At 36.1% G+C, this 72089-nt stretch overlaps 2 long non-coding RNA genes across 3 annotated transcripts; one reads left to right on the forward strand and one right to left on the reverse strand.

Moving 5' to 3' along the window:
* Positions 1-36398: 36398 nt before the first annotated feature.
* On the reverse strand, positions 36399-56239 carry LOC113972868. 2 transcript variants are annotated; one of them, XR_003536048.1, is made up of 3 exons: positions 56186-56239; positions 51391-51474; positions 36399-36477 (listed from the first exon to the last, which is right to left on the reverse strand). It is a non-coding gene; the product is annotated as an uncharacterized LOC113972868 (long non-coding RNA). The 2 variants fall into 2 exon arrangements; XR_003536049.1 differs by lacking the exon at positions 56186-56239 and adding an exon at positions 55242-55442.
* LOC113972875 lies at positions 48161-52739 on the forward strand. The gene is made up of 3 exons (XR_003536050.1): positions 48161-48433; positions 51469-51604; positions 52663-52739. It is a non-coding gene; the product is annotated as an uncharacterized LOC113972875 (long non-coding RNA).
* Positions 56240-72089: the final 15850 nt, after the last annotated feature.

Consider the following 72089-nt stretch of genomic DNA (forward strand, 5'->3'; position numbering starts at 1 on the left):
GGGAGCTCCAGGGTTTTTTTGCTGTGTACAAGACCAGTTATATGACACAAACATGGATAAAAATGCAAAACTTGTCCAAAACTGGAAACTGGTTCTCTCATATCCTCTGTAGAAAAAAATATTACAGGTAATAGATATACTAACTTTATCAAATTATCAAGTACATATTCAGTACATCAAGACTCCTTTGCCTATGGGTGATGTTCTCTCCAAGCAGTGTTTGATTGCAGAACATGCATTGAGTGGTGTTAGTGATATCACTGGAATGATTTGCAATGTAAAATACTGCAAAATACTTCATCCTGAGTAAGGTTGACAGAGTCTGGCTCAAACAGGACAAAATGAAGAATGAGAGTAAAAAAAAAATTAATCACTTCAAATTACATTACTAGAATGAAACCCCTCCTATAAAACTATTTATGAGCTTCAGCTGTTCTCATGCTGAGGACATAAACAATCCTTGTTTGCTGATACTTAAATGTCTTTAAGAGAGAAATGTTACCACAAAATCTTTACATGTAAACTGAAATCTCTAATTACTCTCTGATCTGTGGACAGCTTATTCATTTCCTTTATTAATGTATTTTGGCCAGAATTCCCAACTGACAATAGACTTATGAATTAAATCTCTATAAAGAACTCCACCGCATTTGTATGTAGTATGAGGCAGAATTTGACCATTAATTGACTTTTAATGACTAGTGTTCAGAAAAAGAAAAAAAAAAACCAGTTTTATGTTTCAAACAAAGTCGTACACACTCGTATACACTTCATTGCCCAATATCTCAGAAGACAATTTTGCATTTCTTCCAGAGTGGTGGTGTACTGTCCGCTTTCTAAGGCTTTGAGAAGAGCCTATCTTCAGTTCCTTTCAACTCTTCTCTGGCTATTTATTTACTTATGGAGAAGCCAGTTACAAATTCTTTGATTAGGAATGCATAGCTGTATAATGATATTCTAGAAAACTAGGGATCAGGTTAGACTCCGAACTAGGGCTCAGAGAAGACTAACTCTGGGAACACAGCCTAAGATCTGTAATTCCTGTGTGAGTGCATTTGCTGAGGTGTTATGGGTCATGATCCTGTTTTCTGTCCTGTGTGCACTTTAAAGATGGCATTGATCTCACCTTTAAAACTATAAAACTAGTCATTTAGTTAAAACCAGATGTTTAACTAGCTGAAAACTAACTTGCATATGATACCCAACTTTCAAAAAAATTAACATCCATGTTACTAAAAATAAAATGAAAATAAATGTAATTATTTGTAAACATACCAGTTAAATCTTAAAATAAAGTAATTGAAGTATTAAGAGTCAAATTTATGACTCATTACATTCAATCTGTTTAGAAACAATCTCATTCATAATTATTTGTTTAATTTTACTTGTAAAGTATTTTCATAGTGCATACAGATATATCCACACTTCACTGCAAGCAAATGTGAATTTCAGTTTAAAAATATCTGCAAAATGTTACCATTTTGAGATAAGAAAAGTTCGTATTCATTCCTGCAATATTATGCAATGTATCACAATGAAAGATGAGTTAAAATTAAGGATATTTTTAAGTATTATACCAATTTATTGCACTAAAAAGATAAAATTGTTATAAAAACAACCAGTATTGCTTGCTATCTTAGGTTCATTTTCAGTCTATGGAAGACATGGAGCATAAGCTCAGTCAAATTTTAGAAAGCTGTACAAAAATTTAGGAAAGGTTTGGGGTTGATTATTTTTCCTTCTCTTTCTTTTTTTGACTTTGCTCAGTTAATATCTTTATGCTTCCTTCCTTAAAAATAATGGAAGTATGAAAGGGATTTGAAATGCAAACATTATAAAATCAATTATTTTTGAAAAAAATAAATTAATGATGTCTTAAAAAGAGCTGTAAAACATGAGTTTCTTTGATACTTTCAAATTTATTCTATTTTTGTCCATTGGAACATTACTAATTAAAGTGCCATAGATTTATTTTTTTTGGTACAAATGCTTGTCAAATAACATCCGAAGTTAGGACTTCGTTTCCCTTTAGGTGTTGTAGTATTACTGTCTATGACTGGTCTCCAGTCTCCCTTAAAGAGATCTGCTTAGGATTAAATACTATCTAATTACAATTATGATTATGATAAAATCCTCATAACTATCCATGTACTGGTATACATACTAAAAGACTCTAGTGACATTTGAGAGGCAGAGGACATCTGAGAAAGTGCACAGAGGGGTTGACTGATGCCACACTTGATAGACAAAGACATGTTGTTCTGGACTGGCAGAGGAAGCCCTCAAGCACTTATGTTTAGGCAATCAAGCCTTAAACATTGAATTTAGAAACCTGAAGACCAGCATAGAAGGAAGAGAACTGAGTGAGAATAACATATGTTGAATGTAAGGAATTTAACAAAGTTGTTTACTGCAAATACTGAATGGATTGAAAGCAGTAAGAAATTAATATCCAGATCCGTACCAAAAATCCTCATTCAATCATGTATATTTAAGGCAATCGTGTCATATGAATGGAATGTACTAAAATAATGGATGAATATTTCATTATTCTATGCTACCCTGTCAGAACTTGTCTTAGTACTTCATCTGGGGACATGTCTTTGGAAACATAAGCTGAATTGAAAAAAAATAATTAAATTTGAGGCCTTAGGTGTAAGCTCTGAGTCTTCCAAGCTCTGAATACATGTAGAGAGTCCTCATTTTCTGGACTGGACATATATATGTCTAAATATTTCTGCACAAAAGGTAGTGACTATGAAATAATCTAATGTGCTGAAAATGTGAGAAAATATACTATCAATTCTTTGTTATTCTTATTATTTGAACTGATTCAAAATTACAAATGTTACTTTTAATTTTGATTACAACACCTTTTGAAACCTTTTTTCCATTTTAATCCTTCTGTCTATTTTTAAATGGCCTCAATAAATAGCAATGAAGATTCTGGGTTTTTATGAATAGTGATATACACTTTTGCTGAGTCACATCTCATGTGTTCCTGTAAAGTCAGTAAATTTGTGTAAACTAGAAATCACTGCTGAATTTAGACTAATATCTATGTAGAAGTCAACTGTGGTAATGCAGGCAATCCAGATAAAAATCATGTCAGGAAAGTCATTATATTCTGCAATTAATATAATGGGTTATACAATGTGTGCTAGAAATTAAGAGGTTTTGCCTTCTACACAGTTTTATAATAACACTTATAAAATCAAATAGCTATGATGATATGAATACAAGAGACAGGTCATGGTTATAGGATCTGGCTGCATCTCCTTTCACTTTATGGTTGCTGCATTCATCCCTCAGGTATGGCTTCTTGTTCCTAACTGTCTTAATGTAACATTATATAAGTCTTCCACATAACTATACTGTTCATTAACTTGGAATCCTAAGAGTGTTAGATATTGCCATATAATTGTGCTCAAAAGAGGCAAGGTTATACAGAGCTGCCTCATCTGCTCAGCAGTGTCAGAGGCTGTTCATATTCCTGTTAACAAGTATTTAGGCATGTGGCAAAGTCTGGCAGTGGAGACTTAGGCAATTCAGAGGCTAAGATATTCACAGGCAGAAGGTAGATCTTTCCAGAATTTCATTAATATCTTGAAGTCAGTTTGAGCAGGGACTTTTATAGTCCTTTTAGAATCTAGCCTGAACAACATGAATGCATAGTCATGCTACTTAAAGCTTAGTATTTTATAACAATGAGGTGGGAAGGTCTAGTTCTTTTAAGCACTTCACACTATTAAAAACTTTCTTGAATTTAGCTCTTCTCTAGCACCTACAGGACATGAGTATATATAATATCTATAACACTTCTCCTCATCATATTTTTTCATAAATGTACTGTTTTCCTGGCCAACCCACCCCATATACATCTATTTAGAAATGGTTTAAGCTGAAAATCTTAAATCTTAGAGGAAAACATTTGATCCTGAGCTTCATTAAATCGAAAGAATGGTTTGGGTCAGTTTGGAAGGATTTAGATGAGACCTAGACCTGAAAGTATTTTCTGTGTATAACATCAATGTTTCCAACAATGATGAGATACCAACAGTAAGGGAAAGCATAGACAAGCCCATGAAGGTGAGTTATCAGGGCCTTTTCATTTCAAGTGAACAAGCAGCGCATTGTTGACTGCTATGAAGCAAACCAACTTGTGAGGATACGTTCTTGCTTCAAAGTAGATACGTTTGACAGCTTTCAGCAACTCAAACCTTCAGGTCCCCCCTCTGTTACTGACCTAATTAGATTTTGTTTTCAAAGACTTTCTTCCTTTATCCTGGATTGAACCAAGGAAGCCCTTTTTAAATTATACACCTTAATGCTTGTTGAGAGCTGAAGGACAGGAGCAAATAAGCTAAAGACCACCAGATCAAAGTATTTTTATATAGTACAATACTTCACCCAGCAGCAAAAGACATATCAAGCATTGACCTCTTCGCAAAGGCATTTAGCCTCATGGTTGGCCTCTTAACAGTTATTTCTGATCTCTTCCCCTGTTTGCCACAATTCATTTTACTTCTATTCTGCTGGAGGATGGTTCATAACAACTACAGATTATAAACTATAGAGTTCACTTAGTGCAGTAGTGGCAACTGCTGCAGAAACTCTTAGAACAAGGGAGACTAATACTTCAAACCCTCACAGAATTGACTGTTTTTCTTTTTTTCTTTTTTTTTTTTCTGGTTTTCATTGCAGAAATAGTTATTTGCTATTAAAATATATAAGACTGAAGCAGAATTTCTCCCACAGTAGCAGTCATATTTCTAGTGTCATTAAATACGTTGTTCAGAGTTTATTTAACTTGAGCAAGTTTTCAGTGTTTTTATTGCATCTAACTGCACTCAGTATGTATTCATACCACTGTACAACATCCCCCTCTCCTTTTTTTTGCCTAATATTTTATATTAATTAATTCACTTTGCATAGATAAAAAATATAGAACCTTGTTTCCACTTGGTGCAGTGTAGAACAGAAAGGCAATGGGATAACTTATTCCAGTATCCTGAAAAAGATAGCCAAAAAGTTTTGACTACTGATGTGATTTTTAAGCACTCAGCATACCGATCATGCATACTATCACAAAGAACTGTTAAGATGTAGATGGCCCCAGAATATGGCAGGAATATGCATCCCAGAAACCAGTCATGAACAATTAAACTATTAAATGATACAAAATGCTTACATTTGGACTTCACTTCCTTAGTTCCTCATCTCCAGTTTTCATATCTTTAAATGTATTTATTTCTTAATGCTATTTCTACTTTCTTTGTGGTTCTACTTTTGAGAATGAATGTAATATACATTTCTGGTTTACAACAAATGAGGTCCAAAGGAAACATTCCAAAATATTTCCCTCAAATTTTGTGATTTCTGCACACACTTTCCTTCTTCTTTGTCCTTTTATGTCTCTTTTTTGTACCTGTCTTATCTGTCTTTTCTTATGCTCTTCAATTCATTTAGGCTTATGCTCTATCACTACAAATCATTGCTGTGTACTAATTTGTCTCCTTCTGATATTAATATGCGAGACAGAGGCCCTGTTGAAGAAAGCCGCCTCTGCCAATTTCACCTCTCTTTGGATCTCTGTAGGATTAAGAGCTCGGGTTTCTCAGCATGCACTGAACTAGTCTTTCAGTAGTTAATCTGAATTCCTGCAGACCTTCATTCTTCCTTCTGGCCCTCTAACCAGTTTTCCTGTCCGCGGCAGCTAGATCATGGTCATTTGACCCTTTAACTTTGTAAGTAATTTTTACTATACAAAGCAACGTTTAGAATTTCTTAAGCTAAAATAAAGCAAAGAAGGACTACTGCTAAATGTAGATTTTCAATTAACTTTTGTCACACCCTCTTTTTCAAAAGTTGACTTCAGAACTGTAGGTCTGGAGGCCAATAAACAACTGAATGCATGTTCACATACACAGTAATATTTTCAAATGATCTCCCTTAAATTTATCACACTGACAGTAAATGGATCTGAGCTGCACAAGTAGATACCAGTACTAGAAGTTATCATTTGAAGTGAATAAAGAATAAATGAGCATGATGAATGAATTTGCTTTGCATTTCTTCAGGTTATAACTAAAGCCCTATGAAAGCACTTGCAGGTTAGGAATTTTCTAGCCTATGGCTTTTATCTATACTGTAACTCCCGTAAATGACCAACATCAACAGAGAGACTCCCTGTGCAGTGAGATTCAGATTTTAGAAGTTTTCTTGGCAGCTCCTTACTTAGCTCCAGTGAGAAGACAGATGCCTACCTGCCCTTCATACTCAGGATGATATTCATATGGAGTTTTGGCCAGTGCTATGGGATTTTTTCTTTCCTTTACAGAAATTTTTCATTTCCGTTGTTAGCCATTGCTGTTTTAAAAAACTTCTTGATGGAGCACTAAGTAATAATATAATGATATATATGGATATAATTATAATAATAATATGGAAACTGATCCTTTCAAGTGATCATCACAACAGTAAATAAAGTCATGTAGGACAGAATTTTTAAAAGTGGTCTTTTAATCAAAATGATGCAATTTTAATGATTTTCATTATATATCTTTTAACATGGACTATTAATTTGAAGATCCAGATTAAAAAACTGGTTTATTACTTCAGGAGTTCTAGTTTAAAAGATGGATAAAAGTGTCAGTACAATTAGATCATTTTAAGCTTGTGTTCTAATTTTTTTTCAGAAAGACAATTTTGTATTAGCTGCTAGATAAAAGAACTTTCCCTATTAATTCAGTAGTTGTCTTCAATATAATGATAAAATACGTATTTTTTTCCTTTAGATCATGAAATTGATGATACTCTTATTTTTGAAAATCTATCATTCGATCAATCACGTCATAAACTACATAATAAGGTATTAAAACACGTGTAAGACTTACAAAAAAATAAGCTGTAAGTTATACTAGAAGTAACACACTTTAGATTTTTATAGTAAATTAATCATATTGCACAATCAGTACCTTGAAAGGAGAAAGCTAGTTTTACTCCATTAAGTTAAAATATCAAAGTTAAAAAAATAAATTCAAATTTTATTTTATTAAAGCAAAACCAAAATTAAATGGCTAAAGAAAACAAGACTGAGGATCGTGTGTTATCTGAAACAGTTTACAATTCCTTAATTTCACCTTTTAATCCCTGACATAAACATATTGGTGAGTAAAAGAAGCTTGGAAATTTGTGGAAAGGCAACACTGGGTGCTGTATGGAAAATTGCTACTTACTAACATTCTGACTCCTTTTCATCTGTCACTTTCAGAATGTTGAATGGCAATTCTTTTTCAGTTCAGAACTCTTGTGCATCACCAGACTGGAGTAAATGGGCATTTTTGTTAATAAGAATGGGTACTAAGAAACAGAGAGGGTTATGACATAAATTGTGCCTTCGATTTGAAAGTGTGGGAAATTCGATTAAGTAAAATCACATACATGTAGCCAAATCTTTCTAGAATTTCTGTATTTCTGGATTCTGACATTATTTCAGGAAAGGTATAAAATGGCTCATGAAATTAACTATTTTTATTAACAGTTTTAGTCCCTCTTCTGTTTAAAGATATATAGTGCATGGACAGCTCTTTTCCACCTGCACATATACTTTTAATGAACTTTGTTGACACAGAACAACAAAAGCTATCATGTTGATACGGAGCTCCTCAAGATTTGAGCCCCTCAAGTTTTGAATTATACTTTGCAACTTTTTTCACTTGTTAATCAGTAGCTATAGCCAGGGAGAAAGGAAAAAAAAAGCACTTTTCATATATGGCAAACACATTCCCTTTTACCCATTTAGAATATTGTCTGATAACACTATTATAAGAATAAGAATATGAACAGAATAACTTGTAGTAGAATTCCCAGTAAATACTAATAAATGACAAATTTTTATATGTAGAGGAGTTTTGCAAATAAAGAGCCAAGTATAGTCATCTGGAGTAGATGTTATTTCACTTAAGATAGGGGGGTGTTGCTTTCTGTTCTCCCATTATATTTGATGAGAGGCAATTAATTCTTTTAGAACACACTTTTATCTGATCTAGATGATCTTTTTTGGGATGCGTTACATCATATGTTAGGATATGCACCTTCAGAAAAAGTGCTGCAGGATGATTTCCTCATACAAAGACATTGGTATTAGTCTACATTAGATTAGATACTTAGCTCTAGTTTGATCAGATGCTTGCTTTCACATTTCTTACAGTAAATTGCTTCAGAATGTCACTCTGAAAGTTAGCAAATTTTTAAATTTTCTGAAAAAGTATGTTAATGCCCTAGCTACTCTGCTTGTCCTTCTGCCATCACATGTTTTGGATTATCTGCTTCTTCTCCAACAGTTTTCCAGATAATATCCATGCTGGATTCATAGACAAAGATAATTTTTTTTTTCCAGACTAAATAGATTGGCCTCTTTTGTCTGCTCCAAACAAGAGTTAATCTTTCATGATAACTAGCATCATACACAGTATTTCAAAGTTATTGTCATAATTTTCTTGAACAATACTATTCTTTCCTATCTCTTTTAATACAGCCTTGAGGCACGTTTGCCTTTTCATAGCCTTATCACAGTAGTTTTTCCCTTTCATCCTCAGTTCTTTTATAAATCCATGTCCTTGTGCCCAGTTGTTTCCCTCTGCTGAGCTTGCAGTTATTTACTCTATTGCAGTTATTTACTCTATTTAAACAGTAAGCTTGGCACTGCAAATTGTCACTGGCAATTTGCCCAACTTCCCCCATGCCTGTCAGTGTTTAAAAGGAATTTGAACAGTTCCCTCAATAGCGTACTTTAACTTTTGGTCAGCTCTGAAGTGGTCAGGCAATTGAAAAAGACAATCATTGTGGTTCGCTTGTATCTGAAAATATTCTGTTCTGTTCTATTTATCTCACTATAGGTCTCATAATATGGTATTTTGTTATTTTTTAATATTGATCATATCTCTTATATTTACTCTATCAAAACAGTATATTAACCTACTCCTATTTTTATTCCAGAATTATTAGTTAGATTATGTAAGCTTTTCCTTACAGACCAGTAAATTCTTTTTAGTGATGCCTATGTAGTGATGGAGCAAGAAAGGACTGACATTAAAATTAATTCATAGACAGCATAAAAAATAAATGAATATTCTACTTACTTTTATCGAAGGAGGCGATATTAAGGATGAGAGAAAAACTATGTGGTTAGCAGGGAAGAAACATCATAAAGAAAGCTTGTGCTAAAAAGTAAGAATAATTAAAAAAAAAAATCTAAAATTGTAAACTATAAAAGATCTCAGTCAAAGGAATTCATATTCCCTACCATAATATGCTGAAACATGTGGTATGTGAAATTGTCAATTTATCATTAGGAAGCCAGTGAAAGTGTTAAAATATAACAGATGGGAAAATACAACGTCTGCTTTTAAAAAGAAAGAAAATAGCAATCTGAATAAGTGTAAACTCATTGTCATATAAATCAATGGTATCGAAAGCTCTGAACAAACTTCTGAAGGAAAATATAATCGAAGAAATGGAAGAATGTGGAAAATGGGATGAAATAAAATACACATTTAACAAAGGTTGTTCGTGTCTGGTTAATTTGATATCTTTCTTGATAAGTGAATTTTTAGACAAGGGAAATGAAGTACATTTATCTGGACTCAGACTCTACGAATAATTGATTTTTCAGTTCAACTACTCATCTAAAAAAGTTAAAAACTGGAAGAAAAATAATAACAATAATGACTAGAATAAATTGCTCAAGGAATATGGGAAAGGTAGCAGTTTAGTAGCTAGATACATACTTTCTATATGTATACGCATTCATATAATTAAAAAAAACCCCACATTTAAAGTCATAATAGCAAATAGTAAGTGAAGACGGAAGATATGTTCTCTCAAATCCAAATAGAAACTAACAGCAGTCAGATCGTGTAAGGCCTATCTAAATATTTTTTAATAGTTTTCATAGAATCATAGAATCATGGAATCAACCGGGTCGGAAAAGACCTCTGAGATCATCAAGTCCAACCCCTGATCTACTACCAACGGTTACTGGACCATGGCACTAAGTGCCACATCCAGTCTCATCTTAAAAACCTCCAAGGATGGAGAATCCACCACTTCCCTTGGCAACCCATTCCAATGCCTGATTACCCTCTCTGTAAAGAATTAATTCCTAATATCTAACCTAAACCTCCCCTGGCACAGCTTAAGACCATGCCCTCTTGTCTTACTTGCCTGGGAGAAGAGACCAACCCCCATCTGGCTACAATCTCCTTTCAGGGAGTTGTAGACAGTGATGAGGCCTCCCCTGAGCCTCCTCTTCTCCAGGCTAAGCCACCCCAGCTCCCTCACCCTCTCCTCATAGGACTTGTGCTCATGTCCCTTCACCAGCCTTGTTGTTCTTCTCTGGACCTGCTTCAGCACCTCAATATCCTTTCTGAATTAAGGGGCCCAGAACTGGACACAGTACTGAAGGTGTGGCCTCACCAGCGCCGAGTACAGGGGAAGAATCACTTCCCTAGACCTGTTGGCCACACCAGGTTCCTGATCCAGGCCAGGATGCCATTGGCCTTCCTGGCCACCTGGGCACACTGCTGCCTCATGTTCAGTTTCCTGTCAATCCAAACTCCCAGGTCCTTTTCTGCCTGGCTGCTCTCCAGCCACTCTGTCCCCAGCCTGTAGAGCTGCATGGGGTTGTTGTGGCCAAAGTGCGGGATCTGGCACTTGGCCTTGTTGAACCTCATCCCGTTGGAATCATTCCAACTCACCAGCCTGTCCGGGTCCCTCTGCAGAGCCCTCCGGCCTTCCAGCTGATCGACACTCTCCTCCAACTTAGTGCCATCTGCAAATTTGCTGATGGTGTACTCAATCCCCTCATCTAAATTGTAAAATAAAGATATTAAACAGGACTGGACGCAACATTGATCCCTTGGCGACACCACTAGTGACTGGTTGCCAACTGGATACAGCACCATTCACCACCACTCTCTGGGCCTGGCCCTCCAGCCAGTTCCTAACCCAGCGCAGAGTGCTCCTGTCCAAGCCGTGGGCTGCCAGCTTTTTCAGGAGTATGCTGTGGGAGATGGTGTCAAAGGCTTTGCTGAAGTCCAGGTAGACACATCCACAACCTTCCCCTCATCCACCAGGTGGGTCACCTGATCATAAAAGGAGATCAGGTTGGTCAGACAGGACTTACCCTTCCTAAACCCGTGCTTCCTAAACCAGTTTGTTTTATTTGGTTAGGTATTTTAACAATTTTAGAAAAGGAGGATTTAAAAGATAGTTTTAGAATCAGCCCAGGATATGTTAAGTTGTTTAAGAAGTTGCAGGTAACAATCATTTGAAAAGCAGGACATGGTATTATTGCTTCAATACTTAAAATCAAGAAAGAATACTGTCTGAAAAAAACCAGAATCAAAAACACAGATTAAAATGCTTTATAGGGAAATAATAAAATTAATTTGCTTTAGTTGTTCAAGTTAAAACAGTAACATTAATAAAAGTGCAACAGTTTGAAGAAGCCTTTGGGAGAAAAACTATGAAAAATAGACAACATAACAATCCCATTGGTAGAAACAGTAAATTGCTAATTTAATAGAAGTATCAGATGTCTGGAAAAAAATTTAAAAGCATCACACATCTCAGCTAATCCTTTCAGGAGAATACTTTAGTTGATTGTAAGGCTCTATTTTTATTTGGTTAGAAATAGAAGACATCAATGTCCTCACAAATTCCATCATAAAGGTGACAGTGGCTATTATCTTGAAGACAAAAAACCCATTCAGATGGGTTGGTTGCTAATTTTCAGGATGTCTTAGGTTCTATATCAGTATGCTTATTTAAACTGCTTTAAAAAAATATAATATTCCCGTACAATGGAAAAGAAATAAAGATAATTCTTGTTCACTGTATACGTAGCTAAAAGTAATTGTTATAGTTTCCTGCACCAGTTTTGGCAAATATACAAAGAGGTTTATTAGTTAGAAAGGTAAACCCAGATCAGTCAGGATTTATCATGGTTAGACAAATTGCTGCTAATAAAATTAAGATGTCTGTGATTTGAGTTATGGTACCCACAAAGATAACATCTGATACATTTTGTCATCTCTTGGAATGGAGAAAAATATTTGGCCCAATTTGATGTAAATAAATGTTGCTTCTATTAAAAAAACCCACCTATTTTGGAGAAAAACTAAGAAATGGCATTTCTCCTTCCCATGTGAGAATCCTGGAATTTTATATTTAATGAGTGGAGTTTCCTCATTTGACAAGATAAAAAAGAGAGGAACCCACTATCACTACTTAAGAAAACTAAGACTCTTTGCACCATAGACTTTGGTGGTAATGAAATCAACAGGGAATATTAAAATATGCACTTGTAATATTTCCAGTGTTTTAGATTTTTTTTCAGTTGAAGACATTTTAGAAGCAGCAAATATTAAAGCTGATAAAAATTAATTATAGCTAGTTCTGATTTACATTTCTGTAGAATACTTCAAAATAGGAAACACGCAAGAGTACATCACATGAACTGCATGAGGAAAAAAAATTTGAAGATGAGAAAACAATTTTCATGGGCAACTTTTGTCTTTACAGTGGTCTTGTCCTTTTGGTAGTCAGCTAAAAAACTCTTAAGTGTTAACTCCAGTGTTCATTTTCCTCAGACGATAAGATTCAAATCTCGTCCATCTAGAAAGCTCAGTTTCATATAGGGACATGTAAGGTTATTCATTTCACTCTCATTCTGAAAGAAATAATATCAAAAACATCCATTTTGCTTCCCCAGAATGCTCAGTTACTGTCATGGTGAAATGAATACCTTCTAACTCACACTGCTTTAAGTGGAACACATGTCAGAAATAAGATAAAGTTTGAAGCTCAGTAGGACCTGTAAGGTTTGGGGTCAACTGTCGTTGCAATTTTGCTAGAGTTACTTTCTGGAAACGTTTATTAAAGAGGGAATAATCTTTCCACTTAAACCATTATAAATCTATTATTCTTTCTGATCTTGGATGTATGTTTATTTTATATCCGAAATTAAGATACATTCTTATCAGAATAAACGTCTTATCATATGAAGTAAGTTTTCAAATGGCTGTTTACTGGAACAAAAGTTGAACTGGTTTTTGAACATACAGTGGCATTTTCATCAAACTTGGTAGGCAAATCATTGAGTTTTACATCAACAAGAAGTTTGCAACAGTTCCAAATAAAGATAAAATCAAGGAAATCTGTTATAAGACGACAGTTATGCTTCTAAATATTTTTTATGGACACTGTGGCTTGAACATGTGCCAATAATCCATCAGGAGAAAACAGAAATTTCTTGTACAGTCTGTAACAGTACATGCTGGGGGATCAATGGATTGAAAGGAGTACTTGGCAATATTAGTAGATTAAAAATTACATATGACCTGGCAATGTGCCCTTACATTCCAGAAATCCAACTGTATCCTGGGTTGCTTCAAAAGGAGCATGGACAGCAGGTTTGGGAGAATGGTTCTCCCCTTCTCCTCTTCTCTCTTGAGATCCCACCTGGAGTACTGCATCCAAGTCTGGGGTCCCCAGAAAAAAAAAAAGATATAGACCTCTTAGAATGCTTAACAAGCAGGGCCATGAAGATGATCAGAAGACTGAAGAACCTCTTCTGTGAAGACAGGTTGAGACAGTTGGGGTTGTTCAACCTGGAGAAGAGAAGAATCTGAGGACCCTTTCAATATATAAAAAAACTTATAAAAAACCCTGGAGAAATACTTTTTTACCAGGGCCTGCAGTAACAAGTTAAAGTGTAACAGTTCTAAAATAACTATATAATAGTTTTAAGAAGACATTTTTGATGATGCGAATGTTGCCCAGAGAAGTTGTGGATGTCCCATTCCTGGAAACGTTCAGAGTCAGTTTAGATGGAGCTTTCAGTCAGCTGATCTAGTGGAAGGTGTCTCTGCCCATGGTATGAGCTTAGAAAAAAAATGATTTTTAAAAGTCTGTCCCAATCCAAACCACTCTATGATTCTCTAATTTTATTTCAATCTTCTGGCCATGAAGAGTTCCACATGTGAGATTCTGAAGAATGACAGGAATAATTAATGTAATTAAAACAACACAAAAGAAAGATGACAAAATAAATTCACAACACAGAAAGTTTCACAAAGCATATACGTGGAAAACAACCCTTAATATATATTAGATATATATATCTGAAATGTTTTTATTTCTAATAAGATGCCATGAAATGCAAATTAAACCATTTAAAATTGCTGCTTCAGGTCTTTACTGAACAGAAAAAAAAACTGTCAAGTTTAAGATCTTGTATGAATCTCAGGTTGAATGTTTTTTCAAACTTAGTGTCTCTTCAGGGACCCCAGTGGAAACTCATTTGGTGCATATGTGGGTTTTAAAGAGCAAAGATGCAAGGTTGCATAAGCAATAAGACTGGAGAATTATGCAACAAATCTCATAGTGTCATGTACAGACATCCAAGATGTAACATATTACAATATACTATATTGGTACCTCTTTTCGTAGAGATAAACCAGAGGTTTGTTAAAACAATGAGAGTTCTAAACTTTTCTAAAGATTGGAAGGGAAGAACCAAGACACAATGAACTACAATTGTTCTCTTCAAAGACAAATGAAAACTTGAAAGAGAAATATGTCCAGCTGTAAATGTTCCAGAGAAATTAGGTTTAAAACTGGTGTCATCCCTGTAACATACCATGATAACAAGAAATACAGGCTGTCTGATACAATGAAAAGGGAAAATTTTATTACAATATGTAATGAAAATGTAGAGATTTCTGCCACTGAACTTAATCTAAGCGAAAAAACTTACCTGTTTACCAGAATGAATAAAGAGGAGATATTTTTTCATTATAATGAATTTAGAGTAGTTATGAGACTTAGAGCTGCAGAGTATTGGGCAGCTATTAGAATTATATATGAGATTAATGGAGGCAAGGGAAAACCAAATTCTATTCATGTGTGTATTGCAGATAGGACTATTATCTGCCTGTAGGAATTTTACAGCAGTAGGAAGAAAGGACCAGTAAAGTCTTCCCATATTTCAGTTTCCAGCTCAGTTCATTGGCAATGGTTCATTGGTGGAGGATGCTATCTCCATGCTGTCTCCATGGTAGAACACAGTTGGAGTATGCTGAACAGTTGGTTGAGGACACTGAGATGTAGAGTATTATTTGCCATATGAGCATTTTAAACACTTATTTCATGAATGGCAAGCACAGCAGCCAATGGTAGAAACATTTCAGATAAACCAGTAGTGATTCTAACTGGAAGACCATCATACACTAAAGAAGTAATAATCCACATAAGAGTTTGCCTGAGAAGGTGCAGTCCTTTGCTGTGCCACATTGTATTATGACCCTTCCCCTTCAGGGCTGTGTTGTGCTGTGCACACCCTATGGCTGCAGGATATCCGTAGCTGGTACTAGTAATGAAGAAGCCTGTAGGCAGCTGCCATTTGCATCAGCAATAACACCACCTGTGTGTGCTTGTATTTATCTGAAAGTGAAGCAGCCTGTTCTCATGTGAACATCCTTTTGTTTGACACTAGAAATGATTAATAGAGTTGTTCTTTTCTAAGAATATCCTATAAGAGCTCTAAAGACCAAAATGCCATCAAACAGATGGGATCTGCATTATGTGTTGTTCCCTGACTAGAGGTCTTTGTAATGATACACAACTGTTCCCTGCATCTGACACACGTAAGATTATCTACACAATTGTCTTTTCCCCTTCAGTGTTAGCTCCAATAAATGGTATTTTAAGCAGTGTCTTACTGAACCCAGCTGATCTTTTCACTGGGACCATAAAGAACACCAGTCCCGGTGCCTTGCAGCATCCCAGGGTAGATAAATTAGGCATTTGAGCCATCTGAGAGTGCTTGTTCCCCTGCAAGTTTAGGAATATGATGGATGTTTCTTCAGGATCTGACAGCAGCACATAGCACTACATTCAATTTTGCTTTGAGGTAGCATCTTCCAGAAAAGAGGATATCAGTCCCTGCCTTATCTGTTCCATTTCAGAGCAGCTACAGTGCAAACATCCTTTCTATTCTATGCTGTCTGTACTATGGAGGTGATAATTCCCTATCAGCGGGGCCGATCTGGGAACAAAAACACCAAAGCTGCTCATCAGGATGAGCAGTTCCTACCTATGCAAGGTAGTAAAAAAACACTCTTTAAGTTGTCACACTTGTAAACAGTCTGGTGTTGACCATAGGACAAGTAATCTGACTAAATATAGATCTATTCCAAGATGGCAATGCTTCTGTTACGAAATAGCTGTGCTTTTCATTATGAACGATGGATAAGCTTTCACAGAGTGCTCTCTCCCTTGTAGTGTTCCTTGAGGCAAAATGGCTGTGACTATCTGACTTGATTTAAACTACAACTGATTTGCATCATCAAGCAGTGTAAAGAAGTAAGACTGAATCATCAAACCTGGGCAAATAAACTACTATGTTAATAATGAATTGTTCAACACCTCTATTTCTTCAAAGAGTTTATTTTTGTCAAGTAATTTCTAAGAGCAGAGGCATCATTTACAATTGTCTCTGCTGCTGCTATTCTACAGTAGAACAACAGTCCTACAAACAGCAATTAGCAGAATGCTAGTGACTGTAAAGATCTTAGAGGCAAAGGAAGGGATCAGGGTGTGTTTTTCCTCGAGAATCAAAACACTTGGCAAGTCTGAGAAAGAAGCAGGTTTTGTATAGCCACTATTCCCTCATATGTGAAAAACGAAATTATCTTATTTACACAGTCATAAACCTTACTGATTGTTGTGTCTGAGCTAGGCGTGCAAAGGAATGCACAAGCTCTGCTAGATGAATGGGTGCAAAAGCTAGAGAATCAGTGAGGAGAAGGGAATGGGTGATATTCCAAGCTTCTGCAACGACATAACTATATGTATCACTGTACGCCATTACAAATACGAGAATAATTTTACTCGTGATTACTGCTGTGTGACTGGTCAGCTAAACTGGAAGATGATGTTTCTGCTTCTGGTCTAGATGATTAATGCATTAACTAAGAAAGAAGTTAATACTTCCATTGAAGCCTCAAGTAAAAGCCTTGTGCATTATGTAAGTTAAAATTAATTTAAGATTTAAATAAGGTCTTAAATATTCTCATTCTTTAAACTTTATCTGACTGAATACAAAGATACATGTAAATGGGGCACAGGTAATGTCTGTTAAGGGGTCTAGCAGAAGACTAGACCTCAAAGAAAATGAGAAGGAAACTGAAAAATTAAACCTTCCTTGCTGTCTTTGCTGAGAAAGACAGGAATAGTTGTTTGGTAAATTTCAAGAAAATCAGGCTTTTTCCTCAGGATTACATTTATTAGTCAGTAGACTAATAGATTCTCACTTTGCTTGTATTGGCGTTTCTGTAAGAATTCACAGAAATAACTAATTCTTCATGTAAAAATACATTTATTTTCACTACCGTTTAGTAATAGTAATTTACTATTATGGAATGATTCTCTGAACACATTCATTAGGTATCTGACCATTCGCAAATTATAATGGACAATTACTTGTAATTTTTTTTTGAAATATAACAGCAGAAATGTTATTCCTATTCATAAGCAGTAAATAGAAATGCTATTTTTTCCTTCTTTCTGCTTAAATGACACATTAACCTTTTTGATTAATCTAGTGCTAAAAGTCACATGACATTTTATTAAACAGCATTTCATGTTGGTCTTAATAGCTCCAATCAAACATCACTTACTGCTTGCCCTTGGAGTGTTCACTTCTTATGCTATTTGCATAAACAAATCATGTAATACACCTCTCTGATGCAAATCCCATTGATTAATATCATATTTATCTTGCAACAAAGGACTTCATAGGTTAAAGATCCACTAACTGGAAGAGGGACAAGCACAGAGAATGGGAATACACAGAGTCTTTCAGCCATGGGAAGTTCCCCATGGTGACAATTATTGTAATTCCATTGAAAGCAAGAGGGCTAAAATGACTTCAATCTACAACTTAATTCCATCAGTTTGCTTGGAAAATGAAGAACCAGACATTTTACTGGTAACGGTTGGGTTTGTAGGTTCCTGCTTTCTGTATGACCTTGTCAAATTTCCTCAATTTTTATTTGAACTCCTTTGTCCTCAAGCTATATTGTACAAATCTATTCACTGACATCATAAACTTAATCTAGACAGCATCTTCTTTACAATGCTTATTCAAGGCTCTGGTTTCATTATGGAATAACATAATATTTTTCATATTTGTTATCCTTTTAAACTATTGATTGCTCCCTTGTTGCTAACACACACACACACACACACACAAGAAGACTTTAAAATAAAAAGATTTAATCTTTCCCTATCCTGACTGGACAATTTAAATAGGTCTGTGATAAAAACCTAAAAACTCAATCAACCAGAGACACAACATCCCATTTTCTGAGGCTGAAATTCAATCCTATTGTTAATTCTCTGCTTTTCCTTCAGAAATAAAATAAGGGGGTTTTTTTTATTCTAAAAAATCCACCAATCCTTGTGAGGAATTTCACAACAAAATGTTGGATATAAGTGTCACTAGTTAGGCACCTATCTTGGACTATACCATTACCTTACCATCACAAAGTCATCATCAACTTATAGACTAGCATTGCAAGCACTTAAAATCACATGGAATTTAAGATTACATGAGTAGGTCAAATAAGTGTCTTCTACTGAGGATCTGATATCTTACCTATGTCTTATGATTGAGCCTTACACTTTTACATCCTAGGAAGAAGCCCCAGTTGACCACATAGATGGATGCTCATGCACACAATTGGCCCTAAACTGGTCCACATATTCTGACAAAAAGTTAACCAACACGGAATGTAGCAGCAAATTGCTTAGAAAACTTGTTTAGGAAGTGAAAAAACAAGTAACTGTTGCCTAAACAGTCTGGAGTCTGGTTTAAAAGGAAGCTTTGCCATCTTCTTGCTCATACAAAGAAGCTTAACTTCAGAAAAAAGTAATAAAAAACCCATACTACGGAATACTTTTTATCTGAAATAGTCTTTAAGAGATCGGAGACTTGCAAGTCTAATACTAGGACTAAGTAAAGACTTGGGACCTGAATACTGTATGCTGTTAAGGTACAAGAATATCTTCAATTTATTTATTTTTTATGTCTGAAGTCCCTCAAGAGGAGTATTCTACAACCGACAGTCCAAGTTACCAGACGGAACTATTTTGCAGTACAGAATGCAGTTGACCATCTCTTAAAAACACATTGGTAACAAATTTTCTCTTTCTTTAACAACTGTTTGCAAAGCCGAAACTGATATTTGATTCTAGCCACTAACATCTTCTTCTGCCCCACAAACAAAAAGATCACTCAGGTTAATCCTGGGTTCTGCAGGTCTTAGTCAATGATTTGTCTTAGAAAAGGATTTAAGCTTTGGTTTCCTACTGAGCAGCACTTTTGACCTTAGGCAATAAGGTTATATTATTGTGCCTTAGTTCCTTTGTTATAAAATAGATATTTCCAAGAAAGGTTGAAATCTACTGATAAAGGACAAGACATAAAATACACCTTATCCCAAAAAATAGTATTTTTAAAACAATCTTACCTAAGGTGTTCCCTGGGGTTTTTTTGAGAGGTTGTGGTGGTTTTTTGGGGGCTTTTTTTGGGGGGGGGTATGGTGGCAAAGATTGTTGGGATTATTTATTTTAAAAAATTATAATGCTTATCATTTCAGCTGATGCCATATGGTTATGATGATGATTTTTTTTCCATGTGTTAGCTTCTGAGACCATTATATGAGAACAAACAAATGGGTAAAATTTTATTCTGACTAATTTAAGACAGAAACAATACAAGTCAGAAAGCAATTAAAAATGTTAGTTTATCGCTTGAAGGATGTACCATAGATATCTTCAAGAGTCCAATTGAGTCTGTCTTATTTGGCAGAAATATAAATAAATAAATAAAAAATCAGGATGAGCTTATAGATTTCTGAGAAGAAAAAGGAAGACATGAAAGAGAAGAGGACCCAAACATTACAAACTACACATACCAATAACTAGAAGTGTGTCTGATGATTTTTCCCCTTACAATGGATTACAGCCCTTACTTCCCCATTGAGAGAGCTGGAGCTCCATATAAAAAACATGAACATCAGTGTGAAAATTGCAGATATATTGATACTTTCTATAGTCAAATAAGTTCAATTACACAGTCAAATTAGTATTTTATCAAAGCTTAAGTAATTATCAGAATATACAAGAGTAGCTTACCATTATTAATTGTAAATGTATTACACTGAACAAGAAAATATGTACCTGTCACAGCACTTTGAGAATTCTTCCAAGGTAGCAAATTTTCTGTCCAGAACACCATGGTAAACTGATGTCTAGTGTCTTCTTTTGAAATATCCTGAAAAATAAATTAAGCATTTAATGTTATTAGTATAAATCATAATTGCTTTATCTTTAGAAATAGTGTGGAAAGGAATTTACTTTAAGGAACTCGTTTACTGTTTTGTAAGTTTCAGCTATTTTTTGTTCTCACACAGGATTAATTTTCTGCTTCACCCACTGCACATGCTCCTTTGTTTAGTCATATATTTCAACTACTCTATATTTAGAGATTAAAATTTACTTCCACAGACAGAGAGTGAAAAAACTTGGTGATATGTAACATCTTCTTTAACAGTTTTATTCATAAATGATAAGACAGAGATGTTACTAGTGCAGTATGCCATAACAATCAGAGATTTCAATCAGAACCAGGACTGTGAAATCACTGTAATAACAGATTTTATTTATTTATTTATATTGTGAGGCAATTTACTCACTGCATGTACAGAAGAAGGAACACAAATGATTTTTAGAGAAAGCTGCTTTAGAAAAAAACAATTAGTTTTATTAGCCATTTGAACTTCTGTTTTATAAACATACTTTATGAAAGATAGATTTATTTTTCAATAAAAAACCTGGGTTTCATTTTTTCTTTCTTGTTTGGTTGGCTTTTTTTCTGATATAATACTCTATATTTCATTTTAACAGTTTCACATTTTGTGACAATTCAGAGAATAACATTTTACTGCAATTAATTTTTGGTAATTTTTTTTTAGAAATTAATTTTTTTCCTTATCAGTCTAAAATTTTCTGTCTTTCACTCTGGCTAAATAGACTTGTTTATTGTAAAAATAGCATTCTTATTCCCTAGCCTCACAAGATTTCATTATCCTTCTCAGTTGTCTCTGCTTCAAAGTAAAGACTACTGTTCTCATCTTATCAGAGTTCTTATTAGAAATCTTTGATCAGCATTCTGAAAAGGGATTCACAAACCACATAATCTTAATAAAGAAATCAGAAACTGAAATAAAACCAAGAAATATATCCTTTATTTACACAATCTAAAACTGTTGAATAATACTTAATAAAAACTAAGTCCGAGACAGAATTGGCACAAAAAATTATTATTGCACCTTCAGATTATAATGAACAGACTAATATTGAAATTTAAATCGCATTTAATTTGCTTATTTACTGTCATCATTTAAGACTGGTATTTCCCAGCTTAGTGCTGCCACTGAAACATTCCAAGACATGTGCTGCTTGCTTACTCCCCACCCCCCTCTCCCTCCCCTTGCGGTGGGCTGCAGAGGAGAACTGGAAGAAAAAAGGTGAAGATCACAGGTTGAGATAAGAGCAACAGCAGTAAGATAAGAAAGTGAACAGTAACAGCAACAATATTAATAAAAGAGCGTACAAGAAATGATCAAGTTGCATGTAAGTTCACACCCCGGACAATACCTGACCTCTCCCTCTGCCAGCTACCTGACCCGGAAGAGACCCCTTCCCCCATTCCCAGAAAACAATGTGACCGTGGTATAGAACAACCTGAGTTTTAGACATGTCCCCTCCTGGCTACTGCAAAAATTAAACCTTTCCTGTCTGGAACCAGGACATTTACTTAAAAATTATGTTACTTTCCTGTTAAATGGAGTTTTGGCTTGAATTTTGAAGGGAAATATTTATCAGTTCAGCATGCTGCAGGCTAGTTATTAGATGAGTTCTAATCTAGCTACATGATACATAAATGTGACCTGAAAAAATCACGGGATGTTTTTGGATGAGTTAAGTATACAAATCTCATATGTTGAGGCTAATTGACCTGTTTTAGTTAGAGATACATCATATACTTTGGAAAAAATGTTAAAAATCTGGTTTTCCCTTTGTTTGCATTCCTCCATATTTTCAGTTCAATGTTTTGAGCTTATTCCCACAAGTTTGAAAACATTCCCACATTTTGAAAAATTCACCAGCAAATTGCTTAGTATATTAGTAGTGACAAAATCCTGGGCTGTAAAGAAATTAAGTTTCAGACATCTTTATTGTGAGCAAAAAGCCTTTTTTGTCCATACCTCTGCAACATAATTTCTATCAAGGGCAGCTGCGGTAAAAACAGATATGAATCTTACTCCAGAAAGTGAAAACTGTATGTAAATATTAGGTCCAGACACTCGTAAATGGCAAGTATTTAATCTTTAATTCTAAGATGGGAGCCAAATGAGTGCTTTCATAATTCTTCCTTAAGCGTGGTTACAAATGCAAACCATCTGGAACATGTTTTGTCTAGAAACAAATTACATTCTCACATAGTAAACTGTAACAAAGACAGACTGATTTGTAGAGTATTTCAAATATTACCTCAGGAGTTGAGGCATTGGGTCAAATCCTTTCTCTGCCATGGATTGCCTTAGTGACCTTTGGCATATCACATAAATCTAGGTATCAGGAAAGGACTTACATGCCTAAATTGTGATCTCAAGGCCACTTCATTTTGGAGGGACTTGTACTCTGCAGATGTCATTGTTTTTACCTTTAGAGTGCCATAACTGCATATCAGCAGCAGCCAATACACTCTGCAACTCAGCTTATGGCTTAGACTTAATACTCATGGTTACAATTTGCCCTATATAGTTTGGCAAGGATTCAAAAGCTAGGTGTCCATCTCCCTAAATCCTCTGTCTGGCCAATGCACTCAGAGCACTCCTAACATCTACCACAGGACCAGAATCTTCATATAAACTAATGTGATTCATTAGTTTCTTTAAAAATGTAGAAAATAAGACAGTTGTGGTATATTCCTGTCCTCCATAGCTTCACTGTAAGCATGATGGTGTACAGAGCAGAGTATTCTTATCTAGCTTTATCAGAGTATTGGGAGTTATCTGCAAGGGAGCTGAATCACCCTTTGGGGATGTCCTACTCTTTCCTTTAACTACAGAGTCTACAGTAACTAGTGGAAATGTTAAAAATCATTACGAGCTAGATAAAGCTGGATATGAAGAATTCCACCATGATGACTCCACAAGCAAAATGTCAGACTTCATCCTGCAGTGCCTGGCTTCTCCAGGTGCAGCTCAGGAAGCCAACATATCACCTTGGGTAGCAGCAATTCGCTCTAGCTGCAAGGCCTGTCACTGGCAGCCCACTGGAAATCTGCTCTGTTGGCTTGACACCAAAGTTGACTGTGAATGGCTGGTACGGGATCTGTCACATGTCCTAAGTACAGAATTATAGAGAGAAAGAGATGAAAAACAGGTATTTCTGTACATAACCTTACTTAAGCATGAATCATCCATGCTGTTGTTCTGATTAGGTTAATATGACAGGTGTGCATCCTAGGATTTAGGAACTTATGATCACTGTCATACATATTTTACTTGAGTCATGTTTTTGATTAGTTTACCAAATGAGCTGTTCAGGCAAATTAAAGAAATTCCAGGGGTGGTGGGTTTTTGGGGGATTTTTTGTTTGTTTGTTTCTTTGCTTATTTTTTTCCTAACCCTAGGGAAAGTCCAAATTGTCAAAGCAGGTAACACTATTTTGCCCATAAAATATCCAAATGTGCTTATTCAGACCCTATAAAGCGGTTTTATAATCCACCTTGCTTTAATGTTCCATCCTGTTTTCTTTTATCCTAAGTTTTGGCAGTCACACATAACAGTTATTGGGATTTTTGCTTTGTATAAAATATTTAATGGAATTCTTAAGTTACACACTTTAAATATTCTGCAAGTAGCAGATGGTTAAATGAGGAAACATTTGCTTAAAAGTTAAAATAGTCAAGAAAAGAATAGATCACCTTTCTCCTTTGGAAGACAGTAATTTGGCATACCTATATGCTTTATATCAAGTGGAAACAGAAAAAAAACACTGCAAAATGTTTTGTAAACAAACAAAAAAAAAGAAAATTAAACAAACTAATGTTAAGGATCAAAGAAATGCAGAAAAGTGTCATCAGACTCATAAGATATGTTATAAATCAAGCCATTTCTGTCTCCTTTTTTTCAGAAAATGTCTGACTTAAACTGCATGAGAAGCTGGAAATTCTTTTTTATTTTCTTACTGAAGCTATAGTCTGCTGCACAAACCCTTGAGCCTTCAGATTTTAATAACTGCACCGTCAACTGGAAAATGTTGGTTGCTGCTCTCTAACTCAAGTTTCTGCTTAAGGATGCAAAATATTTGATATGACAGCACTTGGCAGGTAGTTTCCGTGGTTTTTAACACTTGGACCTGCAACACTCTGTACAATCCCTCATTTTATATTTTCTAAAAGATGAAAGACATATTCAAATAATAAGATGGTTTTATATTGTTTCTAGCTCTGCAAATAACAATCCTATTTTATCTAATTTTAATGCAAGGGCTGTAAAATCTTTTTCAGAAGTAAGACCTTTGTAATACACTTGTTCAGATATGTTAAATTAACTTTACTCACTCTGAAGCTGCACTGTCAATATTCCCCAGACATCTTTCTTCCTCGGTATAACACACTAACCTTGCAGTTTCTGATGATACAGATGGGAGTTACCTGGTCAACCTTCTCTAGCTCAAGTTCACTTCTTTCACTGATTGAAGCAATGAATTCCCTGGAATCCCTCTTTGCTTGCAAAAAGGCTGTCAGGAGAATTACGTTAAATATTTCCCTCCTGTTTTTATGACAGAATTTGGTGATGAAATATCTTTCTTTTCACTTAATTTTTTTGTTTACATTTTTCCAACAGGAGAAATCAGTATTTTGAAGGGAATAAATACCATAACACAAGTTTAAACTACTGAATTTTGAAATGTTCTTCAGCTGAGCAAAAGGTGTAAATGCAGCCATATATAATGTCATTTGAGGTTAATAATAAAATAAATTGTTTCCCCATTTTTTGGAGAAAGCTTTTGTGAAGAGATGTGTTGCCACAAGTTTGAAATCCATGCTCTGTGACAGCTACTGACTAGTAATGAGATCTAATGAGCTGTCTCTTTACAAGAAAAAATAACATTTGAAACAACAACCTCTTTGCAAATTGTTAGAGCATGGGAGCAGAGACGACTTCTCTATCCTGAGCAGATAAGCACCTGCTGACATGAATTCAAAAGCAAACCTACACTTCTCAATTCAAATGTGAAAACAGAATGTGAGATTAGTGTTTGCAAAGACAATCAAGATTTGCATCTATTTTCTTATGGGTTTTGTGATAGAGTAATGCTTTTGTATTTCAAAGCTATTAATATCTAAGCAAATGTCATGCCCTGGGAAACACAAACTAGATTATGTTAATCTAATATAAATCTATAGATTTCAATATATTGTAAACATTTTTATATTCTGAAAGAGTTTAAATATATGTATTGATGTCAACAAATACTTCATATACAAGAACAAATGTGCCTACTCAGAGCTGGCTCTGAGGTTGTCTATCAGTTCCAATACTATTTCAGAAGGCAACACTGTCAGAAGATCAGGACATAGAGTCAGAGAGTAGTTTAATTGACTTAAGTGTTAATGAAGAGTTACTTCATACTGAATCAGAGGGTTAATGATTGTCAAAAAATGACCTAACAATTTCAAAACCAGAAAATCCCCAACCTCCTTCTTTTATGTACTAAAATATACTTTACTTTTTATAGTGATTTTCCAATTTTTAATTGCAAATGAACAGATTCTCTGATATTTAACCCTTCATTCAATAAAGTGTATTACATAAACATGCATGTACAGACATATTTGTAGATGTGGTATATTTTCTCTGTTGTCAGAGCTGATGATGAACATGCCTTATGCTTGAGCTACAAGGGCTCGTAAATTATTCCACTGCCATAACTTAGTTTTCAAAACATGTACTACATTGTTTACCCACATATCAGTCTCTCTGATGACTGAGTAAATATGTAACCTGGAAAAAAATGTATATTATGTAAAGCAGCTGGCACACAGGAGGAGTTCCAAATCAAATATTGCAATTTGTTTATTTGTTTTTAGATAAATTTAGATACATATATAGAGAGATAAAATGTGTTTTTAAAAAGTAGGTAGGAATACACCCATTGTAATTGATATTTATTCACATAGTAAGTATGGATACTGTCAACTATATTAGTCATGTTAAGAGAAATCTTAATTAAAAGGCCTAAAAGTGTGCATTCTCATATTTGCCTTACTATTTTCAATTACTGGTAAAGTATAAGAAATTTAATGGATATAGGATTTTATTGAACTGATCCTTTGAAGATACAGCAGCAAGGAGCTTTCCCCACCAAGTTATACAGTCTTTGACTAATATCCAGGAAAATCTTTTGGGTATAAAACAGCAAACGTCTTAAAAGCATAGTGAGTGGATCATATTAGCTGCATTAGGATCCACTTTTTAGCTGAATTAAATTGACTTCAGTGACTTCAACACTGGAATGTGGACCTATATCAGATAAGGAGTGGCCTGTAACTGAAGAAATATAAGAAAAGTGATAGCAGCGGGAGCTTAATGAAGATAGGGAGCACTGTAAATGCCAAAAGATCCATCCAGAGAGTAAAGTAAGGGCTGAGGAGGTCTGATCACTTAAAGAATACTTATTTTATAAAACAAATCATAAAATTACTCAAGATGTGAAATTTATTTTTATTTTTAAAAGGTGACTAATTGTCTTTTTGCAACTTTCTTTCCCTATGTCACTTCTGAATGATGCACTTCCCTGTCCCAATGAAGACAAATATTCATTATTTAGCCTGGAACATCCAGTGTGCTATGGAGTCATATAAAATATATCTTTGTTAGTACCTGCCTTCTGATGGGTTTTGACGTGAATGTTATGTAATTCTTTGTGTCATTTTTTCCTGCGGTTAAGTGGACAATTGCCTTATGTACTGATTGAGAGTAATAGGGAAACTTTCTTGGCACATAAACTCCATAGGTCAGGAATGAATTCCCAGTTCTAAAAAACCAAGGTAAATTCTTTCAAAATCTATATTTTTGTGTTATATATTTAATGCAGAGAATACTTTCCATCCCTGCTCATGCACATGCAACTTTTTCTTCAGATAATCATGATTATTTGTAGTAATTGAGGACAGAAACTAGTTACCTAGACCTTTTATAAGCATTTAGAAAATATGTTCTGTGCAACACCTGTCTAACCATTTTACAGAAACACCATGGGGAAAGAGAAACAATGATAGGCCTCTTATATAGAAGGAAACTGAAAGCACAGAGTTTCTAAGCAACTTAGCCTGTTCTAACTGAATTAATTCTAACACAGACAGGAAAAAAAATTAATTAGATTGACAGAGCACTTGAATTGGAATGGAGAACCTGGTGGATGAGGACAGAAGAAATGAGGCCACTCTGCAATGATGAGAGAGATTAAAAAAGAAAAAGACTATATTTAGCCATATCATCATCATCATCATCATCATCATCATGGCGAGGCTTCGCGAACGAAGATTTGGGAAGGGTTCTACCCACGTTTCTTGCAAGCGCGTTGGTGGCTAAAAAGGCCAATACGAGAAAGGCATGTCCGGTTGCAAAAGGCACAGCAGAAAGGCTCCTTGGATGGTATATTCTGCAAGGCTCGATTTTTTCTGTGTTGTCTTTTCTCCTCAAGAGTGATCCTGCGTGCTTTCTCAAAAGCATCAGCAGCGTTATAGATGGTCTGTCTCCAGGCTTCCCGATTAGAGGCCAGAGTAGACCAGTTATGGTGATCAATATGCCCGAGGCTGAGTTGTTGTTTCAGGGAGTCCTTGTATCTTTTCTTCAGGGCTCCTCTCTTGCGGCAGCCAGTGGCAAGTTCACCATAAAGCAGGATCTTAGGGAGGCGATGGTCCTTCGTCCTGGAGACGTGTGCTGCCCAGCGCAGCTGCGTTCTCAGTAGCATGGCCTCAATACTTGTGATTGCTGCCTGTTCAAGAACAGATGTATTGGTCACATAATCTGACCAGTGGATGTTTAGGATTGTGCGGAGGCAGTGTTGATGGAAGCGTTCTAGGAGACGCAGGTGGTGGCAGTAGATGACCCATGATTCGGAACCATATAAGAGAGTAGACAGCACTATGGCTCTGTAAACACTGATCTTGGTACTTTTCTTCAAGTGTTTATTACGCCACACTCTTTTATGGAGTTTTCCAAAAGCACTATATGCCTTCGCTAACCTGTTGTCTATCTCCCCGTCAATCTTACCATCCGAGGAGATGAGTCTGCCTAGGTAATTGAACTGCTGGACTGATTTGAGTTCTGATTGGCCAATGGTGATGTGGGGATGATGGGGGACTTCCTGAGGTGCAGGTTGATGGAGAACTTCTGTCTTCTTTAAGCTGACTTCCAGCCCAAAGAGCTCAGCAGCATCTGCAAAGCAGGATGTTAAACGCTGCAGAGCTGCTTCTGTGTGAGCAACAGGGGCGGCGTCATCAGCGTAAAGCAGCTCCTAGACAAGCTGGTTTAAGGTCTTGGTGTGGGCCTTCAGTCGCCTTAGGTTGAATAGGCTTCCATCAGTACGATATCGAATGTAGATACCGTCCTGATCAATGAGGTCTGCTGTGGCCCTTTGGAGCATCATGCTGAAAAAGACTGTGAATAGGGTAGGAGCGAGAACGCAGCCTTGTTTCACACCATTCTTTATTAGAAAGGGCTCAGAAAGTGTGTTGCCATATCTGACTTGGCCGTGCTGATCCTCGTGGAGTGAGATGATCATTTTAAGGAACTTGGGGGGACAACCTAAACGTTCCAAAATCTGCCAAAGACCTTTTCTGCTCACAGTATCGAAAGCCTTGGTGAGGTCGACAAATGTTACATAGAGACCTTTGTTCTGTTCCCTACACTTCTCTTGCAGTTGTCTGAGAACAAATATCATGTCTGTGGTGCTCCTGTTGGCTCTGAAGCCACACTGACTTTCAGGTAGAATTCCTTCTGCTATAGCGGGTATTAGTCTGTTTAGGAGTATTCTTGCCAGGATTTTGCCAGCAATGGAGAGCAGAGTAATACCATGGTAATTTGAGCAGTCTGATTTAGTACCTTTCTTCTTATACAAGGTGATGATGACTGCATCACGAAGATCTGAAGGTAGTTCGCCTAGTTCCCAACAGCGCACCACGAGCTCATGAAATTTAGCATGGAGTGCAAGGCCTCCATGTTTCCAGACTTCGGGTGGAATTCCATCAACCCCAGCTGCCTTGCCGATTTTCACCTGCTGTATGGCCTTGAGGGTTTCTCCTAAAGTGGGGGCAGTATCCAATTCGTATTTCACCGGTTGTTGTGTGATGGACTGAATTGCTGAGTCTTGGACTATACGGTTGATACTGAAAAGGGTTTGAAAATGTTCAGACCATCTATTCAGAATGGAGGTTTTATCTGTCAGAAGCGTTTGACCATCTGCACTGAGTAATGGGCTTTGGACTTGGTATGTAGGCCCGTATGCTGTTTTCAGGGCCTCATAGAATCCTCTATGATCCCCTGTATCTGCACATAGTTGAGTTTTTGCAGCTAGATCGATCCACCACTTGTTCTGGATGTCACGGAGTTTCTGTTGGAGCTTGCTGCATGCAAGACGAAAGGCTATTTTTCTTGCGTGACAGGATGGCAGTGCAAGGTGTGCTTGGTGGGCAGTTCTCTTCTTCCTCAACAATTCCTGGATTTCTTGGTTGTTTTCATCAAACCAGTCCTTGTTCTTCTTGAGGGAGAACCCTAAGGATTCTTCAGAGGATTGCAGGATGCTGCTTTTAATATGATGCCAAAAGTTTCACACTTTATATTGAATAAAAATAGAAAGGAAAAATGGTATAAAGAGCTTCGTCACAATGCGAAAATTGAAACATGAACTATCCCACACACCCAAAAATCTATTTTAATTCTAAGAGTAGATATTAAAAAATTCAAATCTAGTGCAATTATTTTTGTGGTTTAGATCAGTTTAAGTTTCTATAGTATAGTATCTTGAATGGTGAGGCCAGGTAAGACTGAATAAAATTTAAACCACAAAAGAAGGAATATGGAGATAAATGGAAAATGTGATGTATTTCACGTGATATTATCAAAGGTAAATTATAGCAAACTAGATAATATCTTTTCCTACAAGTAATTTTTTCAGTCAAAGAAAATACAGATCTAATCCATAAACACTGCAATTAAAAAAAAATATATCAAAAAGATTTGGTACCACTTGGAAAATTTTAGTTTAGCTGGACAAAATGGACATAATTTCCAGAATTGTAAGGGGTAAGGAACTACTAAAGAAAAAAGTGGGTGTGCTGAAAGTCAGACTAGGAAGCTGAAAGATGGCTATTCTTGGAGTGTCTCCTGTACTGATCTTAAAAACTTCTAACTTAACTTATGAATTAACAGCTCTGCTACAGAAAATATGGTGATAATAAAGATTAGTAATGCACAGGGTTGGAAACTTCTTCAGGAAAATCAGGATATCATGACAGACATTCAGAAATAGGATGAGCAGGACTAATATAAATATCTGCAATAAGATGGGAATTTATAACAACTGAAGGCAGTCCTTTGTCATGGAGTGTCTATAAGCTCAAAGCAATAGGGCTGTAATGACTGTAAGAGATATATTCAACAGAGAAACGGAAACAACAAAGATATTATATAAAACATTGCAAGACTTCATCTGAAAAAATGTGTGCAATGCTTAGCCAAAAAATGAAAGAGGGATTGAAATGAATGAGGGTAAAAACAAGGTTTTTAAAAGTAGATATGTGAATTAAAAAAAAGACAAAATAATGCTTCAGCTATTAGGTGATGTGTCAGGAAAATAAATGAGGGAAAACTTTTCTATTAATATTTTAAGAATATTCATAAATTCCTACTGAACCTCTTTTCTTCTGCCCATCTGACCCTAACAAATGAAATACAGAACGCAGACCTCTTACACTCAAGTACCTTGAGTGCAATTATTTAAATCACGTGGAACTTATTGTCTGAGAATCTATGAAAAACCACAATTCTTTTCATGGTCAAACAATCTGCTAGCAAGCCTAAACCTTAAATTCAAGTTCAGTGTCTGTCTGTACTGTGATCACAGGTGTCCCATATTTTAGGTGATAGCTATTTTGGAGCCTGTCTAGCTTGCTGTACTTCATTCAAGCTAAAAATCTGAGCTAAGAGACTTTTTATATGTCAGAACTGACTGTGTGCCTTAAAAAAAGATCATTTTCAATGAGTCAAAAGTTTTAGACCAAACCCATCAAAGTTCCAGTCTTTGAAAGAGAATTTAAAATGAATTTGACAAAGTAGACTGAGGGCTTTCAACAGAATTACAAAGGGATGTGGTTGTTATTTGGAAAGGACTACCTTTGGAAAGCAATCAATTTCTCTGAATATGTGGACTGTGAAAAGCAGCAGAACTGAGGAATTACATTTTTATTTTGTATTTGTATTGCCCTTATCAGCTCAGGGTTCTTGTCATAAGATGCTGTCCTACAAATGATTAAGAAATGAATAAATATGTCAGCAGTGTCATCTTTCTTGTGATCCTAAATTCAGTAGAAAAATGAGATTATACACTTGTGTCTAAAGAATTGTTGCATTTTTCTTTATAAGCTGTGAGATATTCACCATCATATTCATGATATCCAGTGTAAGACCTACCTTCTACTTAGTATAAGTAATGGTTTGGAAATGGAACAATTACTGAAATACAGCACAACAGTGCAGTGGCGAAGATGAAGGCTGCAATTTGCACCTTGCTGATGAGGTCAGACCATACTTCTCTGTCAGTCATATTTTTTTCTCTATGCTAGGTCACCTGGCTTTTTTTATGTCCCTTCTCCCTACCCACAGACATCTTCAATACGTACTCATAGATTAGGCAATCTGTCTTTAAGACCTCACCTGTCTCAGAAGAGGGTGCTTAATCCAAATTCATTGAAGAAGGATGCTACATAAAATAGCTTAGACTAGCCATGTAAATTTTTAAGTCATTTAAATCAGGTAATTTTTTTTGTGTCCTGAATATTTTTGAAATTCCTGAAGTAATGTTGTCCCATTCTTACATATGAATTTTAAGTATGCCTAGAATTTAAATAATAATAAAATGAACCATAAAAATACTAAATAGCCATGAAAGCCTAGGCCTTCATTTTGTCTTCTCCAAGATTGTTACAGTACTATTTATTGCAATTTCTATTTTTCATTATAAACAGCAAATTATTAAACATTAGTCAAGAGTTAATAATATATGTCTTAAGTTATATATATCCCTCTTTACTTTGCCAGACTCAGATATAAATCTATGAAAATCTATTAAACTAGAAAAGTTATTTTTGTAATGGTGAAATGAACTTGATATTTTTAATACCTATTCTGTATTGGGAGTTTTAATCTACTAGGAGGTAGAAACATGGAACCAGCTGTACGGTGAGCTTGAGCTTTTATTCCTAAAATGATTTATGAAATATTTAGCATACATCGTAACACTGAGATCAAAATTTTATTAATTTTTTTCATTTTCAAGAAGCTGAAGTCAAAACAGAGAAATGTGAGTAGCATGTATGTTATCTGATGATAATTCATAGTCAGAAATACTAAGAGCTGGATTACTTCTGCTTGGGTTTAATGTCTCATAATTTTTTTTTCTTTCTCCAAATATCTATTCAGTGTTAATCATTAATAAAAATATTCCAATGTATGTAGCATAGGAACTGATTGCCTGTAGGACACCATTACAAAAAATTTTCTCTTAAACATTGAGTCTGACCGAAGTAATATGCCATGTTTTAGTTTGGGAGTTTTTTTGCTTTTTTTGATGTATTTTTTTATTCTATTCTCCTAAAAGTAACCATAAGCCTGTAAATTTAAAGTACACTGGAAATTTACTATTATTAGAGGCTATGGTTAAAATGATAATAATAATAATGAAAATCTAGCTTATACAATCTGTTCTCTGTAATCCCATGCTGATTGGCATTAAAAAAGAATTAAAGAAGGCTAATGAAGTCTGTCATCCTACATTATCACTTTCACATTTTTCTGTAATATATATATATATGTCATGTGGTCATTCTGTTTACAGATTTTAAAATATCGAGAAAACACTAACTTCCTTCCACTTCTGTGGAACTTATCTCATATCCAAGACGTATTGAAAATCAATATTATTGGCCCATAAAAGCACATGCTCATCTCTTGTCATAGTTTTAGATTAAAGTTATTAATTCTACTTCTTTGAAATATCTAAGTTTATAAGCTGCTACTAAAAATTTTCCTGAGTTTCTGCTGAAATTTAAAATACTGTGTATATTATTACAAGACTGAAAAGTAATATTTATTAAACTGTTCTTTTTGAAATATTGTTGAAAAGACTGACGTTTTCACTTCAAAAGAAATACTATAAGATTTTTTTTGCCTGGTATATTGATACTTGCATTTCTTCTAATTCAATGTGTCCAAGGTTCTGTCCTTTTTTCTTTGGTGCTTCTCAACAGTCTTCTACAAGTTTTAGGGGTTGAATTACTCATGACTTTACCTTCTGTCTACATTTTTTTCTTAATTAGAATGCTCATTTTTTAATATTCTTTAGCTCATTTCACTATCGTAGCTGTGCTGGTTTCAGAGGTTTTTTCCTGCTAAAGTTTTAAAGTTTGCTCTTCTCATTTTCTTGCTTTCCATTTTCACTTGTACTCTCCTTTTTCCATTTATCCTGCAAGCAAATGTTTTCTCTCTTCCTAATTCCATTAAATTGCAGGAAAAAAGCAATCTTGAGGCAATAAAACACAAACACCTTTTCCTTGCCAAAGAGTAATCTGGCGTTATTAACAGTGTAGAATTCCTGAGAATGGAGAGACTATTAGTTGTCTGGAGCAGTTAAAGAAACTGGCCTCTTTCACATCCCATGCCTTAGGCATATTTCTATAATTCACTCTCTCTGCTGGGGTTAACTCTGCAGTTAATGCAGTGGAATATCTTTTGAGAGCCAGAGGAGATAGGCAAAAATAATTACCTAAGGTTGTATCCTACAGAAAACTGTTGTCTCATTACCCCCTTTCTTCTTTACTTTGGACCTGATGATGTGTCTACCATTCATGGCTGCAAGAATTTACAGGCTGTAGTTTCCTGGGATCCCACAAAATTGCTCTTCATCTCTCAGCTCCTTCCCTCGGCTAATTCTTTGTATCACTTTTTTTACATGATTGGCTATGCTGTACGTCACTGCTCTATACCTGTAAAACACAGACCAGGGGAGGTACCATGCTCCAGACTAGGGTAGGAGGGCTCTGGAGATGTCCTTTTCCTGAAAGAATGTGTGACTGGGCAGGAAAACAAAGAATTGGAGCTTACTGCCTACTAGCTTCAGGGATGAAAATAACGAAACCTGAATGCAAGCTCTTAACAAGAAACATAGCATAAAGGCTAGTTATGCAGATAAATATCATCTCCTTATCCTGTGTCAGATTTCTTTTTACTTACTGGTACAAAAAAAAAAGTTTCTGGCTATGTCACAAGGTCCAAATTTTAAAAATTGTAAAATATTTCAGTGGCATAATTCTACTTATTTTAATTCTACTTATTTCTACTTATGTCAATTTAACCTATCTTGATTTAAGTTTATTAAGGATCTTGTCCAATATATAATCAAATACAAACCTCATACAGCAGAGATACAGGAGGAAAATATGCCAAAAGGATTTTTTTTCCACTGTATTTTTTTTTTTACAGTTGAAAGACAGTAACAGCTGTGCTTAGAATAATTGTCATGAATCCAGGTTACTGTGAAGAAAAAAAAAAGCCTAGTAGCACATATATCTCTTTGCTCTCTCTCCATACGCATTCCAGAATGACAAAAATGTTTTTGTCCAAACTCCAGCTGTGGGGGATGTTGGCGTTACAGAAAGCCACCTCCACTGCTGGCTCTTCTGGACTGACAACATCGGGGTTGATCTGTAAAAAGATCAGAAAAAGTAAAAAGATGGTTAACCAGTGGTGGGCCGCAATGAACCATTTTACCCTTTATTTTCTTCCTTTTAAGGTCTTTTAAAATAAAATTCAATGATGAATGAATGAGAGATATTAGTACTCATTCTTGAATACATGACTTCTAACTTTCCAGAAAAGTCTCGGCATAGTTCAGTATTCCATTTATTGGTTTTTCTGCTGCTGAGAATTATGAACAACACAGAAATTAAATATCTCTTAAGGGAAACTTAAACCAAAATGAATGATTCATACCTGGTTTTGTGTTTGTCAAATAGGAAGCTACCACTGCCACTTTTACTCATGTCAGTGTAACTGGTGGAACCACTTATGGAACAAGGTCATATTTAATGCACATTAGACAGGGAGGCTCAAGCCTTTTCAAAGTCTGGGACTGTGTGGAAACTATTTTTTAATGTAGTGCATGTACAGTATACATATAACTTATTTCATGTAGGATGAAATTGATCTCAAGGTATAGAATCTGTGTTTGGTTTTTTCTTCCCCATTTCTTAATAAAAGTCAGATTTTGCCTGTCATAATCTTTCAAAGCACTTACTTGTACACTGCCACACTTACCACAGCTGTCTCCTGTGTGTATCAAATGCAATGTGCTACTGCCCGCATTGTCTGTATCTCCAGATAAAATGTCACGCTGCTGCTGCCATGCAGCCTGTCACCTGTGCTTAAATACTTCCCTATCATGGAGCTCACCTCTGACTGCATCTTGGCAGCTGCCAAATCAGTCTTACAGGAACTATGACAAGAACTGTAATACGGAACAAAATTTGTAAGGCATACCAAGGACAGAAAAATGGAAAAAATACAAAGTAGTGTATGAATCACTGCTAATGTAATACAAAAAAAAATTGCCTTTGAGTAAGCTGCAATTAAATGACCATATCAAATCAAGGAGGCACCTGAAGAAACACTGAGCATGAATTTATGAGCAGAAAGCCAAAATATTCGCCATTGCTTAAGTCATATATTGCCTAGCTCCTCCAAGATTTGCCTTTATCAGGCAAATGTGACTAACTTGTTCTGACTTGTCATGTGACAGAAACAAGACAAGAATTAGTAGTCTAGTGGTTAGGAATATTGTTCCTGGAAAAATGAAACAAAACAAAACAAAGAGAACCAAGCAAACAAATAAAACCATGGTTTCTTTGCCTGTCACATGATGATGTTTTATTTTGGTTTTTTTTCTGATCTTGTCTTCATAGGTTCGAATTAATAAATCCTCTAAAATCTGGAAGAAAAAAATAGAAACTTTTAAAAAACTAAAACTTTTCCCCCTTGAAAATTTTAGACTGGAGTTTTCTGGCTTAAGCTCATGCTGTTCTAAAAGTAATGCAAACATATTTGCATTAAATACCTGTTGAGCTTACTGGTCCTTTCTGTCATACAGAAAATATTGAAAGAGATGCATTTTACCTTATTTAGATACTTTATTAGTACAGAAATTTAAGTTTCTAGTTCATCAGTTCTCATGTTAATATATATATCTATTACACGTGCTGAAAGTCAGGTGACTTCAAACTTTTTTATAGCACCATCCGGTTCTCTTCTATTACACAGCTAACTAATGAGTTTAAGGTGAGATTCATCAGATTAAATGTTGACACCTACAGTGTTTACATCTGAGTTTATCACCCTGGATTGCCTTTATCAGTGGAGAGATATCAGCCATTTCAGTCTGTAACTAGTCTGCCCTGGCTTAGATTGCTGCCTTAAGATGCTATAAATTGTTTCCATTTCTCTACAACTGCTTTTATGTAAGAAGAGGCAATCTTGCTGTTGACATACCCTAGGTGGCTATATTCTCCATTCTTCCTTCACTTTCATCTAATAGTTAGACCTAAAGAAGATTAAGCAACTTAATTGGTCAGAAGAGGTGATCTCTGTTTTGAGACTCTCAAAGGGTCTGACTTCATTCCACATAGCAAAGGTCTCCACTTAATTTAGAACAGGATTTACAAAATTTAGGTGCAAGGGAGATGCCATGAATAGGTAAACAGACAAATTTTACTTCGGATTCCTCTCTGAATAGAGATTAGCCAAAAAGCAGTAGCTGATTGAAATATGATCCTACAGGGTTTGCAAATGTGCTTTTGTCCCTACACAACCAGACCTGCAACATGGTATTGTCATGGCATAGCTGCAAAACAAACAGATAAAAGCAATTTCAGACGGACTTGTACTATGACAGGTTTTATGATTAAAGGGTCATCTCCACACACTTGAAGAAGCCCAGAGGCACAACAGCAAGCAGGAGGATGAGTTCCTCCAACTCAGCCCCTCCCAGGGCATCTCAGGAGTGTGTCAGCCCCTTGGGCTGTAACTGAGACCCATCACCATCAGTCAACAGGTGAGGGTCTCCAGGCCTCCTTACAGACTGAGAGTGGATACTGCCTATAAAGGCAGGCAGTTCAGTGTGGGGGGAAGGGAGGAGTATTTTGGTATTTTACAAATCTGTTACGAGACAATTAGAGGAGAAACCAAAGGCAGGGAAAGGAAGGGATCTGGATGACTAGTAAAGTAACAATGGGAAAACAGAGAGATAAAGAGATAAAAGGGACCAGGCTGCTGGTCAACATGTTTGGCCATGTGCTATGTCTGATCACCTCAGGCTGTCCTGTAGTCCCATCAAATTCCATTTCCAACTATTTTTCTGAGTAAGGCTCTTATTTTCGTCATACATGTGTGTGCATGGAGACCTAAATGTCAGCAGACAGAACTGGGGACCATAGATCATAGGGACCATATTTCTTGGGTGCAGCAACTAGAGAGGCTGGAATGGTACATGTTGGCATTTGCTCACTGGCTAATGGCCAGCTGGACTAGCTGATGAGTACAGCAGAGGGTTAGGAGACAAGTATTGGAGCAACTGTAGAGACCAGTGTGGTCTGAGAGGACACAGGTGATCCAAGCCAGCAACTGGGGAGACTGTGAGGTGCAGGGGTCAGACTCATTTGCATCTTGTGTTTTTGTGCATGAGGAAACTGGGAAACCAGAGGATCCAGGGGTCAGCTACTGTGTAGGCTGCACATCTAAAACCAGCTGCTTGGGGAATCCATACTCTGTGTATAAATTGCCCACTAAAAGACCATCCTGAGCTGCCAGAGATGGAAACAGCAAAGCTGCCTGTGCTACCTATATCTGTGTGAATGTTTCTGTTTGTGGTAATTTTTATGGCCTGTTATGTAAGTATGTATATATGTATTGTGGAAGTGTACATATGTAAATTTATGCCTATCTAGGATAGGTACTTAGCTCAGTCTGTTGAGTGGATCTAGGACTCCGGTACTCTCCTCTGCCAAGCTATGGGATTCAGCAACTTGCAGTGAATTTTCTATGCATTTGACTTCTATGCATTATTTAAACAGAATGTTATAAACAGTTATAAACTTACAGAGAAATGTAAGGGACAATTTCAATCCTTTGGTTCAGATAAGAATTTCTCTTATATGAGACAATTTCCTCAAATATCAAAACTCAAGGGGTTCCTTCCGTGTTTTATAACACTTTTGTTCAAAAGCTGCAATCTCTGAAAGACCTAGTTGTGAAGTGTGGGAATGAATTTTGGACTCTATTTTCATTGAAATAACTTTTGGTATTGGATAAAGCCATGGACAGCCACTTCTTCAGTCTTTGCTATGCTGGTTGTAAGTGTGGAATATTTGTGAAAACATTAAGTGAGTCATAGGAGTTTGGGGGTTGAAATAGAAGGGGGAAACTACCTTGAGAAAAGGGAAAATTGTGCAGAGAGAGGATTTTTAGTATAACATTAAAGGATCCAAGATTTATTTGTAATTTGAAATTGCAGCAAGTTATATATACCTGGGTCTTTCTAAAATGGGAAGTCTATTTCCCTGTCTACACATCCTAGGTTTTATACCACACCCGTGATAATTACAATTTGACACAATATGCTACTGAAGTTGGCTGTTACAGTTATTTCTAGAAAAGAGTAAGCAATCAGAATAATAATTTTCATGTCTTCTTTCAGAATAAAAAGGAATCAGCAGTCTACAATAGCCGTATTTTTTATGGAAGATTTTACCCATTTCTTGCATTGTTTGCTATATGATGAGACTGATATGACCATTAGCTTATCACAGTTTCTTTGAAAGGTATACCAATTGGAAGTAGCAAGTCACAGTCTTTACTGGTTTGGGTGAAAACAGAAACAAGTCTGAGAACACCACTGACTTAGTTACTGTCTTAGTTACTTAATCTGATTCCTTTCTCACTGTCATTCAAAAAATATATGCAGTTAATTTGTGATGGGAAGTCATTCAGTACTTAAAATAATCAAAATGAGCATATTAGGTTGAATCCATGTTCCGTCTACCCTTTTCCTAGGAGTGGCTAGCAGAGGAAGAATAGATGCATGTAATAATTCATATTCATGCAAACACAGGTTGTAGCAGTGTGCAGGGAATTCTGAACTGAGGCTATAATCTTTCTCCTTGATAGCTCCTGATGGATTTGTCTTCTATGATGCATTTAGTTGCCGTCTGAATCCATGAAAATGTCTGGCATCCACAAAATCTCTTGCAAATTACTTCCACGGTTTCGATTTTATATCATGACTGGAGAGGACATGGTATCTTTCATAAACTACTTCGGAGAACAGAAGACTATGCAAAATTAAAGTAGTTCAAGAACTAATTGGTAGCTGTCAATAAAGTGATTTAAAGTGATTTACAAATAATCTAGTAAGCGAGAGCTTTGCGTCTTCTCTCTGTAACCTCACTAAAGCCTACCTTTAAAAACATATGGTTGTCTAAGTTTGATTGGCTTCAGTTACATGATCCCACATTACCTTTTAGATGTGTCACAGAGACAGCTAAATAAGTACACATCTTCACTTAGAAGTGTCTCTATATGATTTGATCAAGAATACATCGACCCTCTGCAGACAAATCAGGAACAGAACTCAACCTTCCTTAAGCTCCATCTATGTTTTTTTGTGATAAAAAACCACTTTATTCAGTGTCTATCCTAGTTCACTTACTTTTGCCACATCTTAATCTCTAGTGGTTTTTTGTATCGGATTTAGTTGTAAGCAAATGGAGTATTTATTACTCCAATTTATGAGGTATTGCTAGGCAGAGAAGTCCTTCAATGCAAGGACCTACCATACGGTTTGCATAAACCTGTATTTTTTTTTTCTTTTTAAGGGTATAAATGACTTTCATTTCTCGTTGATAGAATTTATCTGTGAGATGTGAAAATCACAAACATATTCATCACAATCCTTCCTTTCCTGGTTCTGTTAATGGGTGCACATTCTCACTGTGATTGCATCCAGTTTCTATCAATTTATATAGAGCAATGGTATGTTGTTTTCTATTAAATATTCTGAAGAAAATATATTTTCAAACTCAAAATCCTTCTCATACTATAATGAATCTATTTTATTACACTTGAAAGCATGCAATAGTATGTCCATTTCAATTATATTGAAATTCAGTGCAAAATACCTTTTTATTAAAATATAGCATCTGCTTGTAAAGTAATATGCACTCTTACAGGGAAAACAAAGAACCATGCACCTGTGACATTGATTTAACATTTGAAGTGACAAAGAACTTCCTTAAAAGAAGAGAGTAAATTGTTAAGGATTAAAAAAGAGATAAGCAAAAACATCATTCTGCCCACTTTTCTATTTACAACAATAATTTGTATCTTTTAAATAATGGTACTTCACTGCATTTCAACACACACTTAACTACGTTCTCATCCTCTGCATCAGGACTGTTTCTGACTTTAGGTCAGAACCATTGCCCCATATGCCATAGAAATCTGCAGGCTTGGGGTGGGAGTAAGTTATATGTAATTACCTCTCTCACCTCCACTTCTTGGGACCCATCTTTGACATCCATTGGCAATGCTATACTTCATAGCAAGGTGAAAAGCTGCACTATAAGCTGTTTGCTTTCTGATTTGGTTCTGTACCATTAGACTGCTGCCAGTCAGCAGCTCCAGTGATGTACAGTAAAATGTAAGTTATAAAACGCTATGATAGTTATGTGACTTTTTTTGTTTGGTTGGAATATACTCTTTCCAAGATAGTGAGAAGGAATTTCTGTGGAAACAATTTATTGGAAATTAACACATTTAAAAACAAAGAAAAAGAAGCTCAAGCCTGCTCTCTCTGATGAGTATTGCAGGGCTTAAGCAATGTTCAGCTGTGTTAGTATGATGCACAATCACGTTTACTTGGTGGTAGACCAACAGTGTGATGGTGTTGTAGGGACTACCATCTGTGAGCCATGTTCTACTAGTATGTGTAACAGGAAGATCAGATAGCTGAGGACTGATAAAAAATTACTAATGGATTCACTCTCTCGAATCTGAGAAGAGCTACAGCTGCCTGGCAAGCAAGGGGAGTGAGGCTGCAGTGTTTGCTTCCACAGCACCAGTCAGAAGTAAAAGGAAAACTTAACAGTGTAAACTGACAGCTGCTGACTCCAGGCTTTTAGTAGCCTAGCAGATGCTGTGCTGAACAGCACACAGTAACAGTGGAAGAGTACAAACAAGTGGAATGAACCAGAGAGTAAAATCTGCATGCAGTGTCTGAGAAAGGCCACTAATCTAAATTATTCCAATGGAATGCTGCAGTAGTACAAAGCAGTCCTCCTTTGCCTTACAAGCAGATATCATATAAGACTTCAAATCCCTCACTGACCTTCAGACTCCAGAAATGGTTCTCACATCAGAGTGCAAGGACATATAAACACAGAGATGGAGAAAAACCAAATAGATGTTTATCTGGAAAAACATTCTTGAGACTGTGCCTAGCCACATTCTCCCAATAATCTTGGAGGAATAATTTTCTTTCTCTCTTCTCATCTCTGAGTCAGAGTTTTGGCATGTCATACAAGGTTGGAGGTATGGCAGAGTACAAGCAAACCAAATATATGTCACTGCAGGCCAGAAAGATCATGACTGTGAGCAAATGTCATAGGACCTGTGGTGATTTGATCCTGGCCAGTATCTGAGCACCAATGCAGCCCCTTGCTCAATCCACCTTCCCTTCCCCAGAAAGACAGGAAGAAAATAATAGCAAAAGAGAGAAAAGTTGTGGATTGTAGGGAAGTTTAATAAAGTAAGGAAAGGGGGGGGGGGCAAAAAGCCCAAAAGAGATGCAGAGATAATCTTTCATCACCCCACAAGCAGACCAATGTCCAGCCAATCTACAAGCAACAGTCACCTCTTTTATTGCCAAACACAGCTCTATGTGGTACAAAGTACTGCTTTGGCCAGTTCATATTAGCTGTACCAGCTGTGTTTCCTGCCAGATTCTTACCCAGTCCCAGACTACTCACTACAGAGGGCAGAGTGAGTTAAAGAGAAAGCCTTGATGCTGTGCATATACTGCTCAGCAGCCAAAACATCGATGTATTATCAGTATTGTGTTAATCTAAATCTAAAGCACAGCACCATACAGGCTGCTGTGATAAAATTTAGCCTCCATCCCAGCCAAATCCAGTGCAGAATCATCCAGCTTGTCCCAGGTTGCTGCTGCTGCCCCTTAGACTCTTGTTAGACCTGCCCACACCTACCTGGTGTTCAGGGGTGTTTCCAATTCAAGCAAGATGGAAATTGAAATACCAGGAAAGATGGGTGAGATTGCCAGCCTTTTCTTTTTTGGCAGGCTTTTTGGGAGCCACGTGTGGCCTCTGGATGTCTCTGAATAAGCTGACTGAAGATAGTGGTGTCAGAAATAACCTGGCAGTGTCTCAAATTAAAAATATGTCCTATTTCACCCTGAATTGCTGTTTCCTGGCACCTTTCAGGGTAACTTAACTTTTGGTATCATTTTTCTCACGGACATCATTGCCAAACTATGCTATTAATCAGGCCATTCATTATTAGTCATATGTTCACTTCCTTCTGTGGGAATATCTGAAAAACTGTCCATTAACCAGATTCCTCAAACGAACCCTGGCTTTCCTGGAAAAGGGAAACTCTGCAGGCATCCCTGAATATACACGCACACACACACACATACACACACACACACACACACACACACACACACACACACACTCGGCTTCATCCATCAAAGGATCAGGAGGGGTGGGGGAGGGAGGTGAGAAAATCATCTCACACAATAAGTTCACAGTCCAGATGTCTGCCTCCCAGCTGCTTTTGTGGTAAGAAGGGTCCAGAGGTGCTCAAGATTAGCACATCATCACATGCATCTGGTACCTAGGGAATTAAAAGACACAAAAGGCTCCATGGGTGCCTATCAGGTCTGCAGGCAGGCAATTTGTTATCACTTACTCCCTATTCCCACACTATTCTCCATGCTCTTCCTTCTGCTCTTGTGCTCTTCTTAAAGAAGAAGACAGGGCAACTTACAGAGCCATTCTCAGGGACTTCACCCCCAGAGTGCCCTGTCTCAGGGCTATTGCTTTTCCCCTGTCTCCTGCAGACTGGACTGTCAGGAAAGGGAAAGAGCAGGGAGTTCCTGGCTTAAATGAAAGTCCACTGTGGTCAAATATGCCTGTCTTCTTCCACTATATATGTCTCAGACTCAAGTCTCTCTGTAAGGGTGATTTTCATAGTATTCCTAGAAGATTAGGAGACCAAAATCTTTATCATAAATACTTACCTTAAGAAATGTTTTCCCATGATGAACACGGAGTTTTGTTCCTTTGCATCTAACCATTAAGTCCTGTTCTTTACTGTGTCTTTGCAGGTATGAAAGGAAAAGCTGTTTTACCTAATAATTTTACCTGCCTTTTCTATTAATAAAGGTAGCAGTGTCCTTGATGGCACATGCCATATCTCTTGTCTTTTCTAAGTATCTAAACTTTCCCTTTCTATCTACTAACACTGAAGACATGCTCAGACTTCAGAAAGGTTCCTCATGAACTGAGACCTCTGAAGGAAAAAAGGCAAGTCCTATGTCAAAAAAAGAGCACTTTTTCCACAAGCAGTGACTATCAACTGGATTTAAGCCTTATTCCTATAAATACTTCTGCAAACATTTTAATTCTGCTCATCCACTTAAAATTATTCACACATGTAAGACCATGTAAGATCAGGACTTTACACTATAAACACTCTGGGAAAATAAACAGATACTGGGTTTTTTTGTTTGGCTGTTTTTTTTAATTACAAACCAAAGATTCTGAGTGGAAAGGAATGCTAAATATAGAAGAGAAAAGTTATACTTTCTTTATTAAAGGAAATTATTTGAACATCAGGAAATTAACAAATAGCAAACCAAAGCAGTTCTCAACTGCCACATAATCTTCTACTATTTGCTCAACTCAAGGCACTCATTAGTTCTCAACTTTGAATCCTAAAATTTGTGAAAAATGCCTCAGACATTATTTCGCATAGCAATATTTTCTATTTCCCAATGAAAAATATGTTTCCCAATTCACTAGAACACAAACATACACTGAAATACTACTCATTAGAAGGCAAACAAAAGAACAAGACGCAGTGCTAATAGCTGTCTTTTCTAGATAATAGAGATTGCATATTGAAGCTTTAAAAGTAATGTATAGCCCTGCATCACCATGACACTGATTACAAAATAGTTGTCTTCTACAACTCCCATTAAGTTTTCTCAACTTAAACAGAACACCTTACAAGCCAGTGGCAAAACATATTGCTGAATTGCAGCTTGTATAGTTGGCATATTAGGTAACATTAAATATGTAGTGATTTCAATTTTAATAATGAAAATCATAGTTAAAACTATGAGAAAGTTACGGTACTCTGACTTTATATTTCTCAGGATTATATCTTTAACGAAATCTGTAATACACATTTAGTAGACATTATAGAAAGTCAATGCTACTGTTCCAGCAGCATATTTTCACTTTAGAGTAAGTAATGACATAAATGGGTTGCTGTTGATGTCAGGTTGGAAGAGTTACAATGATTACAAGGGTAGAAATACTGTGTTGTTGTGGTGGTTTGAAAAACCTTTTCTCTGGGGCAGTAATGCTTTGCCCCACTGATAATACTAGACCAATCAAAGGTTCATATGCGCCCTACGGAAATTACATACCCACAGCAACGGAAGAGAAGGTGGTGAGGTAGTTTTGGTAGGTCTGTAGCCATGATCTGAACCACGAGGAAGCAGGGGGCCAGTGAGCCCCCTCTGGGGGCCAAGAGCCCCCAGTCCCAGCTGAGGCTACGAGAGACCCGGTGTAGTGTCAAAGCTGGACCGGGTCCCGTAATCAAGAGGTGGGAGAATTTCCTTACTGTCAGCAGCAGCAGAAAACATTGAAAGCGGCAGCGGAGCAGTCCTGAACAGAGACAGCGATGGCTGAAAGCCAAAAAGATAGCCAGTAGCAACAAGATAACATGAAGCCGGCTGAAAGACGCAGAGATGTTCCTGCAGGAGGGAGAACTGGCAACGAAACAGAGGAAAACTCAACAGAGCTGGTTTGGGGTAAGACTGTATTACTTTCCCAAAACCCAGACACCTGCTGAAGAGCAGGGGTGTACTTCCAAACCTTTAGGGAGTCCCAAAATGCAGCAGCAGCTAGAGAGAGAGAGAAAGGAGCCGAGAAACCCGGAGTCATCCTGAGAGCTGAGCCAGGACAGAGTGCAGAGGAGGTGCCCGTGCCCTCTGCTGCTGTTGCTTCTATCATGCTGGCAAGCTGAGACAGAGCAAAAGAGCTTTGGTAAGACTGAACTAAAAGCTGCCTTCAATGTTCTAACCCAAGAGGAGTGGAGATCTACAGGGAGATCCCCCGAAGGCTCGGGCTCGGGGTTGAAATTTCCACAAAGTAAGAACCAAAATCCTGACTGCCATACTTAAATCTGCTGCCTTAGGAAAATGAAGGACACTAACCAGTGCCACAAAAAACTGAAACGAAGGAACTGTGGCCTGTCCACTGACAGAAAGACTTTTCTCTTTCCTTCTTGGACTTTTATTGAAGGAAAAAAGGAATTTAATTCAATGTACATGTATATATATATATAGGTGTGAGTAAATAAACCTTTGTAAATATTTTTCCCTTCCCCCAATAACGAGTGGTTGTGTTTTGTCTGAAAACTCTCCACATGAAGTGAAAAAGATATCAAGTCCATACCATCACTAAACCCTCTCACAGGAGCAGACTGTGGGAGGGGGGCTTGAACTTAAAAATTGGATCCTTGGGAGTTTCAAACCACCACAGTTGTACCTTCTAACAGTTCATTCTCTTTATTAAGGAAAGTAGCTAACGTTTCCCTTTAGAGACTGTGATGTTTGGCACAGGGGAAGCAGGGATCATGTTCCCCTCCTTACAGATGGGGACACGGTAAAAGAAAGAAGTAAAAGCTACATCTGGACAGATAAACTAAATATGGCTCCAGCATAATACTAAACCTCAATCTTCTACAGTAAAGGACAGGCAGGTTTCAAACCTATGTCATTCACAGTTCAGGAGTCACCATGGGCTTTGATCCATTAGTCAGGAGATCTTGCATGTTTTGACATTTAAAAGAATCAAAAACTAAAGATGTGGTTTATTATAGTTGGCTACCTTGGCAGAAAATTATCCTGGCAGCTTTTACTTTCTACTGAGTGTATAGCCCAAGTAATGTTCCCAACATCATCAGCAGACGAGTGGTACCAAGGCAAGAAAAAGGCAAGGCAAAGCAAAGGTCTTCTGAATCTCAGCCTAACACACTTCCTGTGTGAACACAAGTCACTTTTTTCTTTAAAATTTTAAGTATTCACTCTCAGATAGTAGGTGAAGAATACTGCAATACATTTTAAACTCTATTTTTACCTAAATGTTGTTTTCGTGGTATTTAAAAGACATTAATTTCATCTATGAAAAAGACTTTTTGATCCTACTGAAAGCTTCAGATTATCCAGAATAAGTAAAGCGCAAAAGAACTTGAACAAAGAGTCCAAATAGTTTAAAAACAGAATAAACATTTTTTAGAATGATTGGTGAAAATTTTTATTAAAGGTATTTGGATCAGGCAGGTTCAATAGCTGTTAAACTTTGGCAGAGTTTTGTCCAATGTTAATATGTAACACATAATTGGGGTTTAAGATCTAGATCTGGCTCTGGAAATGGGCTGGCTTAAGTATGAAGTGAGGGCAGAATACAGAAATAGGACTGTTTGCCTGTTTGTTTTTTTTCAAATATGCATAGACCTATTCAATTACACTGAGATGATTACAGGAGCTAAACACTTACTGCTTTTTTAGAGTAACAGATGGTGCTGTTGAAATTTTTGCTGTGTTAAAATATTTCAGTTACTTTCTTGATTAATAAATAATATTTACAGTAGTATTTGAATTAGGCCATGCCTGTTAATTTTGTTGTTCATAAATATAAAGTCTATTAAAAAAGGGGACTTAGGGCACTTCTTTTTCTCCTTTTGATTGTTAATTGTAAGTGCTTATGACATATAATATTCTTGTGGTGCTGTTGTTATTCTTTCAGTGCTCAAGGCACTATAATTTCTTTCACAGTGGGGGATACATTATTTATTGTTTTTATTTATAGTTAACAGGATCTGACTCTGTCATATATATTTTTCTAAGCTTCTCTGCTCTTGAGTCATCAAAATCACCCAGGGAGAGATTTACAGTAAATCAGAGCAGACGCTTTCTGTACTTGCCTTTCCCCTCTAACTGTGTTGTGTAAGTCTTATTTAAATGTGCTTCTGGAGGTAATTTTAGTGTGGGTATATTTAGTTCTTTTTATATTTTCAGCAATCTTGATAAAACAAAAGATCCCTCATGCGCAATAAACTTGTGTATTCAGAAGTGAAGTGTAGCACTTAAAGCTGCCCCAGTTGTGTTGGTTTGGAGGATATTATAGGTTACTTATTCACTTAAGTCCAAAGACAGCCTGAGCCAATCTAATAAGGCCATAAATTAGAAATGCTCTTGGCCAAATAAATCAGGACTTACACCTTCACCTTCAGCGAAATGACTCCAGTTTCACAGTAGAAAGAAGATCGACAGATTTTGGCTGCCTAACTCAATGTTGTTTCTTAACTGAGTATATCAGTGCTCTAGTTACAGCTTTAAGGATTTTTTGGAAGACATGAATGTGAGACAGGAAAGTTCAAGATCAATTTACAACAGTGACATGTTTTCTTACCCTATGTTTCACTGAGCAGATGGGAAGAGCTTGGGGAGGGCATGAAGTTCAGTCATGTCTGGATAAAAGCATTAACTGCAAAATTGTTACAGATTCTCAGCACGTTCTGTAAGTGGCCTTTTTCTTTCACACATGATTTTGAAATGGAAGGATATTATATCTCAGGATATAATGCTGAGAAATATGGGTTTAGTTTTTATTTGCATATAGGGAGGAAAGCTAAAATAATGCATCTATGGGAAAAATAGTACTTTTGGGTTATTTTCCTACAGTTGTGAATTGATGCATAACTTCAGAAATCACTGTAGTTCCCCAGATGGGAGTTAGATGGAAGTTGAGCACTGTGAGTCAGCTTCACCATCCTTAAACCTCAACTCAGACAACTTACTATTCTGGAAGCACTTGAACTATGGAAGTGACTTGGTTTTCAGCACTAGAGTTCTTCACATACCTAAAGTCTTGCTTTGTGTCTGTCCGAGAGTGTCCCAGTTTTAACAAGGCTAGATAAGTTTGTATAGCTTTGGGCTGGCTTGGACCTACAATTTAGATGCAACATTACCAGGAAACTTGAAAGAATTCTATCCAGCAGACACACTGTGAGGACACTTACAAAAATTTCAGTCACACTTGCCATTTTTGTAAGACGATGTGTTTCAGTGCATTCCTTTTATACAGAAGGGTCAGTGGTTCGAGCATAAGTTTCAGACCCAGAGGACCTGGGCTTCAGTCGCACTCTGTCTGAAATAACTCAAAGCCACTTTTCCTATGATTTGCCCTAACTAGGAAGCAATTGGCTATGTGTGGCCTGGGACAGTCAAACTCTACAGTAAATCCTATTTTAACAACTATTTGAACTCATTTTAAAGCAATTTCACTATGGGGAAACCCACTAAACCTACTAAAATAGGCATTGTACTGCAGCAAAAAGAAGAAGAAGAGAAGGGAAGAGTGAGAGGGAGAGAGAAGGAGAGAAGGCTCACCAACTCCGTAGTTAAAAACCTCATTTCATAGATGATGTTGGGAAGTTCTGGGTTCCACCTCTTGCTCTAAGGCCCTAAACCTCGACACATCTTGGAAAAAATATAAATGGAGCATAAGTTTAATTTATCTGTGAAATTTAAACACAACTTGAGGGAGGTTTCTTTTCTCTGCTAGTTTAGATTCTCTGGTTTTCCATGTTTTAGCATTATAGCTCTTGGCTCAGCATGCTGGTTATTATGGATCATCTTGTAAGGCTCTTTCCTGTCTCCAACTGCTGTTTGCAAAGGTGTCTAAACATTAAGGTGTTCAGTTCTGTGATATCCTGGTGCTTCCTTAATATTGTTGTTAGTCTGCATGTTTGTTTTCCCCGTCTGGCATCACTACCCGTAATCATGAGGGGCCAGTCTCACCATATTTCTCTAGGAACAGTTTTAGGAAATACAGCTTTTATACCCCTTCAGGTAATGTTAAACATTTATCTGCAAAATATGTGGAGATATCTTAGATTTCCTGGGAAAGCTACTAAACAAAAAAAAATATATATATTTAGCAAAACAAACGGGCAATTTCTGGCCAGCATTCTGGCCAGAAACTGCAATGTCAGAAGACATAGGTGCCCATAGAGTTCATGGAAGTCTTGAGAATTTAGGCTAGTTAGTCAAATTCAATTTCGAGGGCAGCGCTCTGATTATTTCATGGACTGGACTATAAAATTAAGCTGAAATTACTGTATGCTGAGAAGGGACCCTGGCTGTTTGTTGCAATTGAGAATATTTTGGGATGGGTTTATGACAACGTTTACCCAATTTAAGAAAGAAAAGAAGTTGTACAAAGCACTATTTATGTGCTTCTCACACAGGTGTAACACACCAGGCAAACAAATCTGCTGCTCTGCTTGTAACATGTATGCAGAAATAGGGCAGCCACCACCTGTGTATCTATTGAAGTTCAGATCATGCCTCATTGAAAATAGAGCTGCATTTGGTTTCCATGGGGTGGAAGAAAGTTAGTACTTGAGCAATTCACCACCTAATTCACTAATCACTGATAAATAAGTTAAGTAATTTACACCCTGACTACAAAATGAAGTATGCAACAGTGATAGTAGGCAAAAGACCCTAAGACTTTTTAAGATAAATTCACAGAGAACTCCTGCATAATTGCAGTGCTCAAGTACAACAACTGAGTTTCTTGTACACCATTCTCCTGGGCTGAAGTAATACCTTTCTCCCGGGGACTTAAAAACTCTTTACAAATACCACTGTGTTTGTTTAGTTAAGGTTCACAATATGAGCTAAATATTTCTTTGAGGGCAGAAAGCAAAGGAATCTATTGGATGGAGGTTAGAGAAGCCATGAAGCCAGAGATGTGAGAGGGGCTGATGGATACAGAGGTGTTTGAATGTCTAGTCAAAGAGAAATATTCCCTTTCTGAACTCTGTTTCCTCTTCAATACCACTTCACCTTTGGGATAAAGGAGAAAGATGAGGTACAGAAAAAAACCTACTGTTAATATTATATGTATCAGATAATGGTTTAAAAAGACTATCCTCTCAGATTTATTTGGTGAGTAAAAGAGTATAAAATTATTAGGACTCAGAGCATAGCTTTTCTAGTCCACCATTATAAGCTTGGCAGCAAAAACATCAGGCCAAAAGCTGGTGAATGTTCAAGATCAAGAAGAATAGAGAAGAGGGAGAAGAGATGGAAGAGAGGAATGAGGCGCAGATGGGGAAGGGGCATGCAGCAGTAGGGGAAAGCAGAAGACAACACTTTGCAAAAAGCCTGACACAAATTTGTTTTGTCAGATGTGCCTCTGTAGCAGGAATCAAAGGAGTTCAAGTGCTTCAGCTTTCTTCTCCTTGACGTACTGAGCCTCTCTCCCTTTTTGCACACTACTTTCCAGGGCCACCCCAAAGGTGAGCCCTTTGTTTTGGGAGATCCACAGACTCTAAGATCCTACTGCTCATAATCTGCTGTACTAATCCAACACATACTGCTGGCTCGAGTACACATACATTAGTCTTGCTAAAAACCTTTGTTTTAAAGAAAGAAAAAAGGAAAAGAACAAAAAATTAATCAAACCTCAGTGATTATATTCCAGCTGCTGAGCTTCCAGTAAAATTCCCAGCACATGTGTTCGTGTTTTTCCTTTTATTTCAGGATTTACTGTGGAAAGGGGACATAAACTGAGTGAATGTGGGTGAAACTCCATCTTTTCTAATAAGTTACATATGTTTACATGAGTACTTGAACTACGCTATGCCACGATATGATTAGTTTGACAGGAAATAAATAGGTGGATAGATATCTCTCTTGCTAGTTGCAACGTGACTTCTCTCTTCCCAGTACTGTTTAATACTGTGAAATATTAAAAGGAAGGTAAATACAAAGCAGACATTTCTGACCTCTGCCTAGTGCTCTTCTTTATTAGTAATCCAATCATTGACTTAAATTACTTCGAGGCTCTTCACGCTAATGACAGAAGCAACACAGACACACACTGACGTGAATTGGTCCCAAGGTGTTTCCTGAACTTAGTGAACTTGTCCAAAGGAAGAGGAGCAGAAGGTATTCAACCTGTTTGGCTCATCTGTTTTCAGCTGATGTCTGAGAGACTTGGGAAGATTTTCCTCAGTTCTGTCTCTGAGGACAAGGAATAAAGAGAATAGAAGAGAATCTTTTACTCAGCATTTAGCAGCAGTTCCTAGAGTAGTGGGTAGTAAGATATATTCTCCTTTGAACAGATTTCCAATAAATCTGGAAAGGCACAGGGGGTAGAAGAGATCAATGAACCATGCTGAGTTACAGAATGACCTTACAGCCCACAGGAAGAAGATCTCATTGGTGTTTATTTTTAGATGACAACCGTGTTGAACTGACTTTTCTTTTTTGGCAAAGGCACTAAGAACAGAAGTGGCATAAATAACACCTACGGTGATTTTGAATACAGCAGAAAGGAATTCGGTGAGGCATCCAGCCTCCTGTTAATATACACATATAACCCCAGTAAACATCATTGTAAATTTTAACCATGCAGTGGTAAAAAAATAAATCTTATGCCAAATAAATGACACTACTGGCTATTTTGCATAAGGTTACTAGCAAAAGCTTGTCTCATGAACAAGCTCATGTCTCAAGATTTATGCACAAGTTTGGAGAGGGCTGCGAAAATAAAACATCAGGTGCAGCAGTAGTTGGCAGTGACATAGGTTTTCACTGAGTCTTTAGAAATACAATGAAAAGTAGAGGTAGTTTCAGAAGAGATTGTCAAATAAATGGAAAAGAATGAAAGAAGAGATACAGAGTAAACTCTCCAGTCACATTTTAACATTATTTATTTTCTTATTTATTTAGGCAATTCATTTTTGAGGAAAAATTATGGATGACAAGATTTACTCTCTCAGAGCACAGGGTGCTTTTTGTTTGTGTGAGTACAGTGAAAACTCCACCTTAATTTTGGCTAAACAAGAAGCAACATCTTGACAGTATAATTTCCATAATGTCTGTTTTTATTAATTTCTGTTCTTGAAACCTCAGCTCAGACTCAGATTCAGGAGTCTTTTTTTGTTGTTGTTGTTATTAATTAGAATCTTAGTTTTCACTAAGTGGCAATGAAGTAACAAGTGCTAATGCTTGCAGATATCATGTTGAAAATGTCTTCTCATCTCACTTCATTTTAGGGGGAAGAAAAAGTGACAAAAATGCTTCCTAAACTCTTATTTATTCTTTATTACTGTTTATAATTTAGCTATGTATATAAGGTTTTTACTGTTATTCAGATATATCGTGATGCATGCCTGTTTCTCTGCCAGGGATTATTGATGCTTTCAGTTGCAGTACTGTACTTTTCCCTGTTTAGCATGTTCCATTGTAATAGTCATCTTGAAATCAGAATGTCTTGGCTATATATTGAGTGTTGTGATGGAGAAGAAGAAAAAAGGGATAGCTGCCAATACGAATACAGATATCTGAGCACAGACTAAGCAGGGACATTAATAAGCACTCCTTAAGGGGAGCAAGGACAGCTCAGGCACAGCAGGAACAGCTGCTCCTAACATGGTTGGTAACTGAAATGCTGCCTCTTGAGAGGGAGGAAATGCTGCAGCTTTCTGTGTTTTCACTCTGGTATACTTGGATTTAGGCACTGATTTTCCATGACTAACATATTTGATCCCCAGTGCATTTCCAAACTTTTTTTGGTTGAAGTGAGCATCCATGGGAGCCCAGGGGGCCTTTCCTTGAAGATTTTCTTTTTACATATCCCATTTTATTGATTTATCCCACAAGGAAAAAATTAACTTTGTAAAAGAGATGGGGGAACTTCCTCCTCTCATTTTCAAAATTAATCTGAGAAACAGAAGAGGAATAGTCCTTAAAGTGCTAAATAGATCTTTAAGAATTTGTGAAAATAACATAGGAAGTGAGAGGGAATATTTCTACAGATATTTTTGCTAAAATACTAGTAACATGTGAGAGTCATTCTGTGAAGACATAAAATTATGATCCAATTAAAACCAGATGACAGGGGAAAAAAAGTCATTCTGAGTCTAGACAAGTTTAATGACTCAAATTCATATAAACTCAGTTAAATATGCTGACATAGGTTTTTTTCATTAATTCAAGAATAAACATTGTGCTTGTGCTTGAAAGGAAAGTTCAATGTGTTATATTTTGCATACTTTTTCTGCTTTTTATTAAAATACAGAATAAGAAATAAATGAAAAAATATTCTAAAGAAAAAGAGTGTGAAAAAATTGAGCATGTGCTCTCTGTAAAGGACAATATTAATTCTCATATTAAATTATAATTTAATTATAAAGAAAAAAGATTAAATACTCTGTTTATGGCTCTTGATACATACTGGATGGGATTTATAATTAATTTATTTTATAAGATGGTCCATACCTTTACAAGAAATTATCATGCTCTGTTAAGCTTTGTAGGATCTTAGCATATATTTATACAAAATTCAAGTGCTATCAGCCCTGCTTTGTTCAGTGGAACTTTTCACAAATCTGCATTTTGCAAAACTATTCTGATAATAATAGAGAGGAAAAGAGGAAGTCCCACTATAAGCTGTAGAACTATGTTTCAAAAGTTTCATGGACATGAGCAGGAAAGGCTGTGTGTAACTTTTATATTAGATGAAATAGGTTTTGTGTTTGGTTCCTATAGCCAATGGATACAGCGCAATTTGTGTCCACACAAACAACCCCCCCTCCAACCAAAACATGTTGATGACATCCAAACAGCCTATTGGGAATGGTTTCAAACATGTCATCCTTTAAAGCATTCCCAGACATGCTAGTAATCATGGTAATTTAGTAGTTTTGCTAGTTCTCTTGGACTAAATATACCAGAAACCAGGCTAACAGGTTAGCAATATGAATGATTATATATCTTTAAATTTTCTGAAGATATAACTGTAAATATTAGATAACTAATACAAATTACTTAGTGGGGAGAAGCAAAACCACAGGGATCCTCAATGTTCAGGAGGTGATAATTGTAATACCTTATTTTGACTGGTAGCTTATACAAATTCCACTAAGTGAAAGCACAGCAACAGCAAATGTAACTACAAGTCAGCAATACAACAACCAAACCCAGCTAATGACTACAGACAATTATAGCAACAGGACAATGAGTTAATCATAAATTAAACATGGCAATGAATATATATGTATGTGTGTATGTATGTGTGTATGTATCTATCTACCGATCTTTGTAGCAATCCTATAAGCTAAGTAACAAAATTATATAAAAGGCAGTGGATATTTATAATAAACTCCGTAGCACACAGTCATTTGCAGCATAGCATTCTGGTTATGAGTCACTCTTTGGCCATTGGCACCTAGAAGTCACACTGAAAGCATGGGGAAATCCAGGCATATCCTGCCCAGTATGTCATGCTTATTGAAGAAAATGCTCACCTTTCTCAGCCCCTGGCACCTGCAATGCTGATTCTCTTCTGCTGACCCCACATTGATGAATTTCTGAGTTGTCTTTTATGCCATGACCCACTGGCCTCATGCATTCTCAGCTGTCCAGGCTGTCCTTCTGCTGTCTTGCTGAATCCATTCCAGTTCAAACACAAAGAGACTGGGGAGGCAGTTCTTTGAAACTGGCAGAGAGACAGCTCTTCCCTTTTCTTTTTTTATAGCTGTCTTAGCCATGAAGTTATTGCAATGTTCTATTCATTATGCTGTCTCAGCAGCTTGTTAGTTCAGCAATTCTGTTATAGTCTACAGATATTTTAAGGCCCACCAGTCATGCTTACTCAGCGACTGTGTCAGCCTCTGTCCCACCTCAAGCAACGTCAGATGCAGTTTTGCAGAATTTAGCAAGAATTGTACTGTTCAGTGCTCCAAACCCATGAACACAGAGGGAAAAGTGATATATTGTGTCCCATCTTTGCTCAGCAGTTGCCTTCCCAGCAAAAACAAGATGTGCCAAGGTTTACTGGTCTGTATTGTAGTGGCTTCAGACACTACGATTCCTTTGTCAAAAAATCAGGATCCCCTTTGCCATTTTGGATTTCCTCTTGCAGCTATCCAGTCTTATCATTTGAGTTTCAGGTCTGTTCAAGCATAGCCAAGAAAACAATTCTTAATCAACACCTTTCTGGGTCACTGGAACTCCTTGTCAGCAAACATGTTTCAGGTGGGACTGCAGGAAAGTCATCATGGTCTTTTCCTTTTCCCTGTATGATGTTAGCCTTTGCCACTCTGAGGCACATGATGACCACTTGATAACCTTATTTCAAAACCACATACAAATACCTTTGCCACTTCTGAGGTAGGTGAGATTGATTGATTTCTGCATAGAGAAATCTCCGCAACTCCAAGTGAAGATGATGGGAAGGCACATTACTTACCAGTGACTACAGTGCTACACAGGCTCTACACAATGACCAAATATGTTGCCGTATGGTCAACATCCAGGAAATTCTTCCCTATCCTGAAGGATTTGTTTACTGTTTGATCAAAGGCCGGAGTAGGGCAAAGAGCAGATGGTGGCTTCGGTGTCTGCAGAGTGACAGCACCAGGATTAGCCCCAGTGTAAACAAGCAGAGTGACAAGCCAAGAGGAGGAGGATTTGGTTGACAAAAAGCATTTCCACAGGTCACCTGCTGTAAAAATAGCATATGGTTAAGGAGATTGCAGGCTGCTGTTTGGATTTAACATGGTCTGTGCTCCTTGGCACCAAACATAGAATAAAAGATTTACCAAAAAAGCAGCACTGAGAAAAAGAACATTCTGTGTTTCCAAAGGAACCAAAAAAATAAAATAAAAATAAGAAATGTAAATAGCTGAAGAGATTTCCTGACCTTGGGAACCTGAGATTCCGCCCCCCATGATTTAAACTCTATACAAGTGCCTGAGAAACTTCAAATATTGAAAATGTATTCAAACATTAATACATAAAGTGTCACATTTATTCTACACTAGAGGAATGATGCGATACCTGATGTGGTTAAAATATCCCCCCCACACTAATATTTGAATACCAGATGTAAATTTTTTGTGCACCTTAAGCTCCTTCTCAGGTCTGCATGTGCAGATGGAAGTAATAATTTTGTGTTTTAATTAAATATAGAATGCACACCCACTCTTTGCACATTAAATGTTAATGACAAGACCGTGACATAAGTGTATATTTATTTTTTTAATAAATGTGGTTCATGGATTTGAAGGTTCTGTTGGCATCATAGACTATTTTCCTCCCAAGTTTTATTAGTGTTTTCCCAACCTGTTTCATATTTCTCTAAAATGAGGCCACTGCCACTCCCAAGCACACTTTCTGCTGGTGGTTACAATCAAAGGAATAGCTGACAGAAGACTGAAGTAAGCAAAGAGAAGAATATTTGCCATGCAAAACTTAATTGTTGCTGAAGTTAATTAAATTAAAATGAAAGTCCTGGAAATTCTTGCACTGCACAGAAGTTTTTACTGAGATGTCTTTTGCTTTTGAGTCTGGTTTGTTTTTTCTTACATACCAACTCCCTGATGTACAGTCTTCTTTGCACATTTAAATTAGTTGGTTGCTCAATATCACTTAACAAGATTCTAAACCAGAATTATGAAGCATTCATAATGACCTTTAGAGCTTAAGTATTCCTCTAATCTATCCTTTTACCATCGATAAAAGATTTTTCCGGTAAAGAAGTAATTTAAGCTTAATATCTTTTAAATTTTTCTAATCTAAATAAAAGCATATTTTAAAACATTTTTTGTGGGGGAAAACAGTGAATTGAGTGGTATTCAAATGTTTATAATGAATTTCACATATTGCCCTAAAATTGGTTTAAAAAATAAACAAAAAATCCAACCATCATACTCTTTGAATAAGCTGTAGTGGTTAAAAAAAAAAAAAAAAGAAGAATTCAAGAGTTTTTAAAAGGGTAAGAATCAGAAAATAGAACAAAACCAAGGCAAACCTATGGTTATCTGGTGAGCTCGTTTTATCTTAATGAGGGTAGAGGCTTAAAGCATAACTGCAGTTTCAAGAGGAAAACATCAGTGGAAAGATGTCAGGGTGAAGGATGGTGAAGGAAAAAAGAAAGAGCCAGTAAAGGAAGATGGGGGTTAGTGGAGGAGAGAGTGGTGTAGAGCAGGGATCAGAAGTAGGAATAGAAATTTTCTCATCAACAGAGCCAAATTCAGGCTGCAGAATGAACTGCAGAAAAGTGGAAGTGAGAAAATAAGCAGTCCCAATATTAGTATTAACAGAACCATAGACCACAAACTCTACTGGTAACAATTACTATCATTGAGAACAAGAGCAAATATTCAGTCTCTGGCTATCTTCTCACAAGGATGTCATTTGGTGTAAGACACAACTTTATTCTGTGGATACATACATACTTTGGGAGTTTTAAAAGGCTAAATCAGTCTGCATAGAGTTTTGAGTTAATCAGGAGTTGGTAGCAATAGTTAGGACAAAATTCATCTGTGGACTGACTTCATTGTCTTTCCTAGCATTGTGCCAGAGCTAATACATGGTCCCTGTTGCACAGTGACCTAGATAAAATTTGAAAAACAGCCTTGAAATGAAGGGCTCTCTTTTTATTTTTCTGTGTGAATTATCATGGCCCTTTTATAAAATTGTTGGCGTTACTTTTTTTTAAACTTAAATGCATAAAGCATTCAATCTAAACTTTTCTCACCTCTGTTCCTTGCCCTATTCTGCTGCATTCCTTTCTCAACCAGCATTTACTTCTATTTTCAGGTGTTTTAAGAAGCAAAAGACAAGCCAAGAAATTAATGTAAAGCTACACTCTTTTACTAATTCTACTTCTGTACATCTTGCCCCAGAATACATACAGCTGAAGAGTTATTATTTCATGAAACAGCACATTGCTCTGATTACAGCATAATTAATTACTAATACCTACAAATAAAATCCATTAATGCTGCCAAAAATGGCAACCTTCATCAAAGCACTATGGAGAAACGCACTAAGAACTATGTGGGTTATCTTAGTGGATTTATAAATTTTAAAAATTCAACCACTGATGTTTCATATCCTGTGGAAAATTTTAGTATCCACAAAGAAAAAAAATTGGTGATACTAGTTCCATTCTTTAAAAACCTAAAATTATTATAAGAAAAATAATTAATGTTATTCTTTATTTTTAATGAAGCTGAAAATATTTCTCCCCTAAATTCTGCTTATACAGCTGAAGCACAGAATTTAAGTGACTCTGTCTGACTTAATGTGCCAGTGTCAGGTAATGCTCTTCCTGAGACACCAAGCAAAGTACTGCAGCAGATGTCTGTACTACTCCTGCACAGTCACTTCCAAAACATCCACAGAGTAAACAGGTAGAAAAAATAAGAGAACTACTAAAATATAAAATGTTTAAAATTTGAAGTGTGCTCTAGGTTTTGACTCTGTTGATGTCTTAGTATCTTCAAGTACAAAGTATATATATATATATATATATGGACAAGTGTGACAAGGTGCAGCTAACTGGAAAATAGTTCATTATTCATAGCTTAGTTTAGCGCTTTATAGCTTTCTGAGAAAAAACTGTCCTATTGTAAAGAGAGAGGTCATATGGAAAAATTATTTTAAAATTGTACCAGATCACATAAGCCTAGAGACGTGCACAGCAAAGAACGCCTTGTGCTCAGGCTGGATCTGTAAGAACTAAAGTATGTGCTGAATTGTTAGTATCAGATGTAACCACCACTGAATTTGGAGTATCTCTTATCAGTACTAATTCATATTATGCTTTCTAAGGAAAATGCAGAGCATATTGTAGCTACTGAGGGTTTTTTCTTTTATCTTTAGTTGAAATCTTTTTTTATTATCAGTATTCATTATAAAAAACTTGCTCCAGGAAAAATGTCTTCCCCCCTCCTCTATAAATACCTATTAACAGAGTAGTTAGTGCATATTTGTAGATGATAAAACAAAATGAAGCATAGATTCCTCATCGGTAATTCTACAGGGACAGCCTTGTTGCATGAATGTGAATGAACAGGAAAAAAGATCTTAATTCCAAAAAACAAGAATAATTTCCAGATTTTCCTATGTTAAATCACCATTTTAACAGTAATCCATATGAATGAAAAACCTTCATAAAAAAACATTGCCTGTCAGCATTTGCAAAACTGGAAGGCACTATCCCCCCAAAAATGAGCAGTCTTCCATATACAGATTCTATAATATTTAACCTGTTAAACAAGCAAACAAAAAAAACAAACCAAAACAAAAAAAAAATCCAACCAAAACCAGGCTACCAAATCAGTCAGTCAACAGATGAGAAGGGCACAAATGGTTCACATTGACACCAAGCATTACATGTAGCCAGATTTGGACCTTACTGAGCAAAAATGTATTGGGGGGGGGGTCATTTCTCTGTGCATGTGATCAAAATGTTTGATTTATACTGTTTGCCAGGCTAGGATACAAAAAGAAGGGAAAGCATCTCTTCATTGTTTTAAAGGTTATTACTTCAAAATGCACCCTAGCTGACTAGGTAAAGGTGAGTGAACTTTTCAAAGTGCAGGTTTCAACTGAAACTTACTGACTAAAATTCAGTGAGGTAAAATATTTTTTTTTCACTGAGTACAATTTGTTGCAGTGAAATTCATTGTAAATAGGAGATATTAACTTAGAACACCTAACCCAGTCCAAAAGTCATGTCAGTAAATGGGATAGTAAGGGGCTAACACCTGAAATTTGTGTAGGTCTTGCCACTCATCACAACAGGAGTTAGACGGGTTAGTCTGCATCATAGGTCAATTCAGTATGTCCTATATTACAATAATCAGAGAGAAGAAGAAAAATATGTTTTGCAGATTTCCAAAGTGCAGACTAATAGGATTTGCAGCTATGTCACAGAGAGGGTCAGCAGAGAATACCAGGTCAAAAAATTATATTAAGTATTACCTTGGGATGGAGTGAAACTGTACCTGTGTCCTCTGAACCAGCAAGTACTCAAATCTGGTCAGCTCAACCTGCATCTCCTATGATTAATACAAATGGATGAAAATAGCAAGAATGATTCTTGGAGACTTGAGAACTGTTATTTGAAAGTAAAGTAATTGGAAAAATGGAAATATTAATATATTTTTATGTCTCAACTTCTATGATGTCTATCCATCAACTTCGCTTTAATACATGCCTTTATCTCTTGTGCTTTCTTTGTGTGTCTGTTGATAGCATCATTATGTTTTTCTTTTCCTTAAAATGCTTTTTTGCAATCTTCAAAGGCATCATGTAGAACAGAATAGTTCAAAGGTCTGTAAATATTTTCAACCTTATTTATATGCCTGCATGTTCTGAAAGAGGGAAATAGTCTGAATACTGCCTTAAAGGTACACCTTGTCTTTAAAGAAGCAATGAAAGCTTGATCTGCTAGACGTTTTATTTGGACTTCTTTAATATGTGATTGATGCTAACCCCAAATCTTCCATCTCCATCTTTGTTGCTGTAACTTCCAAAAAAGCACAGCTTCTCCATGTTTTGTAAGAACCAAGATGTCCCTGGTTTTTTCTTTTTTTTTTTCATTTGAACATGCGGTATTCTGGTTTTATTGTGCTGTACTTTGAAAAGTCACTGGTCGGTCATATAATTTTTCATTTCTTTTGACTGCCTAATGAGATATTAAGAATTCAAAGGACTTAAGATCTTCACATAAAATACAGGACAATGCTGTCTACATGTCTTCTATTGGCAAAATAAATTCTAGTAGTCCCAATGTGGAGAGGTGCAGATAAGTGACAAGCTTAGTCACTTTTGCCTATACAGTCATGATACCGATACCAGCATCTAGTCTTGATTTAGCATAGATATAAAAAAACACTTCACAAAGGAGGTCAGGATCACTGAGAGATACAGCAGCAGAGAGAGGAAGTGACTTACTTAAGGACATTCATCACTGTCGCATGTGGAGAAAGGACTCAACAATTTCAGTCTAGTGCTTAAACTCAAGTAACTCTCCTGGACTTAGTGTCACCCCAGATGTATATTTGCAATTATTCTCTATTTTAGATATAGTTCTTGATTTGTGCTCACAACCCTTTTTATTTGTTTCCTAAGAGCATTGAACAATCTTGTTGATTGGAGTGGCTGCCAAAGCAGCAGATTTTGCAATCACTGCAGCAGATCAAAAGTGGTAATGATGAAAACCGGAAGCTGTAAATTAAGAGAGGGATTAATCCATACAGGGAATAGATGAATGTCACATGCTCTTCATAGCCTATCAGACAGCTGCTATTCAAAATTGTATGTACTGATTATTTGAAGCAGTATCCATATCAGCTCATGATCTGCTTTTGGACTAGAATATATCCTTATACAGTATTTGTTCAATCTTTTCAACCAATGAACAAATTTGTGAAAATGGTAATTTTGCATGTGATTCGCAAACAATTAAAGAAGTGAAACTAGTGAAAAACCATTCATAGTAATAGAACTTCACCCTGTTACAAAACTTCTTGACATTTCTTATATTAAAAAACAATGATGAAAAGTTTATTGGTTTTTTTCCCTTTTTACTTTTCTTCCCCCCTGCCCATTCAGTACACTTAAAAATCTATGAATCATAGAATCCGTATTGGTGTCTGAAATTTGAATAAATAAAAGGCACAACAGAAGGCAATGAACAAGCTGTGTTTGTAGTGATGCTGAGCATGTGGAACATCATTTATTAGTCTTTATGGTTAGGGCATTTATTCACAATTTTTTTTTATTTTTTAAGATAGTTACACTTGTCATTTATGCAGAATAGTAAATAATTTTGGGGATTAATTTTGTGTCTCTTGGTATCGTGTATTAAAGGGTTCCTTAAGCCTATTCCTAAAAGGATTGTGCAAAAGCATATCAGAAAACAGATCAGACCTCAAGTTGCGGCAGTTTTTCAACACTGCTATATTTTACAAATGTGTAGCCAACAAATGACGGCACTCAGGATTTTGAAGAGTTCATACATAACCAAAAGTTATCCACTGACTGCATATATCCAATTGCCAAAAAAAGAGTTGGAGATAAGCTTTTATGTGCCTTAGTATTGAGAAAATATTGCTTTTCAAGAAAATTTAAAGAAACATACATAAAAAGACTCTGAAGACAAGAAGTAAAAACAAAATCATTTGCATCTTGAAATTAAATTATTAGTAACATGGACTACTTAAAATATATCAACATAAAATTGAGGAACAGACTACTTTAAAAGAGTAATATGTGTTATCAATATGTGAAGCAAAAATAGGTTATATATAAGTTGGATTTCTCAAACAGAACTTTTCGTTTTGGAGAAAAACTGCCTACCTCAATTTCTATTTTAATAGAAAATGTAACTACTTTTGAGTAAATCCATAGGTAAACTCCAAATTTTTTTAACTAGCCAAGGTACTGTAATAGCTCATAGAAATTTTAGGTGCCTTTTGTGAGCTCCCTGACCAGCCTGTATAGAAGCATACAAATTAAAGCTGGCAACAACACCAAGAAGCCATCTGATCCTGCCCAAATTAGAAATAAATATGACATCACTCCTAAAACCTGTTTGCATAACCATCTTTCTAACAACTTTCACTGCTAGAAAGCTAGACGTCATGCATCCTTCTTTACCTGAACACTCAACCTGTATTTTGCACGTTCCAACTCAAAAGAAGAAAAAATTTTTCACAGAGAAGGTCGTCAGGCATTGGAATCAGGAACAGGCTGCCCAGGGAAATGGTTGAATTACCACCCCTGGAGATATTTGAAAGCTGTGTAGATGTGGCACTTAGGAACATGGTGTAGTGGTGGACTTGGCAGTACTGGGTTAACGGTTGGACTCGATCTTAAAGACCTTTTCCAATTTAAATGATTCTATGATTCAAACCCTTTCCTCAACATTGGACACAAAGACTCCTTTTCTGCATCTATATTGAGGTTTTTGAAGACTGTTACAAAAGTTCCTTTACCTTCTCTGTTTCTAAGCCTTTCCATGTCTTCCTTTTTTGTTTGTTTGTTTGCTTGTTTGTTTTGTGTTTTGTTTTTTGTTTATTTTTCTCTGAGGTAAAATTTTCTACCCTTCTTCGCCATAAGTAGCTGCACATTTTGATTTGAGGTGTGACTTTCCAGTAGTAAGTAGAAAAATAAAGTTTCTCCGTGCTCCTTCCAGATGTAACTTTTATATTTCCACCCAGCTATAAGGTCAGGGTTTTTTTTCTTTTTTTTTGCAGTGGTTTGATGTAGTTGACTTATGCTTATTGGTGATTTCCAGCTGATATCTTTTACCCCATTTTTTCCCAATTTGCTTAGCAGATAAGTGAAAGTTGGGCAGGTTTCCTAAGTGTTGATGGTTAGGGCTTGAGCTGTGATTTTTCTATCAGTACCAGAAAACTCTTAGCACATTTTTACCTGTATTTTCCAACGCTTAAAAGGATGTTATAAACATGCCAAATGTCATAAAGCAGTTGACATTCATTCATCCAGCACACAATACAATACTTCAGGTTTATTGTTCTGTTTGTTGCACATTTCTGTTGTCGTTTTTTACAATGTGCCCCCTAGAACAAGATTTCTCTGTTTGTAACATCTGAATGTACTCAACATATTGCCTAGCACAGAGAGATACAATAACTTAGGGGGCAGATGGGTACTGTATGTACTATCAAAATACAGAGAGTAACAGGAACAAATTAATATGTTTGAACAATCAAATTACTTAAAAATAAAAATATTACCTTTATGGCACTATTTTTAAATTGCTAAACTTTATACTACAGGATTAAATAGAGACTAGTACAGGAAATAATAAAGAGTATAAGCCTATTTTCAAAATTAGTTAAAAAAAAGTCTCTGTTATCTTAAAACATCTCTGAACTGGAGACATCCATTTTCTTTCAAAGATCTTTAGCAGTGCTTTTACCATTTCAACACTAACTACAGCTTTAGCCTTTCCTAAAGCTTTGCTGCCTTTCTACCAGCTAGAAAGGAGTGCAACTACATCTGGTAGCCAATTACCAGTAGCATCCTAAATGAGGCAGGTGTCATGGGTCCGAAATCCTAAAATAATCTTTGAAATCAGGTCTTCAATGACTTCAGGTACTTGGCACTGCTGTTTTCTTTCCAGCTGAAAAAAAATTCCAATTTACTTTCCTCTTTAGATCTGCACAGGAAATGACTCTACATCAAATTGTTATGATCAGGGAGGATATTGCTTGCAGCAGTCTCTCACAGGTTTCAAAATGACTAAGAGGGATTGAACAGCTGTATTCATGTCAGCAGTGAAGGAAAAGGGGAGGAAACAAAAACACCAAGAAGAAATGAGCAGTTTGGAACTTCAGATGGAAGTAAATTTGAAAACAGCAACAACAACAAAGACAAATGGAAAATCAACAGAAAGAGTGCTTATTTGTGAGGTGGAGAAAAAATGCATTTGAAGTATTACTGCAGACCATACAACTGCATCTTTAGAAATTGCTCTGTTCAAATTTACATCCCTTCTTACAGACTAACTCATTTGGTATTTCTTTTTAACAAAGATGGGAAAATGTTACTGAGAGTTGAGGCTAATAATCTGATGATTTGAACTTAATTTTGGCACTTTTCATGCCAGTCTTCAGGAATTCAATTGTTGTCCATAACAATTTCCTAAGAATTTTCAATTAAATTCCCTCCTCACAAAAAAAGTAATTCAGAAACATGAATGATTAAAAAATTATGCGTACACCCCATTTTCACATTATTTTTGAACTTCTACATTTTCATGCATCTTTTTTCATTTTGGCACTTGCAAAGTTGTACGTAATTTGTGTCAAAGTGAGTTCATACTCTTAAAAGTCTTTGTTTCTTCACTGGAGATTTGTCAGAATCCTTCTCACTACCTTTTCCAAATGAAGTCACTGTCACTACCATGAGTTTATTAACAACTAAAATGAACTTGTGCATCAATTCCATGTATGCAAAAATAATATTAAAAGGCTTTATGCCCTCTTTTGATTGACATTTTTTGAATGGCACATGACATGTATGGCATTGCACTGTGCTGCACAGGTATTGTACTACTCTCATACAGATAAAACTCCTCATTTACTAATTCACCCTTTTCTCCTGCATCACTGTGTTACCTGAGTTTAAAAAATTATAGTCCTATGATAAACCAGCACTCAATCTCATACTCTTAGAGTTCCCTTACAGGATACTCCTACACAAGATAAGGTAAATACATGTTCTTTGCAGACAACTATCCATAGGGTTTCTGTGGTACAAGAGGTGTTCTCATGTAAAATCACTGTTACAAAGCCATCTAATACTAAAATATCCAGGAGTCATTATTGCAGCTGCAAAGAGAGGCTTGTGCTCCCCAGTGCTGTGCAATGGAAGACATGACCGTCTGGGAAAATGCATATTTCTCTCTACCATCTGAAATACTCAGTTTAGTTGATAAAGCTGATATGATCTGCCAGAGGAAAATAGGAGAGTCTTCAAGGCTCACCCAGAATTACGCTACTCACTTTGCATATGTTGCAGTGATCGATGCTTGTCAGACAAGACTTCTTCTAAGACAATGGCTCTCAGTATTGCAGTGTTTCTCCCAATAGAAGCTGCAGTTCCTGCATACCTTTTCTTGAAATGGAGTTCTTCCAAGGGAAGGTTTGTGCACATCATTTTACCTAGACTTACCCACTACTTCCAGGGATAACTCAAGAGCAGTTGTCAGGTTCACACAGACCCACCTTGAGTAGCAGATTGGACAGAAGGATGGAAACTGTTATGAGAAATGAAACATTATCATAATACTAGATTATATTGAGCTTCAAATTCTTTCACAGATGCTTCAGTGTGCCTGTTGGACATCACCATTTGCATGCACCATGCTTGTAAGCTAACTGCCTCAGTACAGAGAGAAGCTGTTAGCAGTGCTGGTGATCAGCTTGCGCCCATGGGGCTATACCTATCTGGGAGAGTTCTTCCTCTAATTTTGTCTTTGGTAGAGATGTGATGCACTCTGGACTATTTGGGCCAGAGGCACTTTCTCAGTACTAGGGGGCAAATTCCTCTCTCTCTTCCCCTCTCTATTTCTCATTATCCAAAGTTATGCCTCTAATGCTTTTTCAATATATGTGTAGATTATGAACCTTTCTTCTTGTCTTCAAAAATGGAGATTTATTATTAGCACTAATTCACATAACTTAATATTCTATAGATCTGCCACATTCTTATTTTCCTTCGACGCAAATGTTTTTAAAGTGTTTCCATTGCTACAGGTTCCACTGTCACTACTGATGCACTCAGCAAGTCTGACAGTGTTGAACAACTTTTTAGTTTCTGATAGATGCTATAGAAGATATCTGGGGGCAGAGCAAAACACTGCAGGCTGCTTAAAGCTTTGCTCCATCTCCTTCCCACTGCTTCTACCTCCTGTTCAAGGGCTTTGATTATCGTAGAATCGTGCCACTTTCCTCACTTAAAAGACCATTCATTGCTGCAGAGCTGTGTTAGAACTACATGCTGCACCTTTTTAAAAGCCGTATAGCAAATGTTGCTGACAGTCTTGTTTCCACCAGTGCCCCCAAGAGGCACTGTGTCTGCTCCTCTGGTCTGGTGTAACCCGACCAGCGCTGTTGGCATATCAGCTGCTATTACTTGAGTGGACTACTGACACAGAGAGCCATAATTTTAAATATATGGTTTAAAAAATCTTTGTATTACAGTACATGAGTAAACTGAAGGCTATATATTATAATTTATGTAAGTCACTTCCATAAAATTTGTTTCCTTTTATTTTGTTTGCTGCATAGATCATTTCACTGAATGATTTCTCTTTGCATTTAATCTTTAGTTCCCCCCTCAGTATTTGTTACTAAAATTAAAATTGATTTTGAACAATTCATCAGTGGACTAGGAGTTTTTCTGACATTATTCTCACTCTTTCCATTCTACAGACAACTAGCTTTTTAGGAATCTTTTCAGAGAGGCTTTCTCATTCTGAATTTTCCTCTTAGGTTATTAAGAAGTAAGTAATTATTCTTTTAAAGTATACAGGTAGGTCAGTTTTCAAAGGCAGAAGGGCATCATACTAAATAGGTATTGTCTTCATGTATTTCAGTCATACATAAAATACAAAGAGTATGTTAATCTCCATATTGATTTTTTCTGTTACAAATTCTGAACAATAAATATTATTTTATACTGAAGAAATCAACACCATAAGTACTGTTTTATTGGTTTATGTGTTCTTTATTTTTTATTTACATATTATAACTTTTTTAGTCTTTAAAATTTAAAATGAAATATTTAAGCCATATATAAAATTCCTCATCAGAACACTAAAATAGCTGATATGTGCAAACTAAGAAATATAAACATTAATTTGATAATTTTACAGAATTAGTAGCAATATAACTTGTAGAGATTGGATTTCCACATTGTAAAATAAACCTAAAACTTTAATTCAAGCATCCACAAATTACATCAGTTTAGAAAAAAAAATCTTAGGAATTCCAAGTACCCTTGCCATTTCTAAAGCATAAGTTGTCTGACTAGATAAAGTCCTTAAAGCTTATATTAGAAAAGGAATCTATTACTTTTAAGAAAAATCAGATAATCATTTTACATATAAAGTTATTTTGAAGAGAATATTATTAATATAGTTAATATATACTGTATTGCAAATTATCAAGAAATTTATGTATTTAGAATGTCTATTTATATTCTTAACTTGTCTAATATTAGAAATATAGTATACCACAGTCAGTTTTATTATAGATTTTATTTACTTTTACGGATTAGGTAATCCTAAGTAAAATATAATTTAAAGGAAATGAGATTTTTTTAAATAATAAATGTATGCAGGATCTCAAACTCTTAAGATATATGTTATTTTGCATTTTATTTGTCAATTTGCTTACCCAGTTTGACAAAGAAAAATGCAAATTATTGTATTTATATAAGAAAAAAATTTCAAGTGTTTGATTTTTATGCCCAACTTAAGATATGAATTTGGTATAAATTCTACATTTTCTCTGAAATTTATTAAATATAATTCATCAACTTCAACTATTTAAGCAGTATTTTACCCTATTACACAATCTAATACCCCATTGACTTAAAAATGCTGGATTTTTCATCATAACATGCTACATCATTTACACCAGGTAATTTAAAATGCATTTCAATTTTTCAAAGGAGAAAAATAGAGATTATATTTGTACCTAAAGTGTTTATACAAGTTTCCTTTTTTCAGCACAAGCTTTTGTAAAGGAAATTATCCTTTTTATGCAACTTCTACATAGAGATATATTTCTTGTTGAAAGCACAAGCATGAAAATTAATTTTCTACTATGTGCTAGCTTGGCTATAAGCCTAAAGGACTTTTCCTTGTCTTTGTGAGTACTTTGTATTTAACGTACCCCATTTTTCTTATGTGTTATGAGATCTTCACGCTATTATTACAATTATTTACAGATTCATAGACTGTAAAGTCAGAGAGGACCACTAGGTTTCTAGATTGACATCTTGTGCAACAATAGTATTCAGATTAACTCAGTTATCTCTGATATGAAGTAAATAACTAAAACTTGTCTCCTTTAAAGGCATTCCCACCTGGAAAGTACAAGCAAAAGCTGTTGATGGCAAATGTATCTATATAAAGTATTAAATATATAGATGAACATATAGAGGAAAGAAGGAGAACATAGGAGTAAGAAAAATTTGGGCTGATGAAAGCAAGTTTCCTAAGATGATTTGCAGTTTTTCATTTATGACATATTTGAGCTATAAGTAGTCAACATGACTCTAGCTGGTTCTTAAAAATGTAGAACAATGTACAAGGAGGTCTTGGCCTCAGAAACCCCAGAATTTCAGATTCCTAAAATTGGCAGATCATGCAATTACCCCTTGTGGCAGCCCCTATGTGAGCATCGTGCCCAAGTGAGAAAAGATTGCCTTCCAAGAGCAAATGGAGAGGTGGTGCTGTACCACAGAACTGTGTTACCACTTGTGCCATTCCTTCTCTGCATCTCATCAGTGCTCTAGTTTAATTTTAAATAGTTTAAACTAATTTTTATTTTGCTTATTTTGAGTTTGTTGGCAATTTTCTCACTTTGAAAACTACCAAAGATTTTTTCAATTTGCAGTATACTGATGGTACTAAACCCTAGGAATGTGCACTGCTGTATCTACCAAACGAGAAACAGAGAATTCAGTGATAAATATGTGTAAAAACACCAGTTTCATAGCATGGCAACATCTCGAATTCCACTTCGTATGATGTCAGCCATTTAATTTTTACACAGCATTAGCAAGTTAAGACAAGCAAAAGGACAATATATGGGTCACTATCTTGCAAGAACAATACTCTCTTCCTTATATCTTGTTTTGTTTGATCTCACATTTATTTCATTGTCACATGAAAGATACAGCTTAATTAATTGTAGAATATTTTTTCTGCTTCTTCACTTCATCTAAGATTGTTTATTAATTTCTATTTCATATATATTATTCATCAAAGTGCTGTGTTATTTAAAGCTCCATTTGAGGGAACATAGTAAAGCTAATAATAAATTCTTCAAAGTGAAAGTTTGGACCTGATTTGCAAAAAGTTATTTATAGAAACTGTTTCATTTCTAAACACTAGTTCATTCCAGAATTCAATTTCCAGGTTACTTATGCTTTTTTTCAATTAAATAAGTGACTTTCAAGCTTAATCTGATTTTCTTTCGAAAATCTAAATAGTAAGGATATTTTCATCAATTATTTTTTCTAAAATGAATAATTTGGTATTGTTCATATATGGAAAATAATTTAAGTATGACGTAGATCTTGTAGTCACCTATAAGAGATTGATTCACAGCATTCATTTTTATATAACCATTATTTGAAAAAATAAAAATAACCTGAATTATAATTTAAAATAGTTCTCTAAAGATTTATATTTACATGAGGTATCAAGTCTGTTATAGACAGACTGAGTTTGTCTGGACTCACACAATTTTTGCAAAAGAAAAGTGAGAAAGATATTGTGTGAATTGTGTGAATCCTGAATCCTGCAAGATTAACAGATGATCTAAGTGCAGACAGACTAATGTCTTTAATCATAGAATTAAATAGCTGAGATTTGATGGCCATATAAGCCCTCAGCATAAGGACTGCATCTGGGATGAAAGAAAAGTTTGTTTCCCTGAAGTTGATAGTGATAGTTTTGTTTATGAACATTTCAAGCAGCTCCTTAACAATGAAAATGACAGCATCAGAACTTGACTTACAGATATGGAAAAATATCAAACTTATATCCATACATACAAACAATTATTCACCTGCCTGATTTTACCATGTCATGCTGAAGTACGCGGCTCTTCATCACCCTTGGTGGGAAACCACTTGCTACTGCTGCCCTAAAGGCTATTTATTGCAGTGCCTGTCCTCTGATCATGACAGCTCTCCAGCTTTATAACATCACACTGTTTCTCATCAGTATTTAGAGGAGGTGACTTTTGTTTTTCATGTTGATATTTAAAAAACAGAATCTGTCTTTTAGTGTAAGTGCTTGAGATTTGACAGGGTGTAACTAAGGATGTCTTGTGCTACTGGTTGCCAGAGACTTATTTCTATGGATGCCTAGAAAGCACGGCAGTTCAGCCTAAAACAATCTCATAGAATTAACAATGTGAAACTGGACTTGATTTGAGCACAACAGTTTCCAAACTGACTCTTGCCACTTTGCGGCTTCTTTTCCAATCCCCGATTTACTAAGCTAATCCTGCAAAATCCTCAGTGATTTGTTGAAAAGCACTAAAAAAACCACAGTTCTTTTGAATTGTTTTCCCCATTTCAAATGTAACAACTAACTCACAATAAGGACCTTGACTCTAAACATTCCATTTTGAAATACAAAGCCATTACCAGGCCAAAGCAACAGCTTGAAGTAAATAGAAGCACCTGAAATAATTTCTTTCTCTGTGTTTATGGCACTTGTGCACAAAGCCTTTAACATAGAAATAGTGTGTGGAGTTTCAGACAATTGCGGGTTTTGCTCCGATTAAGCTGTAAACCCTTGAAAGTAAGGATTTGTCATGGAAATGCTGACACAGCCTGAACTGAAGCAGGGTGAATGGCATGGCATGGCATGGCTCTCTGTACCAAAGTAGCACAGCATCAATTAGCACCAATCTCTGTACACACAGCCATGACAAAAGGAAGCCGGGAGCCAGAATATTCTCCCAAAGCACTTAAAAGGCCAGCATGAATCATGAGGGTCTTGTGTTTTTTGTTTGTGTGCAGCTAGCAGCGTGGTGTGCAATTCATTCTAGGTTAAGATTTCAGTGCTGCCTAAT

Source organism: Neopelma chrysocephalum, unplaced genomic scaffold, assembly GCF_003984885.1.
Source record: "Neopelma chrysocephalum unplaced genomic scaffold, ASM398488v2 Primary Assembly neopelma1_23b, whole genome shotgun sequence".
NCBI lineage: Eukaryota > Metazoa > Chordata > Aves > Passeriformes > Pipridae > Neopelma > Neopelma chrysocephalum.